This window comes from Zosterops lateralis, assembly GCF_965231275.1.
Source record: "Zosterops lateralis genome assembly, chromosome: W".
Taxonomy (NCBI): domain Eukaryota; kingdom Metazoa; phylum Chordata; class Aves; order Passeriformes; family Zosteropidae; genus Zosterops; species Zosterops lateralis.
In genome coordinates, this window is record NC_139801.1 from 2,709,044 (window position 1) to 2,781,132 (window position 72,089).

At 43.7% G+C, this 72,089-nt stretch overlaps 1 protein-coding gene across 4 annotated transcripts; it reads right to left on the bottom strand.

Annotated features, from left to right (window-relative positions):
• Positions 1-2,626: 2,626 nt before the first annotated feature.
• On the bottom strand, positions 2,627-41,932 carry LOC310922131 (creatine kinase S-type, mitochondrial). 4 transcript variants are annotated; one of them, XM_083882528.1, is made up of 11 exons: positions 41,832-41,879; positions 31,976-32,179; positions 23,804-23,977; positions 20,179-20,377; positions 18,706-18,801; positions 17,044-17,265; positions 14,650-14,735; positions 10,297-10,420; positions 6,168-6,302; positions 5,706-5,831; positions 2,627-2,877 (listed from the first exon to the last, which is right to left on the bottom strand). In XM_083882528.1, the coding sequence occupies exons 3-11, from the start codon at positions 23,953-23,955 to the stop codon at positions 2,758-2,760; spliced, it is 1,260 nt and encodes a 419-aa protein (XP_083738654.1). In that variant the 5' UTR covers positions 23,956-23,977; positions 31,976-32,179; positions 41,832-41,879; the 3' UTR covers positions 2,627-2,757. The 4 variants fall into 4 exon arrangements, with proteins under 4 accessions (XP_083738654.1, XP_083738655.1, XP_083738652.1 ...); XM_083882529.1 differs by lacking the exon at positions 31,976-32,179 and adding an exon at positions 38,310-38,382 and having other exon boundaries at positions 41,832-41,849; XM_083882526.1 differs by lacking the exon at positions 31,976-32,179 and having other exon boundaries at positions 41,832-41,932.
• Positions 41,933-72,089: the final 30,157 nt, after the last annotated feature.

Here is a 72,089-nt window from a genome sequence, read left to right on the forward strand (position 1 = left end):
ATCTTCCTTCAACTTAGGACGTTTACTCTCTCTTTGCTGACTTCAGTTTCATGCTGTGTCTCCTTACTGTTCAATCACTTTGTCTGTCCTCACTCAGAGAAGGACCAGTGCTTTTGCAAGTCTCATCTGTCAAGGAAAGGGTTAACATCTCGCCTGGGCCTGTAGATGGTGGGCAGCGGCCACTGTAGCTGCACGGCTGTTGGATCTCAAAGCCATGACGATGGGGGAAGGCTCAGGAATGGCGGCCAGGATCTCAGCTGCATGATCTCTTGCATGGCTGGGCTTTCCCCCTCCCTTTTCCTCTGCCCAGGAGTCACCGGAGGGAGGGGCTCGGTCCCCACGGTTTAGCGGCAGGATGTTTTAACAGCTGCTGGAAACCCAATCCGGGCCGGGCCAGGGCAAGCATTAAAATTGGCTAGATGTTAGTAGCCAGGGCCTCCCCTTATCCCCCTGCTGGCTGCTGCCAGGGCCTGGCTAGGCCTGGCCCCGCAAGCCCAGTGGAGCGGTGGGGCCTGGCCCAGCCTGCCCAGCTGCCACACGGCTGGTGTTACCTGCTGGCAAGCTGAAAGAAAGAGAGAGATTTCCCAGCTCCGCTCACTATATATGTGTATTCACAAAGATGCATCCAGCTTCCTCAGTGGAATATGTCACAATATGTCAGTATCTAAAAATTGGCCTCTGATAGGTTCCTGTCCTTGCCACAGGAAATTAACAGGTCTTTACAGGGAACTGTTTCTTCTTGAACTAAAAACCAAGCTGTGTCAACCCATGACACTGTACATCCTGGGCACTTGGGTGACTAGTGCTGGAGCATGGTCCCTATTACCTGTGTCCAGAAAGCTGCAGGAAAAGATTGGAAGAGGTCATGCTAGGCACGTGTCTGTTGGATACAGAATATCACCAAACTGATATTTGTTACTTCTGATTTTTGTTTCAGATTGCTGCAGTCTAAGGTCAGAGGTGGTACCTGAGGAAAACACCTGAAAGTAATCTGGTGAACTGGTGAACTCTCCACCAGGGCTAAGAAAGTCTGAGGGTTTGAGATGACATGGTGGTGGGGGTTAGGTTTGTTCCTTTTTTACTCTAAAGAATTTTTTCCCCATAAGTTACTAGAAGACTAAGTACTGGGTGCTTAAGCATGCTTGACCAAAACAAAGAGGTGGCAGAAAGTTTGGAGGGGGAGATAATGCGAGTTTTGGGGCAGGTGAAGGACAGAGCTGGAGGCAGCTTCGCCCTCTTGCTCTCGGCATTCGGAGACAGGACAGACAGGCTGCTGCTTGCTGCGGGAGGAGTTCACTGTCACCAGAAAATCTGGCCCTGGGAAATCTACCATCACCTGCTTGAGTGCCCTGGCATTCTGAGCTCCTCTGCCTGCCCTGCTGGAGCTGGGCCAGCCCTGTCGCACCATCACGGCTTCTTCAGCACTGCTCTTTTTGCTACGGTGTGGCCCTGCACCCCCCTGCCCTGCTGGGACATCCTGCCCTGTGGGGATTCACGAGAGTGAGACAGACTTAATTAGCATATCTAGTTTGGTGACTAGGATACCATGGCAAGGACAAACAGAACTTTGAGCTCATGAGAAGATGGGATTAGAAATCTGCTTAAAGAAGAAGATTCAATCAACCCCCTACGATGAAGATGTTGAAAAATGTATGAGTTGTTTGTATGATCTTTTAACCTAATTATTGTAGTAGAAATTATTAACCTTACTGAAATGGTATATAAGTTCTTGGAAAACCTGAGTAAAATCGGATTCTTATCATGGTCAGTCTTCCCGTCTCTCCTTCAATCGCCTATACTGCCCCTGCCTGCTGGGACATCCTGCCATTCCAGCTACCAGCCCGGGACTTTCCACTGTTCCAGCTTGGTGCTCTGATGGTCCTGCAGGGGTACCGAGACCAAACTGCCCTGGGTTTTGTGAAGCAAAGACCTCAAGGTTCTTGGTACTGTTTTGTAATTAATGCTGTAGTTGTTGTTTTTGTTTGCTTTGTTTTACATACTACTAAAGAACTGTTATTCCCATCCCCATACCTCTGCCTGAAAGCCCCTTTAATTTTCTAAATTATAATAATTTGGAGGGAGAGGATTTGAATTCTCAATTCCGAAGGGAGGCTTTTCAAACCAAGACACATGGTAAAGAAGTTTGTCTGCAAACCAGTCCTGGACAGAGAAGAGACACCTCCCATACAGAGACACCAATGGGTTCCAGATGACAGGTCAAGTGGCAGACTTCAGAGACTGAAGCCATTTGCAGCTACTTGCTCTAGTTAACTTTTGAACATGGTGTTGAATGCTGAAAAAGTAATGAGCACTTTGTAAGCACCTGCCCTTCAGACTGAGAGATTTTTGTACTCTGGACAGGCACTCAAGAGAAGTGCTTCTGTGAATAAAACTCAGGCTCTCAGAAGTCTGCATAAACATGGCCATAAGTGTACATACAAGCTAGAGTTATGTATTTGTGCCTTTTGCATTATTCAAATAATACTTTTCTTATCACCAGCCAAGAAAGAAAGGTTCAAAGCCTTGGTAAAGGTTGCTAAGAAGACAAAGGGAAAAGGGAAGCAGTCCCTACAAAGTGGTTGTCCTACTAAAGCTGCACTAAGACTATTTTCTGTTAGTGTGACCAGGCATCTAGAGAGACGTTGTGTATCAGTCAGTGCTTTATTAAACAAGGTATTTAAATAGAGATATACAGAGGTGCCTTTCTGTCAAAATGGCAGCCATATTTTTTATCATTAACAGACATCAGCCGCAAGATCACTTCCTGCCAAACTGAGGTAATGGTGGTGGTACTTTAATGTCTTGACCTCTTTCCAGTTTCTTCTCACAGTCAACTAGATAGTTGACTCCATCAATGACAATCTGAACTAGTTCTACCTACAACAACAAGAAAAACAATAATAATAGAAGATTTAGGCAACAGTGTTAACAGAGGAAGGAAAAAGTTGGCTTGTATGGCTAAGACTGCAAGTAAAGCCGGACCCAAGGAGAATCATGATCTGGACACAGAGATCACACATGCTGTGACACAGGAAATATGGATCATACATTGGTCAAGTGGAAGCCCATAGTAATTCCCTTCTCCCTACCCCTTCTCCTGTTCATGCTGAGCTTGGCCTTCTGACATTAAAAATTTTCAGAGTACTCTAAATTCCAGAAATTTCTTCACCTATACATATCCCTATATAAATAGACAAAGAGAAATGTTTAAATAAAAGGTTTAGGCATGAGTTTAGAGACCTATTTCAAATGTTACCACTCTGAGAATACAAGATGCCAAGAACTACAGCATGTCAAAGCCATGGATTCACATTTGTTGTGTTCTCACAATTTACATATTAGGACAAAGAAAGTGAAAAGACAGTGCCATGGATGTTTAGAGTCACTGGGCATTTCTCTCTGAAGCCATAAATGACAGCATAAGTAAAAAGGTTCTGGTGTTTTGCCAACAGCATCTTGTGAGGTTTGGATTAATGCCTTTATCCAAATGTGTTTGGGCTTAAAAGCTGTGAAATGTTGGTCTGACATTTGGTAAATGACTGTGAAGACTACTGGCACTTTTTCTTTCTTCTGTGGAAAGTAGGATAGTTGTATTTTCTTGATGGATAGTAATGAGATATATGAGTAATACTGAAATGACTTGAAGAATCATGCAGATCCCTCCCTTATTGTTTAGCATGCTTCAAGCATCTGTACATATGTGCTTACTTCTTGATGTTTTAGACTGTTGTTTACCTATATTCTGTGAAATACAACAGCTTTATTCAATATACAGTCAGTACTGTAGAAGAAAGAATACACTGCATTCAAATAGACACTAGTGAATTGCAAAGGATAATCTATACATCATCAACTGTAGAAACTAAAACTTATTCTGTGATATTAGGATACTAGTATAGTTTTTGTGCTATTTAATTTTAAAGCCATATAGTTCTTTGAGTGACTGAAAAAGCAAACATTATGGTCTTCTATGAGAAAACAGTCAACTGAAAACTAATTGGAATGGGAGTGAAAGTAGGGGAAGAGACTCATTTCCCTAATCCAGTAGTAGCATGAGCCCTGAAAGCTTCAGGATGCATGGATTAGAGGAAGGAAGTGGGGGTTCCTTCACATGACTGAGAGTTGGTAGGATGGCAGGACTAGAATTTTGGCCACAGCTGTTTAGACTAACTTGCTGTGGTAGGTTGACCTTGGCTGGATGTCAGTTGCTCACCAAGCCACTCTATCACTCCCTCAGCTGGATGGGGGAGAAGAAAATATTAGGGGAAAAAAACCTCATGGGTCAAGATAAAGGCAGTTTACTAAAGAAAAAGCAAAGGTCGCACACACGCAAACAATGGAAAAAAACCCCAAAGATCTTATTCTGTACTTCCTGTCAGCAAGTGATCTATGGCCTCTTCCTAGGAAGCAGGGCTTCAGCAAGTGTAGTGGTTGCTCTGGAAGGCAAACACTGTAAATAATGAATGCCCTCCTTCCTCCTCCTTTTCTTAGCTTTTATATCTGAAAAGATGTCATATGGTATGTAATATGCCTTTGGTCAGTTTGGGTTAGCTGTCCTGGTTATGCCCCCTCTCAAGATCTTGCCCAGCCTCAGCTTGCTGGTGAGGGGGGCATAATGTTGGAGACAGCACTGATGCTGCACCAGCACTCCTCAGCAGTAGCCAAAACACTGATGTGTTATCAACACCTTTCTGCCTATCAATGCAAAGCACAGCACTAAGGGGGCTGCACAGGGGAAAATTAATGCCATCCCAGCCAAACTCAATAGAGTGAAAATGCATGACTGTGAATCCTAAAAGGAAAACTCCATGTTAATCCACTCTTAATGTCAGTGCTTGATTCCCTGTGTGGGTTAGTCCTAAAATCCTGCTTCTTTCCTCAGCATTTTGCACTGGGTACAGCAGATATCTGTCCAATGTACAGTATGTAGCTCTGTTCCCAGTGTACGACTTCAGTGAACCTCATTCAGAAAGATGGAGAGGGACTTTTTACAAGGGCATGTAGTGATAGGACAAGGGGAAATGGGTTCAAATTGAAAGACAGTAGGTGTAGATTAGATATTAGGAAGAAATTCTTTACTGTGAGGGTGGTTAGGCACTGGCACAGGTTGTCCAGAGAAGTTGTGGATGCCCCATCCCTGGAAGTGTTCAAGGCTAAGCTTGATGGGGCCCTGGGAAACCTGATCTAGTTGGTGGCATCCCATCTGATGGCAGAGGGGTTGGAACTAGATGATCTTTAAAGTCCCTTCCAACCCAAACCATTCTATAATTCTATGATTCTTAGATACCTAGCTCATGCCCAGCACTGGAGAGACAACCTGTACATCTAGCTCATAGCTGTGTACTCCAGGAGGTATTTGGGTATAAAAGTTCATGCTGTGATGCTGAGAAACAGTGTCTCAAGGGAATTCTGTTACCACAACCAAATGTTTCTAGTACCTGCATGCTTTCAACAAAATGCTTTAGCACATGATGTAAACCAGTCACATTTATGGAACTTGCTCAGGAACTTGTCATATTTGGCAAACATTGCATGCACAGTAGTAATTTTTTGTTGTGTAAGCCTTTTCATTGGCTCAAATTCACAAGGAGAAAAAACTGCCATAACTCCAAAAAAATGACTGAATTCCTAGTGAACTCAGATGGAGGGAAACAGTCTTAGTGCAGATCTGAGTTTAAAAGCAAGGAATAAAACAAACAAGTTACCTCTGATCGACCCATGCGGTCCAGGTTGGAGATATCATACACGCCTGCTACAGCTGCTGTGTCCACTCCACCAGTGCCACGCTTCTGTAGCCTCAAGTTATCCAGGATTTTTGGAAACCTGGGATCCTAACAGAAGAAATAGGTTTGTGCATATTGTCATTTGCCTTGCTTATTGTTATTATCCATGATCTAATACCATTTCCAGAAAGGCAGAGACAATTTCCTGTCTTTGGATTATAGCCTGTCTTGGTGTTTCTCTGCTTAGTAGATTAATTTCCATAACAAATATAATAATTTTCATTATACAAGTATGCTCAGTCATGCATTATGCCTGGGACCTAGCTGTTGCACATCTTGCAAACATCCAATTGCTGTAAACTGTCATTTCTCATTTGTTTCTTTATAAATCACATGAAGACCTAATTTAATTTACATCACTGGCCTTTTAAACGATTTATGTACCTTGCTAAGCTTTGGCAGCTTTACATGGACTCCAGCACGTAAACCAGTTCCTAGGTTTGAAGGACAAGTCAGAATGTATCCAAGACGTTCATTCCACATGAACTCCCAGCCTCGTTCTTTAATTAATCTTTCAACCTATGAAGGAAAAAAAAAAAAAAAAAAAAAAAAAAAGAGGAAAAAGAAAGAACTGCATACAAACATCTCATCTTCTGACAGTTGTTTATAGATGAAATTCTTTTTACTTTGTATCTATGCTGACGATTAACTTCACAATTTACCAATGGAGGTGCATACAGATATACTCAAGTAAAGTTTGGTTTGGCTCTAGTATGAACCTTTGTATTCATCAGGCATCAAGTTCCCCAGTGAATGTTACAAAAATTTCTTCTTCATTTTCTAACTACCATTAACTTGAAGGCTCTTTAGCGCTTTATCACATGGCCTTAGACCATGAAACTATATGGTGCATAAAAATTCTGACTTTTACCTATAGTATAAATGATTTTCTAGTCTAGGTGCTTTTAGAGCAAAGTTGCAAAGGACAAGTCCAAGCATCTCAAATACTGTGGAGCAAACAAAAGGAGTCAAAGCCTAGTTTTACATAATTTTCAAGGTGATTACATGATTCTAGGTGAAGGACACTTGATTTCTAAATGCTTACATTTCATAGCCCTGCTTCCACTATGAAAAGACTACATAGGTTGTATATAATGATTTTCATTAGTAATTTTAAAACCCAGTTATAAAGGAGACTGAAATCATTATCCTCAGAAATATCACAAAGGTCTATTGACCTTTGAATAAGCCACTATTCTGTCCATTCAGATACACTTCTGAGACTTAATTCTGTGACCCAAATACAATTTCAGTTCAGTAAAACCACTGTTAGAAGAGAATCATATACCTGTGCCAGTCCAGGTTCACAAGTCCTCTGCAATATAGGCAAATATTTCCATTCTGCAGAAGAATACAAACTAATGGGCTCTCCTGACATTTAAATATTGTGTGAGAATGCAGAAATTGCTTGTAAGAAACTAGGTCTGATTTCTTGTCTCACACTTGCTCTGGTCACAGTTTCCAAAGCTATCTTACCACTTCATATGTCAATGTCCAGATGTCCACTTCTCTTGAACAAGAGATAAGCACAGTAGCAGAAGAAAACATGGAAACAACATCCAAAAGCTGTCACTTAGACCCCAATCCTGTACATTATTCAGTCTCATGGATATGCCTAAAAAGCATGCCAGATCCTAGTGAACCACCCAGATGCCAATGAAGCATGCACTAGGCACACTTGTTTTTCCATGTTCCCAAACTCACCACATACTCAAAATTTCTTAGAGATGCTCTGAACTTACCTTCAGTGACCACTTACTTAGATAATCATAGAATCATATAATGACTTGGGCTGGAAAGGACCTTAAAGATCATCTAGTTCCAACCCCCTGCCATGGACGGGGACACCTTTCACTAGACCAGGTTGCTCAGAGCTCCATCCAACCTGGCCTTGAACACTTCCAAGGATGGGGCATCCACAACTTCTCTCGGCAACCTGTGCCAGTGCCTCATCACTCTCACAGTAAAGAATTTCTTTCTAATCTAATCTAATCTAATCTAATCTAATCTAATCTAACTCTCTTTCAATTTGAATCCATTCCCCTTGTCCTATCACTACATACTCTTGTAAACTGTCTCTCTCCATCTTTCTTGTAGCCTCCCTTCAGGTACCGGAAAGCCACAACTAGGTCACCCCAAAGCCATCTCTTTTCCAGGCTGAACAGACCAAATTCTTTCAGCCTTTCCTCATAGCAGAGGTGTTCCATTCCTCTAATCATCTTGGTGGCCTCCTCTGAATTTGCTCCAACAGGTCAATATCCTTCCTGTGCTGGGGACCACAGAACTGGATGCAGCACTCTAGGTGGGGGTCTCACATTAGCATAGAAGGGCAGCATCACCTCCCTTGACCTGCTGCCCACATTTCTTTTGATTCAGCCCAGGATACAATTGGCTTTCTGGACTGCAAGCACACATTGACAGCTCATGTCCAGCCTCTCATCCATCAGCACCTCTGTTGGAATCCTAGAAACTTAGAGTTTGGGGGTTTAGTGTATAGTAATACATATGAGTCAAGATGGAGAATTTTGGGTGTTGTCTTTGTCCTTCTTCTTCACCGCCTTCTTCCTTCTTCTTCACCGCATTCTTCCTTCTTCTTCATGGGTTTGGGTGATTTCTTTGATTGGTTAGTGAGGTCCGCATCGTGGACCTTGGGTGATAAGTCATTGGGTCAAAACCATAAATAATATAGATCTCAACTGTTTATTGGATAATTGGGACTTAAATAGCCTTGAATAGACACCATTTTGGCTCACTTTCTCGACTTGTTAGAGAGAGCTCACATCTCATGAGTTTGTAATAGATAAGAATAATAAATTTCAGAGTGAGACTTCAAAAAAAAAGTCTCCTGAGTTTTATTCACCCTGATCTTGGAGCAGGAAAAAGAGCCAGAAATTCCAACACACCTCCATGGCCTTCTCAGCAGAGCTGCTTTTGATGTGTTCATCCCCCAGCTTGTATTGATACCAGGGGTTGCCCCTACTGAGGTACAGCACCTTGCACTTGGTTTTATTAAACTTTATGAGATTCCCATGGTCCCACTTCTCAAGCTTGTCCAGGTCCCTCTGGATGGCATCCTGTCCTTCAGGCATGTCAACCGCACCCCTCAGCTTGATGTCATCTGCAAACTTGCTGAGGGTGCATTCAATCCCTTTGTCTATGTTCTTGATGAAGACATTAAATAACACTGGCCTCAATACAGATCCCTGAGGGACACCACTCACCACTGATGTCCATTAGGACTCTGAGCCACTGACCACTACCCTCTGGATGTGTCTATCCAACTAATTTCTTATCTATCTAACAGTCCACTTATCAAATTCATCTCTCTCCAGTTCAGAGAGAACGATGTTGGAGGGGACCATGTCAAAGGCTTTACAGAAGCCCAGATAAATGATATCTGTAGTTCTTTCGTCCACTGATGTAGTCACCATATCATAGAAGGCCACTAGGTGGGTGAGGCAGGACTTGCCCTTGTTACAGTAGTGCTGGCTTCCTTGAATTACCTCCCTGTCTTCCATGTGCCTTAACATAGCTTCTAGGAGGATATGTTCCATGATCTTCCCAGGCACAGAGGTGAGGCTGACAGGTCAGTAATTCCCAGGGTCCTGCTTTCTATCCTTTTAAAAGATGGGTACAATGTTTTCCTTTCTCCAGTCACTTGGGACTTCACCTGACTGCCAAGACTTTTGAAATATCATGCAGAGTGGCTTGGCAACTACATCAGCCAATTCCTCCAGGACTCTGGGTTGCATCTCATTGGGTCCCATAGACTTTTGTACATTCAAGTTCCTCAGGTGGTCATGAACCCGATCTTCATTTACAGTGGGAAGTGCTTTGCTCCCCAGTCCCCATCCTGCTGTCTATCCACAGGAGAAGTGTGGGAAGAGAGGTTGCTATTGAAGACTGAGGAAAAAAAATTGAGTACCTCAGCCTTCTCATCCATTATTACCAGTTCACCAGAATTGTTTATCAGGAAGGGTACACCTTCTTTGACTTTCCTTTTCTGGTTAACATACATGTAGAAGACATTATAGTTCCCTGCTTTCCCTACTTTCCTATGTGGTATTTGTTTGGGTTTTTTTCAGGTGAAGGCCTATGCTGGTGGCTTTGAAGCAATATGGGAGTGTACAACTGTATAAGCTGTACAGCAGTTGGGGATTTCCTGAAACAGGGGAGTATAGAAATCTAGAGAAGCTGGAGTGAAAGCTGCTTTGCCAGAGTGAGAGGAATAAAGCAATTGTTCCAAGGAAAAAGAAAAAAAAAAACATTTCTTTAGCCATTCAGTGCTGAAGATTGTAATATAAAAGCTAAAATGACATTTTACCTATTTTTCCTACAACTCAGCTAACAATTTGTTTCCTTCTTTAAGTGCTATTAATGTGGGTTGCTACTTCAACTGGTTACTTTATTTTGTTGCTTCTGGAGATGTCAGTTCAGTGTTAATCATGCAAAGTAATGCTGACAACAGCCCAACAATAAACAAATAGGCATAATAAATTCATTGAGTTACTACCTCTTTTAAACCATGACAAAATCTTTCAAACACCCGTTTCATGTTGCCACCCTTTTCCATGGAGATCACCCTGGTGTGGTCCTCTTCATTAATCCAGACAAGAAATGTCTTGTCATTGTTGTGCCTGGTTGGGAGAAAAATGAACAGCTTTAAAGCACAAGATAGGCCCTGAAAAATAACTCTCAGTATCCTTAGTTTCATTACAGTCTTTCAGGACTGTGAAGAGATTAAGCACTGCAAAATAATGTTGCTCTGCACAGTTAAGGATGCAGTTAAGCTTGTTTCACATCTTGATCCCCCATGCCAATGGAATTATGTAGGTTTCTCAAGTCACAGTGAGAAGAGCCATTTTCTCTGATCACATCATGCTGCCCTGAAGCTGAGCTATGAAGAACATGACTTCAAACATTAACACAGTTGGGATGTACAGCTGCTAATGGAACAGGTAAAGGGAGAAGCCAAATTCTGCATCATCAGTCACTGGGGATGGTTTTTACTCTTCTTCGAAAATTGTGCAGTTAGGAAAAAAACTAACTGAGGGCACAGCCCTATGACCTTACTTAATTGTATTGTCTTCTAAATCAAATCCCAGTGCCCTTCATATCACTTTATAACACTGAATTGCCATATCAGTCAAATTATATGTCTGAGGAAAACAGCTACATGTTGCTTCTGGATACTGCATTAAAGATGCTGGCTTGTTAATTAAGATAATGCCTACAGAGGTTATCCACTCTTGTTCCAGACAGATTAGTCATGACTAGGTTTATAAAGTGCTAGATCAAACCTGAGGTCAATTTTCCTTGCTTTTCACCATTTTTTCTGTCTTTTGCAACAAATTTTCTACAGGATGTAGAAAATGATTTATAAGATTTGTACATATAAACAGTAGAATATGACCAAGTTTGAAACACGTGAAATTTGCAACTTCACTGACAGCCTAACTTGCAGCCTGCCTTTTACTGCAACTCACTTTTCACACTTTGACAATGCAAAACTGAACAGGTGCAAGCATCCTGTGGCTTGACATTATAGTTACAGAGAGGTCCAGTTATTTAATTTTCAGTCACATACAAATATTCAGGGTAGGATTTTCCAGAGATTGATGTTGTCCTGACTCAGCTTCTCCTTTAATTAAATTAATCTTCCCTTTGCATTAAGGAATGCTGAGTGATACCACAACACAGAAAAAAAAAACTGTTCTATGGCAATACTGCATCATGTTCAGAAGCTTATCCAGTATTATTCTGACAAGTTAAACCTGCTTTGTCAGGGAGCATGCACTGTGAAACCTGACAAAAGCCTGCGGAAATAATTTCACGGTGATTCACAGATTCTTTCTAAAACCAAACTTTTATATTGAAGTAGAAAAAACAGATATAAAAAAAACCCATAGAAGGACCCATGTTTATGGTGCTACATTGTGTTGCTGTTATTAATGATTGTTTATGTAGAACCATAGAATAATGGAATTATTTAGGTTGGAAGACACTTAAGATCATCAAGTCCAACCATTAACCTAACACTGCCAAGTCCACCACTAAATCATGTCCTTAAGTGCCACATCTACATGTCTTTTAAATACCTCCAGGGATGGTGACTCTATCACTTCCCTGGGCAGTCTGTTTCAGTGCTTCACAACCCTTTTGGTGAAGAAATTTCTCCTAATATCGAATCTAAACCTCCCCTGGTGAAACTTGAGGCCATTTCTTCTTATCCTATTGCTTGTTACCCAGGAGAAGAGGCTGACCCTCACCTGGGTACAACCTCCTTTCAGGTAGTTGTAGACAGTGAGAAGGTCTCCCCTCATTCTCCTTTTCTCCAGACTGAATAAGTCTGGTTCCCTCAGCCACTTCTCATGACTGGTGCTCTAGACCCTTCACCAGCTTTGTTGCCTTTCTCTGGACACACTCCATCACCTCAATATCTTTCTTGTAGTGAGGGGCCCAAAAGTGAAAACAATATTTTAGCTGTGGTCCCACCAGTGCCAAGTACAGGGGGACAATCACTTCCTTTGCCCTTCTGGCCACACTATTTTTGATACAAGCCAAGATGCCATTGGCCTTCTTGGCCACCTGGGCACACTTCTGGTTCATATGCAAATGGCTATTGACTAACATCCCCAGGTCCTTTTCTACTGAGAAGCTTTCTAGACACTCTTCCCCAAGCTGGTGGTGTTGCATGAGGTTGTGACCCAAGTGCAGGACCTGGCATTTACCCCGGTTGAACCTCATGCAATTGGCCTCAGCCCATCTATCTAGTCTGTCCAGATCCCTCTACAGAGCCTTCCTGCCCTCAAGCACATTGACACTCCAGCCTAACTTAGTGTCATCTGCAAATATGTTGAGGGTTCACTCGATGCCCTCATCCAAATCATCAATAAAGATATTAAACAGAATTTAACCTAATACTGAGCCCTGAGGAACATCACTTGTTACTTTTAGCTCCATTCACCACAGCTCTTTGGATCCAATCATCCAGTCAGTTTTTTACCCAGTAGAGAGTGAGAGTGCACCCATTCAAGCCATGAGTAGCTAGTTTCTCCAGGAGAATGCTGTGTGAAACTGTGTCAAAGGTTTTACTGAAGCCCAGCTGAACAACATCTGCAGCCTTTCCCTCATCTATTAAGTGGATCACCTTGTCTTAGAAGGAGATCAGGTTAGTCAAGCAGGATCTGCCTTTCCTAAGTCTGTGCTGACTGGGTCTGATCCTCTGCTTGTCCTGTACATGCCATTTGATGGCACTCATGATGATCTGCTCCATAACCTTCCTGTGCACCAAGGTCATGCTGACAGGCCTGTAGTTCCCCAGATTGTCCTTCTGGCCCTTCTTGTAGATGGACTTCACATTTGGTTACTTCCAGTCAACTGAGAGCTCCTCAGTTAGGCAGGACTGCTGGTAAATGAAAGTGGCTTGGTGAATGCTTCCTCCCACTCCCTCAGTACTCTTGGAAGGATCCCTTTGGGCTCCATTGACTTTTGTATTTCTAAGTAGTGTTGCAGGCCACTGACCATTTCCCCTTGGATAATGGGGCTTCATTCTGCTCCCTGACTCTGTCTTCCAGCTCAGAGGGCTGGGTGCACTGAGAACAATCAATCTTACTATTAAAGACTGAGGTAATGAAGGCATTAAGTACCTCAGCCTTTCCTCATCCTTTGTCAGTATGTTTTCCCCTCCCATCCAATAAAGGATGGAGATTCTCCTTAGCCCTCCTTGTGTTGTTAATGTATTTATAGAACTATTTTTATTGCCTTTTATGGAAGTTGCCATATTAACTTCTAGCTGTGCTTCCTGGACTCCTTTGCCCTTCAGGACTGCCTCACAAGGGACTCTCAACCAGGCCCACAAACAGGCCAAAGTCTGCCTTCCAGAAGTCCAAGGTAGCAGTTCTGGTAACCATATTCCTTACTTCTCCAAGAATTGAAAACACTTATCATTTCATGATCACTGTGCTCAAAATGGCCTCCAAACATCATATCACCCACAATTCCTTCTCTCTTCATAAACAAAAAGTCCAGCAAGCATGCCTTCCCTAGTTGGCTCATTCTTCAGCTGTGTCAGGAAGTTTTCTTCTGCACATTCCAGGAATCTTCTAGACTGTTTCCTTTCTGCTGTATTGTATTTCCAGCAATCAAGTGGTAAGTTGAAGTCTCCAAGAGAAAAGGGCTAGTGAATGTGAGACTACTCCCAGATGCTCATAGAATATTTCACCTGCCTTTTCATCCTGGTTGGATGAAGACCACAAGGATATCTGCCTTGTTAGCCTTTTCCCTGGTTCTTGCTTATAAACATTCAACCCTTTCATCACCATCAGCAAGCTCTAAACAGTCAAAACACTCCCTAACATACAGGGCTACCCCATGGCCTCTCCTTCCTTGCCTATCCCTTCTGAAGTGTTTATAGCCATCTATTGAAGCACTCCAGTTCTGAGTCATCCCACTATGCTTTCATGACTGCAATTATATAATAGTTTTTCAGCTGTGCAATGACTTCCAGCTCCTCCTGTTTGCTGCCCATGCTGCAGGCATTGGTGTAGATGCACTTCAGCTGGGGTATTGACCCTTCCACCTTTATTGTGGGAGAAGCCCTAATTCCTTTGCGACTGTTATCAAGCTCTTCTATGGTTTCTAACACTTCAACAATCCTCACATAATTTCTGTCTTTGCCTATAAGAACATAAAGGTGTTTGGTTTTTTTTTAATTAATCATTTAAAACACTACAAAAATATTTAAAAACAAACTAAACGTGCTGTGAGTACCAGTGCAGAGTGACTGTGGGGTTAGGAAAAGCAAGGAGACTTGAATTACATGTTTTAAAACATGACACAAGCTTCTATGTATCACACAACATACCAGATTCCTCTGGCATCTGGCCAGTCACGTGCCATCCCAGCACATGTTAGCAAAGGGGACACTGGCTTATCAAAGAGAAAATGATCCTGGACACAAAAACAGGACCAGAAAGAGAAATAAAAACAGAGAAAGATACAAAATAAATTGAAGTTAATTAAGGGAAGCAGTATAACCCTGTCTTATCCATTTAATATGAAGGCAGTCAATACAATTAAATTAAATAAAATGTGTGGGGGTGCTGGAATTGTTTTTAAAGTTTTTAGTTATAAGTTTGATGTGATTTGGACTTTAACCCTAGCCAGGTAAAGCTCCTGTCCTGGAATGTTCTTATCAGAAGTTGATAGGAGTTTCCAAGACAACCTAAGCCTCTGCCTGGACTTTGGTCATCCCATTGTCTTTTCCCTCATCCCAATGCATCTCCCCGCCTTGTCCATCAATTTCCCAGGCCCGAAACCTTCGGAGAGGTGTCGGACAGTGGTTGGTGGATCCCCCAAGACCCCACCCCAGTTTACCTGATTTGTTGAAGTTTGTGTATTGTATTTGGCATTAGCCACCTTGCTTTGTTTCATTGGTTTTGCAACTTGTATCCACTCCTGAGATTTCTGGTGAACAAAAACCTCCTGCAAACCAGGCCCTGGGTCACTCTCCTGAGGCACAGGCCTGGGACCAGGGACTGCCCCTGTGATCCCCGAATAAAACCTTTTTCCCTGAGCCTCGAGTGTCCCCTCTTTCGAACCACGGCCGTGACAGCGAAGGCAAAGGTACTGCGGAGCCAAGACCCACGCAAAGGTTCTGTTGAGGCGTATCAGAGCTAACGGGGTAGTCCAGCCGAATGCTGGGCTGGCCTGAGAGACAGATACGCGAAGCAACAAAAATGGCTTGTGAACCTGATTTTTTCCTGATTTAAAGTATGAGAATAATGTTGATAACACACTGATGTTTTGGTTGTTGCTCAGCAGTGTTTACTCTAATTCAAGGACTTCTCAATTTCCCATGGTCTGCCAATGAGTACGTGCACAAAAAGCTAGGAGGGAGCATGACCCGGACAGCTGACCTGAATTGGCCAAAGGGATATTCCATACCACAGAATATCATGCTCATTATATAAACTAAGGGGAGTTGGAGCAGCTGGGTAGCGGCTGCATAGTACTTACTTGCCAGCTGGAGTTAAACCATGACAGACTTTTCTTGGGTTGAGATCATGGAAGATCAGAAAAGACCATGTTAAAACAAGTTTGTTATAAGCATTAATCGTATTGGTTTAGTAGCTGCTGGTCACGATGTTGATTGATTTGCTCTCAGAGCTGTTGTGCTTGTTCTCATTTTTTTTTTACATAATGCCTCACTTGCTGTATGTGTTCCCTGTGGATATTTATTGTCCTTGGCACCTGGGCTCAGATTATGATTGTAGTGGACTTTGTAGTATTGGCTTATGATGAGGTAAACTTGCTGGTGGTAAAACTAAGGTGGTCCATGCACTCAGCATTGCCACCACCTCTGTACTTTGGGAGCTACCAAAGTACTAAGGCCTGAACAACAGGCCCTGGGTCAGTTGACCTCTAGATGAACCTTCCAACCAAATATTGTATGTATCCACTCATTAAAATTATTAGCAATATGATATATGCATTCATTCATTTGCAAAACATGTATTTACATTTCCATATTTAGAAACTGGAGAAGGCCACATCTGGCCTTGTCTGGGGGTGTAGGAACAAAGACAACTCCCTTGGTTCCTCCTTGAGGCCTGGACAGGCTTTGGGAGAAACCCAACAGGAGAATAAAACCGGATGTTTTCATATCAGAAGTAATAGTAGCTTGTTTATTCAGCAACATAAAAGCTGGGCTACTCTCACAGTGAAGTTGGAAGCCTCTTTGCCTGTAGATGGGTACACCTGTAGGATTTCCCAGTTACCAGGAGTGGTCCTCCAGTCCTTTGCTGTGACAGTGGCTTCCCCCAGCTTTTGTGTGGATCTGGATGAAGTGGTAAAGTATTGGGATAACTGGTGATGCATCTTTCTTAATCACTATAGGCATTCTTTTGTAGTAATGATTAGATGGATTGCTTAGCTTATCCTTTGTAATTCTTTGCAGTTTTGTATTATAGTAAATTACACTATTCCTTAAGTTGATGTCTGTCTGCATCTGACAACAAAATGACAGGCACTGAGGCTTCTACAATCCCAATGATAAACATTGTGGCTACTTGAGCCCTGGTGACAGGTCCTGCATTTACTCCAACCCCTGTGACAGACACTGCCACTGATCCAGAGAATCAACCTGTGCTGGTCTCAGTCACCCCTATACACAAGAAGAAATAGACATGAAAGACATCTCATTTAGTAAAAGAGGACACCTGCAAAAGCCAGACATGTAACATGGAATTATACTTACATCAATAAGCTGCTGCTGATCCTTCTCAGACATATTTGTCAAGCTATAGTACTTTCCAGAAAGGTCTCCTTTCAGCCCAGCTAGAGCAGTGACTACAACATTTTCCACTTCTCTTCTCTCTGCCCTGGTACAAGCTGGAGGAAGGCTGAGACCCCGGATGCTGCGACCAGTACGTACTCGTGATGAGAGGACATATCGCTCATCAAATTGACCATGGATGATCTGAAGGAAAAATGTTATTTAATTTACATACAGTCACCCATTTTGTACACCACCATTCAAAAATCCCATCATAAAAAATTGGTCACCTTTTTGCCCAGGAATCATGACCTCTTCTAGATATCACAGAACATTAGGAACCCTTCAGTGTTTCAAATACTAAGGGTTTTTTCAGGAACTCCAAAGTTTTTTTGCTGACTGAATGTGGCGAAGTAGCCAGCTGATCCTTCTTAGCTCTGGCATGGAATATGAAAAGATCTGAATGGGGTTTGGAAACATGGATATGAACATGGAAAGAAGGCCAGGTGTGGAATTTCTTTTGAAAGAAGAAAGTTTAAGATGATACTAATCAATGCCATTATTGAACTATGAAGGAAATACTAAGCAATGGCTAAGAATTGACTGAGTGTGCAGGAGAAGGGGAATGCTTTCACTCTGATCCTTAAATACATGGTTAACTTTAGCTCATGAACAGGCTCACAGTGCCATTAGGCAAAGGCCCAAATGTTTTGTACCAGATGGGATCAATACCTCTGTTAAGAACAAGGTAGGAATGCAACTAGTTTGCTGTTAGGGACATGAGTGCACCAAGAATCTCTGAAAACCTCTTTCACCCTCTCTCCACTGGGTTTTATCCAGCTCTGATATTGCACAGTTGTGTAACCATGGATCCAACAACTTTGAAAATAGCTGCCTGAAAAAAATTTCTGAGAAGTTTCATCTGCAGTCTTTACACCTTGGTTTGAGCTGCATTTAATTTAAGGCACCTTTCAGTCCTTGTCTGAGCTACTTTGTAAGTATGCTTGTGCCTAGACTTGTACCTTGTTTATCCTGACCCTGTCTCGCTGACCTGACCTCAGACTTGCCTTGTCACTATGGGCTTTTCTGTCAATCACTGGCCTGTTGGCTGAACCTGTTTACTGTAACTAGAACTGTTCACCTGTTCTCTACTTGCTTGGGTACTGTGGAAATGTGCTTTTGGTGAACCCACTGTTTTGCCTGTCTTGCTATCACTCTTGCCTCCTGGCTTGATCCTTTTGCAGTCTTGTACCCCTGACACTTCTGCATAATGTCAGGGTGTAATTGAATAAAGTAGTCAGGTGAAAGTGGTCCAGTAAAGAGAGGAGATTAGAAGAAAAGAATAAGGAAGAGGAAGAAAAGCCATGTAGATGCTAGCTTGTCTGATACTGAAAACCCCAGCAAATCTAAGCTGTAAACTAACAGGCTTGAAATAAGAAAGGACAATCAGAGCTCGCTTCATTTAGACATACTCCCTGTGGGATGTGCCATTTCAGTAATTTGTGGCATTCCAGTTTCTTTAGCTAGTTTCCTCAATTTCTTTGGAGTTTGATCAGGGGGGAAAATGTACTGTTATATACAATACCATCATTGTAAGCAGCAGCATTGAATCTTGATTTCTTCATTATTTTATTTAAATCCTACCTTGGATGCATCCAGGTCTGTGTGATGCTTCATTGTGCATGGATCATAGCCATTATGTCTCACTTTAATGACAGGGTCAAAAATCTCAGCAAATACCTATGGAGTCAAGAGAATTTACAAAAAGTCTTCACTATCATAGAAACACTTTAATGCACTAACTTCAGTCACAAGGGAAATTCCTTGGTATAGGCTCTTGGATGATAGCCATGGATGTCAGCAAGTGCTAACAGGTAAATATAAAGGCAAGGGTCATATGTGGGTTGTATCTCTGGAAATTTGTCTGAAAAAATTACCTCTCAAAATCTATTTTCAATAGATCTATTGTTTATGTAGTAGACGGTAACTGACAGTAGTTTGCCATGAGTTTTGCAATTGCTCTGAGTTTCTCCTGTACATCTTAGAAGCAGAACATGGAATCTCACCCTCTGTCTCCTAACAGTAAATTGGAAGATTATTGGTGGATTTCAGTCATTTTGACCTAAACAGTGCTCTATAGTGGTTTCTCACCCTCACAACAAAAATTGCACCTTACTTTAGTTACAGGCTTATTCTAGTTACCACAGATAGGTACTATATGTGATGGCAACCAGATTGAATTTCAGGATTTATTAGCAACTAAAATAGATGTTCAGTCCCCAGGCAGTTTGTGCCCTGTTCTTAGGTCATATGAGAATAACTGTCTTCACTGCCATTGACTACTGGTACTACTTAGAACCATTTAGCACAGGTATGTCAACACTGATCACAATCACACCTTCATTTTGTTGTGCAGCAATAACTTTAGCAGAGCTTTTCAAGGCAGTCACTATGTCTAAATAAGTAAAACAAATCACAGAAGCTGGTAGTCCCAGAATACCAGATGTTTTTTTCCATGTTGAGCAGCCTAGCATTTGGGATACTCTTAAGAGATTATATAATAATATAATATACTATTGTATGGTAGACTGAAGGAAGCAGACCACACAAGTCAATAAAAACAAGGATTTTCTTCTTTTTTATATACTGTCTTTGGCTTTTGTCAGGGTCCACTAGTTATGACTTAAAGATGCCCAGCACTTCACAGAAGCCATTTTCTTTTCAGTTCTGCCACAGTTGTTTTACGGTGTAATTTCCATATCACCTTTATTTTAATGTCTCTTGTTGTTTTTCCATAAACTATGTTTAGTATTAGGAACGAGAGCAGCTGTTGGAGGCAAATAGAGGATTGCTCCCAAGCAGCCATATTTTATTGACTTTGCAGTAGAGAGGACTCTTTTAGAAATGCCTTGTATTCACTGCATTTCCTAATGTAGAATAGCATTCAAATCCTCATAAAGAGTAGGGAAAATGTACATGATCTGCCCCATATATATTCTCTGGGACACAATTTTTCTTAGAAGTCCATATTCGACTAAGAATATGTGTTCATATAATGAGGTCTTGTGAAATATACCATACAGACTGAAAAAAATATGATAGCATTGTGAAAATTACCTCATAGGATTCTTCATCACCAGCAACCATGCCCACAGTTTTAATGAAAGGATGGCCAGGATTGTCAACCCCGGTTTGGATACATTGGTCTAGGGTGTAGCCATTGGGAGTCATCTTGTCCCTTAGCCTGGCATAAATTGCTGGTGTGAGGCATTCAGCCATGCAGTTGTTATGTTTGCGGAGATCAGGATAGTCTGCACTTAAGAGAAAAAAAACATCATAAGCACTTAATATGATATCTTTAAACAGCATTCCTTGCTAGTTTAAGAAACTACTTAAGCGATCGGGAAATATGGAATACGCAGCATAGCTGAAAAAAATAGTTAGTGCTTGGTTTATATATATATACGGTTTACGTGGCAAGATTTTTCTAGTGGAGGGGCTGCAGGAATGGCTTCTATGAGAAGAAATCAGGGGTTGCCTCCATGCTCAGAGACAGTTTCAGTGGGCTCCAAAATGGACCCCACCAGTGGCCAAGGTTGTGCCAATTAGTGATGCTGGTGGCGCTTCTGTGATAACATATTTAAGAAAGGGTAAAAGACACTGCATAGCAGTTGTGAGAGAGGAAAGTAAGAAAAAATGTGAGAAAAACAACCTTGCAGACATCAAGGTCAGTGAAGAAAGAGGGAGAGGAGGTGTTTCAGGTGCCAGAGCAGAGATTTCCCTGCAGCCTGTGGTGAAGACCAGGGTGAGGCAGGCTGAACCCCTGCAGCCCATGAAGGATCCTGTGCCAGAGGAGAATGATGTGCCCTGAGGGAAGCTAGAGCCCACGGTGAGCCAATGATAGAGCAGGCTTCTGGCAGGAACCGTGGCCCATGGAGAGTAGACCATGCAGGAGCAGGTTTTCTGGCAGGAACTGTGGTCTGTGGAGGACTCATGCAGGAGTAGTTCTTGAAGAACTGCAGTTTTTTCTTCAGAGGGATTGACACTGAAGTTCATTGTCATGGTTTGACACTGGCCAAATGCCAGGCACCCAAGAAAGTCACTCACTCACCCTCCTCTGCTGCAGCTGAGCAGAAGAGAGAAAAAAAGTTTAACAAAGGGTTCATGAGTTGAGATAAGGACTAGGAGAAAACACTCCAATGGCAAAACAGGCTCGGCTTGCAGGTACAAAGGGAATTTATTACTAACAAAATCAGACAAGGATAATGAGAAGTAAAATAAATCCTTAAAACACCTTTTCTTCCCCCAATCCCTCCCTCCTTCCTACTGACAGCACAGGAAGACAGGGCATATGGGTTTTGGTCAGTTCATCACCCGAGATTTTCTTCCACTGCTCAGGGAGAGCAGTCCTTTCCCTGCTATGCCATGGGGTCCCTCCCACAGGAGACAGTTCTCTGTAAACTTCTCTAGCGTGGGTCCACTCTCATGAGCAGCAGTCCTACTGCACCTGCTACAATGTGAGTCCCTCCAAGGGCAAACAGTCCTCCCAAAACTGCTGCAGTGTGGGTCACTCTTCCATGGGGTCCAGTCCTCCAAGGACAGGCTGCTCCAGCTTGAGAGCAGGGGCCCCCTCTCTCCACTGGGTCTTCCACTGGATCACAGCCTCCTCCAGGAATCCACCTGCTCCGGCATGGGCACCTTCCCCCCGGACTGTGAGTGGATCTTTGCATCCCCTGTGAATCCCCAGAATCCCCATGGGCTGCAGGGGGACAGCCTGTTTCACCATGGTCTTCACCACGGCCTTCACCATGGCCCACAGAGGAATCTTGGCTCAGGCGCCTGGAGCACCTTCTCCCCCTCCTTCTCCACTGACCTTGGTGTTGCCATGTTGATTTCCCTCACATGTTCTCACCTCCTCCTCTTCTCTGGCTAGGAAAAAACTGTGGCCTCAGTTTGTTTTGATTTTCTTCTTAAATATTACAGAGGCGTTACCAACCTCTCTAATTGGCCCAGGTTTGGCCAGCAGCAGGTCCATCTTGAGAGCCATCAGGGATTGGCTCTGCCAGACATGGTGGAAGCTTCTAGCAGCTTCTCACAGAAGCTGCCTCCGTGGCTCCCCCCACTACCAAAATCCGGGCCATGCAAAAGCAACACATTCATGAAGGACTGTATCCCATGGGAGGAAACCAACTCTAGATCAGGGGAACAGCATGAGGAGGAAGGAGTAGCAGAGACAAAGTGTTATGAGCTGATCAGAACCCCCATTCTCCATCCCTGCCTATGCTGCTTTGTGAGGAGGAGGTAGAAGAGTTAGGAGTGAAGTAAAGCTTGGGAAGAAGAGGGGTGTGGGGGACAGGTGATTTTAGTTTTGTTTTTATTTATCAATATCCTACTCTGTTACAACTGATTGGCAATTTTCTAAATTATTCTTCCCCAAGTCAAGTCTGTTTTGCCTATGATGGTAATTGACAACCAATCAGCTTGTCTTTATCTCTACCCACGAGGTTTTTAACCTTATTTTCTCCTCCTGTCTTGCTGATGGGGGAGAGTAAGGGGGAGTGGCTGTGTGGGCATATGGCATCCAGACAAAGATACATTGCACTGAAATTTATGAAGGGAGGTATACTGCAGTCACAAAAAGTGCTCCACACTGCACTGCTGGGTAACTTCACTAACAGACAATAGCAGTTATCTGTTACTTGGAGCAACCAGACAAATTAATCATTGAAAGTGTATTAAAGCCTACTAAATCTCTGCTAAGACACTTATTGAGAATTAAAAGCAGTCTAACATTGTTTTGTTCAAGTAGGAAATTAATTAACTAAGAGCTCTCATTCTGAACTGAGATATTCTTTCAGCTTTGTGGACATCACTGTAACTGTCTGATCTATATCAGCTAGGAATCTATTTTACAATATTTGGGGTTGTTTTAATGGTTTTATTTACCAACAGCTGTATAGTATAATAAAGCAGAGAAAATGAAGCTATTATGCTTTCAGAAAGCATTTTTGTGAGTCAGATCACATTTACCTCTTTTTGATAGCACTTTGTTTTATGCACAACCCCATTACTTTTATAAGAGTTTATTTGAACTAAGATATTATTTGTCATGGGAAAATAATAAAAAAAAAAGTCTGTCAAAGCCTGGTCCTTTTTTTGGGGTGTTTTGTTTTTTCACAAATATGGCCATCAAAGTCAGCATACATATTTGTAGTTATTTCTAATTATCAACCAACTAGGCTTTAAACAGAATTAGGAATGTTTCAAGTACAGTAGTTCTAGAAGACATTTCCTTACTACTTGCATAATTAAAATACTTTTATGCTTCTTAATATTAGAATATATGCAATCAGTCAGTCCAATAGACACTGAAAGCATTCAAGAGCTGACAAGATAAAATAAGGACTGATTTAGTGCTTTGCCTAAAAATTGAATCATTTTTTCAGGCTTGTAATTGTTTGGCAATGATTTTGTAAGTATGTTGATATGATCTAACATTCCTATTTTCTGTTCTTGAAGGCCACTGTCAGTGCTATCTAAAACGGGTTATTAATAAAGGATGTTGGGTTTTAGGTTGACAGTTAACAATCCATATACAGACACATAAATGGTGTTTTTGAGTGAGGGAATAGGTGCTCTGCAGCTTTAATGGAGATCTTCTTCCCCCAAAGAGTTAAATACTATGCCTAGCTCAGTTACCTGGGCCCTATACTCAACTGACTAGGTAATCCAAAGAGCTTACCTTGGAGGGAAGAGTTTTCGTTTTTCTTGAACAGTAGCTTTAACATTTTGCTTATTGAAGAGGTATCCAGTGGTTAGGATCCCTGTGCTTGCTGCTGCAAAGGATGCAGCAGTTGCACGGCGAGTCAGGAGACGACAGAATGTGCTAGCCATTTGTCTTGGAAGGATACAATTTCTAAAAGAGAAGACAACCTGAAATTCAACACAGAAGACCTCATGCAATAGAAATAAAAACTAAACCCTCACTTTTAACTGTAGTCCAATAAATGAAGCAATAATTTTAATTATTGGTTTCCATTGAAACAGTGCATAAAAAATGGTTAGAATTTACTGCATTTCTATATATATACCTCTGGTAGACTTGGAAATCAATTGAGTTTTAGTGCTATATGGAGCACGCAGTTCTAAACCCAACACCCAGAGTATTTTAATTCTGTTAATGATTTAGGGCCATAATTGAATGCTTTAGCTTGCTTCATAGCAAAAATGCATTACACAGAGATGTCTTTCCACTGACCAAAAAGGTGCAATATTTGAGTAAGAAATGGCAGACAAAAGTATATAAAGTGGAAGGAGTATTTTGGTGAAAGCGGTAAGAGGAAAGGAGGTTGAAATTGATGCCTTAAGTTTTAGCTTTCATATTTTCCAGATTCTGTACTGCATTGGTATATAACTCTGAACTTCCTATAAAGTGTTAGCAAGTTCTCTTCGCAGTGTAGTTAGACAAAACAATTCTTTTCCAGCCTGAGAACCAAGGACACCATTGCAGCTTCAGGCCCAAAAAGGTATAAACAACAGCAAATTGAGGAGAGCAATCTGGGAGGATGGGACTTTATAACCTGAAGCTGTAATTGGACAATTAACCCCAATACGTAAATGGACCAAAACTTATAAAAGTGTGAAAACTCGTGACCAAGTGTGTTGCAGTGTGCATTTTGGGTTTTCTAAAATGTCTGTAATTTTTGTTAAGTTTCTGTAAGTGTTCATCCACCCCCACCCCCTTCCCTTAATGGCTGTAATCAAGCCACATAATAGGCCCGAGCCATCCCTACTGTATGTCTCTGATAGCTTGGCCTAGGCCATTGTGGACCCATTGTATGTTATCTGTGGACACTCCCAGGTACTTGATGGCTCTGGCAAGCCAGGTGGCTCTGCCAGGCCTCGGGTATCATCCATACCCCTTTTTCCCTACATGTCGAAGTCCAGCCTCCCTGTACCTAAACCCCTCCCCTTCATTTCCATCTGTAACGCCCATGTTGATAAGGGCAAGCCAGAACCTTTGCAACCACTCACGCTTTGACCACCTGGGCCTTCGCCCTGAATAAACCCTCCTAAGCAACACCAAGTGTGAGTCCGCTCCATTCTTCCAAGCAAGGTCAGGTCTCTGTCTGAAATCTGGACCCAAAGGATTAACTCGTTTGTATGGTATCTGAAGAGCAAAGCTAGCCGGACAGCCAGGCTCAGAAAGACCATAAAAGTGTCCATCTTGGGTGTAGCCACAGCCAGGCTCTTATACTGCCCAAGGTGTATCTTCTGAAGACCTTTTAATAAATATCTACTTTATTCCTTTAACACTGTCTTGCTTCTGTTCTAGGTAGCCTTTCAAGGCATCAAAATCATATGGAGGTTATGAATATTTCATGGCATAATCGATTATATAATGCTGATTGTAGATTGCATGGATTTGTGGAATGGAGTGGGATAAGGCATCCTGCAGAGTAAGATGTATGAGTTCTATAGTTTTATTGGAAATGTTTCCAGGTGACCCTAAGTGGCTGTCCAGCCAGAAAAGTCAGATGTCACAAGATATGGCATTAGGTAGGTGCTAAGCTTCAGTGCTATCACCTACAGAAACTCATGTGCTTTTTCATATTAGCCTGACCTGTTAAACACTTGGTGCTTTTTTTTCCATATGAACAAAGTTGAAGTAGGCCAGAACTCATCAGCCTGAGAGAGACAGTTTGGAGGAGGACTAGAATAAGGACCTAAGAATCCTGAGTGGCATGGGAACATGGATAGAGATCAACTCTTCATTGCCTTTTCCAATATAAGAATACAGTCCATTAAAGGTAATTGGTGGGAGAAACATTCAAAACAAAGGTAGGTAAATCTTTATGCAATCTCACAGAACCACGGATTATGCTGAGTTGGAAGGGACCCACAAGGATCATTGAGTCCAACTCCTGGCTGTGCACAGGATCCTCTCCAAGAGTCACACCATGTGCCTGAGAGTATGTCCTGGGTTGCAGTGTAGGATGTACACAAAGTATTTATTCTATCACCATCTTAATGAACTGTTAAACCAAGTGGAGCAGTGTTCTTCCCAGGCCCCCTGCCTTTGGGCTGTCTTCTGCTAATGGCCCATTAACGCCTTACCCATGACTCACAGGTAACTCCCTCCAGGAGTTATCTCTGTTTAATGGGCCATCAAGGACCCACTTCAGAACTCATCATCCCATTGTGAGATGCTCTGCCCAGGGGGAGGAGCCAAGCATTCTCACCTGGATATAAGCTGGGATTTGGGACAGTACAAGCAGCCCTTACCTACTGGATTCCCAGAGGACCAGAGCCACTGGACCTTTCTACAGGATCACTGCTTCAGGAAGAGCACTTCACCTGGACTGCTTCCACCATCCTGCTCAGGTTGTATTCTGACTCGGTCAGTGGTCCTTTGTGCTATTGTATTTATTTTATTTTATTTTTACCTTTTTACCTTTCTTCTTATTAAATTGTATTTCTGACTTGGAGCCTCTCACTCGTTTTGCTTTCAAACCACGACAGAGTATTGTCCAAATACTTCTTGAACTCTGTCAGGCTTGATGCTGTGACCACCTCCCTGGGGTGCCTGTTCCAGTGCCCAACCATCCTCTGGGTGAAGAAACTTTTTCTAATATCCAACCTAAACCTCCCCTGACACAACTTCAGGTCATTCCCTTGGGTTCTGTCACTGAGCACCACAGAGAAGAGATCAGTGTCTGCCCCTTCTCTTCCCCTCATGAGGAAGTTGTAGAGTGTGATCGGGTCTCCCCTCAGTCTCTTCTTCTCCAGGCTGAACAGACCAAGAGACCTCAACTGCTCCTCCTAAGGCTTCCCCTCAAGACTCTTCACCATCTTTGTTGCCCTCCTTTGGACACTCTTCCCTTCTTAAAGGATTATATATATGCAAGACATTCACATGAGTTCAACAGGAGACTGAACAAGTACATGGAAGAAATGCATTGTGGGCTTTAAATAGACATGAAAACAGGCTAACAGAATTTCCTGATCTGAAAATATCTGAAAGTTAAGAGAGTATCAAGGAATATCGTGTTTGTTCTGCTCTCTTCTCTGAGCATCAATTTATGGCCATTGTTGGACAGAGTACTAAGTTATGAAGATCCCTGTTCTGGATCAGTACTATTGTTCTTGACATTTAGATTACTATGGAAGTATACAATCATCTTTCAGAAGAACAAATAGTAAGATGACTTCTTCAAGCCACAAGGTGTCCCTAGCAGAGGCACATTATAAGTAGCATTTTCTAGATCAGTGTAGAAAGATGGCTGGGGGTAAAATTAGAGGAAACCGAGTGGTTATATTCACATTCTAACAGAAGTTATGATGGTACAGAAATTATAGGGTAAAATACAGTTGCTGCTCCCTGGATGGAATGTGGTTGGCATGCTCGAGACCTATTCCACAATGATTCCCCATACACACAATCTGCAACCATAGCACCTGCTAGGGGGGTTGGAACAGAGGCTGGAGTGGAGTGGAAACACCACAGCCAGGCTCTATTGAAATCCTTGCGGGGGGGAACTCAATTGTACTTTGCAGCTGATAAACCACAAAACCACATAGCACCTGTCAACCAAGGGAGATCACAGAATCACAGAATGCGTAGGCTGGAAGAGACCTTCAAGATCATTGAGTCCAATCCAGCCCTAACACCTCAACTAGATCGTGGCATCGAGTGCCATATCAAGTCTTTTTTTAAACACATCCAGGGATGGTGACTCCACCACCTCCCCAGGCAGACTATTCCAGTATTTAATCACTCTTTCCGTGAAAAACTTCTTCCTAATATCCAACCTATATTTCCCTTGTCACAGCTTAAGACTGTCCTCTTGTTCTGTCAGTTGCTGCCTGGAGAAAGATAGATTGGATAGAAGATAGATTGGAGATAGAAGATGTCTTGCTGCTGAGCCAACAACTGTGATGAAATTTCCCCACACTAAGGGTTGAGGAAATCTCCCTTTTTCACGTGACAATCAGTCTTGAGGTACCAAACTAGGATTATATTTGTCTCTCAAGAAATGGAGATTTTTCATTCTTCAAAACAAAGAGAGACTCTCCTTTGCACTTATACTGCACGTACTACACAACTTTAAAATAAGAATGAACATAAAGGATTTCAAATTTAGAGGCCTTGCTGCAATTCAATAATGTTCTTAGTTTGAGGAGTAGGGTGGTGGAGGGAGGGCTCTTTTAAAGATGAAAATGTGTAGAGCCTGCCTCATGACATGTTCCTATAAAATTCCTGTAGTATGTATTTTCAGTGAGCTAGGGAAGAAAAGAGATAGCTGTTTAGAGAGAGGAAGTCATTGTGGGCAATATTGCTCTGGGAAGATAATCCAGGAAGATACTTACCAGGAATTTGTGCGGTCTGTTAATTATTCCCAGCAGTATGTTCCCAGTGCAGCTATGGTTTTGAGATTATGTCTAGAGTACAGATCTTGGAGTCTAACAGAGAAAATGGCCCATTCTATAAAAGACTGAAGAAAAGAATGCATATTTTTTCTTCCTCGAAAGAGAATGCATTTTTTTTCTTCCTCAGAATTCGACTTGCAAAGCAATATCTACTTTGTACTTCAGTCACATATGTCAGATGAGAAAAATAGATGTGTTTCAGATTTCATGGAATTGTATAATACTAGGTACCTCAAGGATCTTCTGGTCCAACATTTCTTGGAAAAAGCAAGGTCTAGACCAGATGGTCCAGCACCCTGTCCAGCCAAATTGTAAGTGTCCAGTGTTGGAGAATCCACCACTTCCCTGGGGAAATTATTCCAATAGCTGATTGTTCTCACTGTGAAAAATTTTCTTCTTGTGTCCAATCAGAATCTCTCCAGGAGTAACTTGTATCCATTACCCATTGTCTTCTACATGTGACTCCTTGTAAAAAGAGTCTCCATCATCTTTGTAGCCACCCTTTAAATACTGGAACATGGTGGTAAGGTGTCACCTAAGCTTTCTCAGGGCTGAACCAACCCAGTTCTCTCAGCCTTTCCTCATATGGCAGGTTTCCCACTCCTTTGATCATCTTTATGTCCCTTTTGTGGACTCTCTGTTTTGTCCACATCTTTTGTATAGCGGGGACCAAAACTGGATACAGTATTCCTGTTGTGGCACTGAGTAGAGTGGGATAATGACTTCATCATCTCTGCTGGTTGATTCAAGCCAGCATTCTGTTGGCTTTCTTTGCTACAGCAGCACACTGTTCACTCATATTGAGTTTTTTGTCCACCAGGATCCTCAGGTCCCTTCCCACAGAGCTGCCCTTCAGCTAGGTAGATCTCAGCCTGTGCTGCACTCCTGGATTATGTTTTCCCACGTGCAAGACCTTACACTTTTCCTTGTTGAACTTCATAAGGTTCTTGTCAGTCCACTCTTTCAGCCTATCCAGATCTTCCTACAGGGTGGCTCTCCTTTATGAGGTGCCTACTTCCCCACTCAGTTTGGTAACATAGGCAAATGCTCGATCCCATCATTACCCAGATCATTTATGAAGATATTCAACATCATTGGGCCCAATATCAATTCCTGAGGGACCCCACTTGTGACAGCTTGCCAGTTTGAAAAGTAACTATTTCCCACAACCCTCTGGGTGTGGCCTGTCAACCAGTCCCCCATCCACCACACAGACAACTTGTCTAGAACATAATGCATCAGTTTCTCTAAAAAGAGTCTGTGTGAAACTGTATCAAAAGCCTTGGAGAAATCCAGGTAGGTGGCATCCACTGCTCATCCCATATCAACCAAGCAGGTTACTTTGTCATAGAAGATGATCAGGTTTGTCAAACATGATTTGCCCATGGTGAATCTGTGCTGGTTTTCCCAATCACATGCTTCATCTGACTTGTGATAGCCCCCAGGAGGATTTGTTCCATAACCTCCTCAGGGAGTGAAGTAAGACTGATGGGCCTTTAATTTCCTGGATCCTGTTAAGCTCTTCTTGTAGATGGGGGTGACATTAGCTTTCTTCCAGTTTTCTGGCACATCCCTTGATCTCTATGAGTTCTCAAACATCATGAAGAGTGGCCTCACAATGACATCAGACATCTTTAACACCCTCAGGTGGATATTTTTAGAGGTCATCTATTTGCAGGGGCCAAGCTCCTGTTAGTTCACACACTAACTCTTCCTTCACTGATGGTGGGTCTGTGTTTGCATCACCCTGGACTTTTGTTCCCAGGTCCTGGGGCCACACAATGCTGGTAAGACAGAGACAGAGAAAGTGTTGAGAACCTCTGCCTTTTCAGCATTGTTGGTGATTAATTCACATTTCCTGTTTAACAGTGGACCAATATTTTCCATCTGCTTCTGCTTGTTGGTTATGTACCTGAAGAACCCTTTCTTGTGTTTTTTTACATATCTGGCTGATTTCAATTCTAACTGCATCTCTACTCACCCTGGCAATGGTCTTGTAATTCTCAATGTGTATACGCCTGCTTTTCCATCTCTGGTATCCTTCACTTTTGGTTTTGAGCAGACTCAGGAGCTTACAGTTAAGCTAAGAGTGTCTCTTGCTCCACCTACTTCCCTTACCTTTAAAGGGGATGAGCTGTCTTTGTGCTTCCAGGAGAGTGTTCCTGAAAAACTCTGAGCACTCACTGGCTTCTTTATACTCCAAGGAAGCTTCCCACAGAATCCCTCCCAAATGAGCACTGAGTGAGCTGAAGTTTGCTCTTCTAAAATCTAAAAACTTTGTCTTAGTACTAACTTTCAGCATGCTCAGCTGGATCCCAAACTCCCTAATATTGTGATCACTGCAGCCAAGGCTATCGCCTCATTCCTGGTTGGCACATCCAACATTTGTATGAGGAAGCAGTTCTTTATGCATTCCAGGAATTTGATGGATGGCATGTGAGCTGCTGTATTGTTCTTCCAACAAATGTCAGGATAGTTGAAATCATCCATAAAAACCAGGTTTTCTTGGGCCAAAGCTTGCTTAAGTAACTCAAATATAGCTTTCTTGGTCTTAAAATCTTGGTTTGGAGGTCAGTAGTAGATGTGTACTGTAAGATCCCTCCTCAGAGACAACTCCTCTGATCTTGACTCAGAGGCATTCAGTAAGGCTTCCACAGTTGTTGTAATTGACTTTTATCCATTCAAGGTTCTCCTTAATATAGAGCATGACTCCTCTACTTCCTCCCTGCCTGTCTTTATGAAACAGCCTATAGCCATCCATTGTGAACCTCCAGTCATGTGAGTTGTCCCACCATGTTTCAGTTATTCTTATGATATAAGTTTCAAACTGGATGCAGAGCTCCAGTTCATCCTGTTTGTTCCCCAGGCTGTGTGCATTGGTATACATACATTTGAAGTGGTTGGTCTTCTGGTTCTCATCTTGGGAGGCAGCTAGACAGGTGGATCCCATTCCTCCCTAATAGGCTATAGTCATTGAAGAATGTCCCATCATAAAAGTCAAAACCTTCACAACGGCACCAGCCACAAAGCTAGAAGTTGATTTGAATTCTACATCTATTTCTGGCTGTAATCATAAAATGGAGGAAAAGATAACTTGGGCACTAATACTTTTTGCTTGCACCCTCAGGGCTCTGTAGTCTTCCCCCATTCTGCCCAGGTTCCGGCTTGCAGTGTTAAGCTAGTGTTAGCTATGTGTTTTGGTTTAAGACAATTTAAAGAGTTGGACACTAAAATGAGTTACTTCCCCTTAGTTTCAACCAATCCCTTTCCACTAACAAGGAAAAACAAAATACAAGAAGATATGAGTGAAAACATAACAGTTTACTAACAAGCAAAACATCAATGGGAAAATGGCATCAGCTGTCTCCCCGAAGATGGTGCGCTCCAGTCGACCGCGCAGTCGAGGAGACAAAGGGAAAAAGATGGCAGACAAAAAAACAAACAAACAAACAAACAAAAAAACACCCTCCCGGGAAGGTAGTACCTTACAGAGCAGTTCTAGTGGCAGACGAAGAATTGCTGGCATGTGTGGGGTCAGCTCCGCTGCTCGCTGCTTCCTCCTGCCACCTGCTGGACTCTGCCGGTATTGGTGCTGTTGTCATACACGCTACGGGTATGTTGGGGGAGAACTGGTCTGTCGGCACCGACACAGGGTGGCTTGGCCCCAGGGACTGGCTCAAGCTTCGCACTGCCAATAGGGTTTGCAAAATTCACTCTGAAACAGTTACTCGTTGCGAAATGCAGTTTTTCTGAGTTGCTACTGTTGCAAGCCCAGAAACCCGCCCGAAACAACCCCCTCTGAAGAGGAGCCTCTGCCTTTTAAAGTCACCAGGCAAAGGAGGAAGTCGGCTTGGGTGCCCTGACCTTTTAAAGGGACCGGCACTGCCCGACTGCCCCGCAATTCCGGTTCTGGCTGAGCCACCAGGCCTTAAACAGTAGCAATTCTTGGGCACAGATAAATATAGAATACAATAACATTTTGGGTTACCTAGGACATTATGCTCATCTGGTATTTGGGCCCTACTTTACTGTTGTCTCAGTACTCCAAGCACTATCTCATGAAGACAGTCAGCAATTATACCTTTACCCTTTTCTCTTAGGAGAGATAACTTGAGGAGGTGCACTAGGAAGCTTAGCTGCCCACTGGGGTTAAAACCAAATCCATCTGTCTATCCCTCAAATTCACCTCTCTCCAATTCAGAGGGAAGAATGTGATAGGAGACTGTGTCAAAGGCCTTACAGATGTCCAGATATTTGAAATCTGTAGCTCTTCCCTTGTCTGCTGGTGCAATCACTCCATCATAATATAAGGGTACTAGATGAGTCAGTCACAATTTGCCCTTGATGAAGCCATGTTGACTGTCTCTAATCACTTCCCTGACTTCCATATGGCTTCAGCCAAACTTCTAGGAAGATCTGCTGCATTATCTTCCCAGGCACAGAGGTGAATCTGACAGGTCTTGTAGTTCCCAGAGTCCTCTTTTTTAACCTTTTTAAAAATGAGCAAAATGTTTCCCTTTTTCCAGTCACCTGGGACTTCACCTGAGTGCCAGGACTTTTCAAATATCATGGAGAGTGTCTTTGCAACTACATCTGCCAGTTCCATCAGAACTCTGAGAAGCATCTTTTTGGGGGCCATGGACTTGTGTGTGTTCAAGTTCCTCAGGTGGTCTCAAATTTGATCTTCCCTTACAGTTGGAGGGACTTCATTCCCCCAGTCTCTGCCTTGAGATGCATCCACTTGAGAGGTATGGGAAGAAAGATTAAAATTGAAGTCTGTGGCAAAAATTTATTGATTACCTCAGCCTTTTCCTTGTCCATTGTTACCAGTTTGCAAATCATGTTCATCAGAGGGGATACACTTTCTTTGGCCTTCCTTTTCTGGCTGATATACCTGTAGAAGCCCTTATTATTCTTTGTGTCCCTTGATAATTTCAGCTTTGCCTTGACTGTCCTGACCCCATCCCTACACAACTGGGAAATGTTCCTGTACTCTTCCGAGGATACCCGTCCCTGCTTTTACTGCCTGTGCATTTCCTTCTTGCTCTTTAGTTTGACTGAGACACAAATTTTAAAGAATTAAGGATTTTAGAAAAGTTAAGATTGTAACTAAAGATAGACTTTGCTGGAATTAATTAAAGTAGATAGAGAGGCTTTGCTGGAAATAATTAAGTTAATGGTTAGTTGAAAGGAACTGGATCTAAGATAGCTATCCCATATTTAAATAACTAATTGCTTGCCATTTTTATGTTTGTTTAGCTGTGTTTATAATGAGAAACAGAGAAACTGATAAATAGATCTAAAGAACACAGACAATTGTAAATCTTCTAACATCCAGAAACCCATTGAACAGTCACCGAGGGATAGTTGGGTATCGATATTAGATCAATATCTGTATTTCATAAATCATGATCAGCTGTCAGAGACTGGAAAAGATTGATGTCTCAACACATTTTGAGATGCTTGGAATGCCTGTGTGTGTGTGTGTGGTTTCACAGCAGGTCCTACTGACTAACTCTTTGAACAGCTGGAAGTTTGCTTTCCTAAAATTCAGGGCCTTGACTTTAATTTTTTTCCTGACCCATATACCTCAGGACTGCAAACTCTACCAGCACATGATCATTGTAGCCCAGGCTGCCTCCAATCCTGATGTCACCAATTAGCTCACTTTTGTTGGTGACCATCAGGCCCAGTATTGCATCCCCTCTGGTAGGGCTGTCTATTACCTGACTTATGAAGTTATCCTTGATATACTCAAGGAGTCTCCTGGATTTCCTTCAGCTTGCTATGATACTTCTCTGGCAGATGTCGGGGTGGTTGAAATCCCCCAGGACGACAAGAACCTGCAAACATGATACCTCCTGTAGCTGGAGCAAGAAGGCTTCATTATTAGGCTCCCCTTGATGGGGTGGCCTGTAGTAAACACCAACCATAGGATTCCCTTTGTTGCTTTGGTCTCTAATTCTTACCCATAAGCTTTCAACTTGCCCATGGCTATTCTTCAAAGACAGCTTTGCACAACCTATCAAATTCTCGACATAGAGGACAACCCCTCCACCCCTCCTTCCTTGCCTGTCCTTTCTGGAAAGCCTGTCACCATTGGTAGTTGGCAATAGCACACCAGTCATGGTATTCGTCCCACCAAGTTTCAGTAATGGTCATCAAAGGAGAAGGTGAGTCAGTTAGCAGAAGTGAAAGCCATTTAACTGGCCCTAGAGATTACCGAGTAAGAAAAGTGGTCAGTATATTATGTCTCTACTGACTCATGGATGATGGGAAATGTACTATGAGGTTGGCTACAGCAGTAGAAGATGGCCAATTGGCAGCATAGAGGTAAACCCATCTGAGGTGATGCATTGTGGCAGGACATTGCTGCCCAGGTAGAGAACCTTGCTGTAAAGGTATGTCATATAGATGCTCATGTGCCTAAGAACTGGGCTACTGAAGAACATCAAAACAACAAACAGGTAGATGAGGTTGTAAAATTGAAGTGGCACAAATGGACCTGGACTGGGAGTATAAGGATGAGGTATTTGTAGCTCAGTGGGTCCATGCAACATTGGCACATCTAGGAAGAAATACAATGTACACATCCAGGGATGGGCATGAACACTGAAGCCATCGCACAGGTTTTCCATGAAAGCAAAACATGCACCGTAATCAAGCAAGCCAAGTAAAGTCTCTATGGTAAAGGGAATGGTGGCTACAATATCAATATGTGGAGGCCTGGAAGATCAATTAGATCACACTGCCATGAATCCACCAAGGCAAGCACTGCATGATTACCATGGTGGAGGTGATCAGCAGAGGGTTTAAAACACCCTGTAACTAATATCACCACTTGAAACACCATCTTGATCCTTGTAAAGCAAGTTCTGTGACAGCACAGCATCCCAGAAAGAATCAAGTCAGACAGCAGGGCTCATTTCCAAAGCAACTTCATGAGCACCTGGGCCAAGAAACATGGCATTGATCGTAGTTTCATAGAATAGTTTAGGTTGGAAGGGACCTTGAAAGGTCATCTAGTACAACCCCCCTGCAATGGGCAGGGACATCTTTGATAGCATAGGGTTAAACTGATTTCTGAAGTAGCAAGGGCCCGAGAACAGGACATCAGTTTACTGTGACCAGGAGGTTATTCCATGCTATTGTTTTAACCAAATCAAGTATAACTTTGCTTAGGTGGTGGGGGGAAAAAGGGGGGGGAACGCTGGTGATTTGGGATAGAGCACATAGGCCTTAAGAATAAAGTTAGGTCAGGATGATCTGTACCTGTATAATCATCAGTACTATATATGATAGTATTGTCGATTGTGATATTAGTTTGGTTACTAAATATGATTATTTTCTCAAACCAGAATCTTGAGCAAGAATCACAAAGACCATTGTTACTTGGGGTAGAATCAGTGGAACAATGGGGTTTAATGATTAACATGAATCCTTATGTAACAAGAAAGGTATAAAATTGCATCCATTTCCAATGTTCGACAAAGTCGAGATCTGGGTTGTCCAGACCCCCGGCTCCCAGAGCTCTGAAATAAAGCACTGCACCCAATCAGTCCGTGATTGTGTGTTCTTTCCTACGCTAACATCTTCAACTAGATCAGGTTGCTCAGAGCCCTGTCTGACCTGACCTTGAATGTTTACAGGGACAGGGTATCTACCACCTCTCTGGGCAACCTGTTCCAGTGTTTCGCCAAACAGGATTGTATATACTACATTCCCTATCATGAACCAGGTTCTGAAAACACTGAAAGATACAATGGACTGTTAAAGACTGTACTGAAAGCAACAAATGCTGGAACATAGAAGCATTGGGATGCAAATTTATTAGAAGACACTTGACTGGTTAATACCAGAGAATCAAATAACTGACCTGGCCCTGCCCAAACAAAACTCCTATGTGCTGTAGAAGGATATAAGGTCCCTGTAGTACATGTAGGGAACTGGCTGGGAAAAATATCATGGGCAAATCCATTCAGGGGATTGCTTTCGGTCAAGGACCCAGATATAATTTCTGGGTAACGTGAGATGGTGGGGAAATCTCTTGTGCACCCCAAGGAGATTTAACCCTAGAGGAAAATAACCCATTATTTGAGTTGTATATTACAGAAAGTACAACAGCAGGAATTACCTGAACCAACAGAGAATGAGCCTTGCAAGAAACCAAGCAAGTACAGCAGTAACCCAATCTGAGCTGGGTTTAGCATTCCAATAACTCAACACAATGCGAAATCTCTCTTGTCCTGAGTTACCAGCATAATGAATGGAGCCTGAATCACAGACTAAGTGAACTCAATGGACATTTTATGGACATTTTACAGGGGAGGCTCATAGACTAAGGGAATGATATCTGTGTGTATAGCAAGACACAGGAAGGGGAAGTGGTGATTGAGGATGTATTGGATAGTGAGGGACCCAAGCATGACATAAATGGTATGGAATAATGTATAGAGGTTGTACTGGATTTGTCTGGAGTCAAGTTTGTCACTGTAGGACATGAAAGAAAGACTCCAAATATTTCAGAAGGCAAAGAGCATAGAAAAAGAAGGCTTTATTGTCTAATTCTTACTACCTTCTATAAGGTGTTCCGATACAGACTTAACATGATTGGTGAATAGGAATGACACCTCTCTAATTCCATTGGTTAACTAGAGAAACAACAAGACACCACCTGCAGAAAGATTGCTTTGAAAAAGGATAGTTGTTTGCCAAGATTGTTTTGAGAAGAAACTTTCTTGAGAAATTTTTCCTTGGGAAAAAGTTATCAGCTGCTAGCAGGCTAAAATCTCTCAGGCCCACAGTTAAGTTAACTTTCTTCATAGCAGCTGATATGGTTCTGTGACTTAGATTTGTAGCTAAAACAATGTTGATAACACACTAGTGTTTTACCTATTGCTGAGAAGTGCTTGCATAGTATCAGGACTTTCTCTTTTTTCCAACTCTGCTCTCTGCAGTGAGTAGGCTGGGAGTGGGCAAGGACACAACCTGGACAGCTGACTCAGACTGACCAAAGGGATATTCTGTGCCATACAATACCATGCTCAGTAACAAAAACTGATGGGAGGAGAGATTTGGGAGGTAGTCATTGCTTGGAGACTAGCTGGGCATCGGTCTACTTGTGAAAGGTGGTGAGTGATTGCCTTTGCATCACTCATTTTGTTTTCTTCCTCTTTCCTTTGCTTATTAAACTATCTTTATCTCAACCCATGAATTTTCTCATTTTCCTCTTCCTATTTCTTCCCCTGTCCCGGTGGCCTGGGAAAGTGAATGAGCCGCTGTGTGGTGCTTAGCTGCTGGCCAGGGTTAACCCATCACTCTGCTAATTGGTTTATAACTGCATCAATCTGTAGAAATTAGTTCTTTCAATGCACCACAAGCTACATACGTTTGCACTTTATTTTGGAAACATATAGGACTGAACTGCATCTTAACTAAGTATAAAGTTCAGTAATTTTGTTTTATATATTTGAAGGGCATGTTTAGGATTTGTAGCAAGAGACCACAATCATGTGTCACTCAGAGGATACTCCCATAGTAATAAGTGTTTTTCCAAAGCATTACACACAGCTTCTTTCTTTATTAATTGGATGATGTCAGGGATTTCAGCTCCTAACCTATTTTGCACACTGTATTAGAAATATTCAGGGAAATTATCTAAAATTAACTGTTTCAGTGTAAGACTGTTGAATCTAGAGCACTGTATATATCCTATATACAGATAATCAAAACTTAGCACATCAGAAAACACAACAGTCCAGAGTAAATAAATGAGAACTGGTGTTTCATAGTGTAGAAATATAAATTGGAACACTTACTCAGATCCAAAGATTAAGACATCATCAATGGTATTGCAGGCTGATGAGAAGAATAGCAGAAAGGGAATCCCAGCTAGAAAGAAGCAGGAGCTTCTCAAATACTATAGCAGGTCACAGAGATTCAAAAAAAATGTACTTTGTGCACTGCTATACCAGTCTATGCTGCAACTGGGAGGGTACATCTGTGTTTACTGCACATGGCATCGCTGTTGGGTTTGGCTCGCCAACTATCCAATGCAAGTGGCTTGCAACGTATACTGGTCATAATGTGATGGTCTTAATCAAGTCATCAGATATTCTGCTTCTCCTTACCACTGCCTGGGGTGATTGTCCCATACCCCACACAGTTGTGCTCTGTTGTCACCCAGGGCCTATAATATTTCTGTTTTTCTTTCCATTGCAGATGGCAGATACAACCTTCAGCAGTACCCACAATTGTGTATCTATTAATTGCTGAATGTGGAGGATAAGATATACATGTATCAGCTGGTATTCAGCATCAGGTGGTTTTCCTATAGGTCAGATGGAGGGATTATTCTCATGTTAGCCAAATGTGATGCAAGACATTTTGATGACTCCTGGGATTTGAATCTAACTTACAGCTTTACAAAATGCTTGGACAACTAGCCTTTTACATTTTGCCTTTATTATGTCATTCTGCCCACAATTTGGCTACTGGATTTGCCTCATGATAACTAGTTAATATATCTTTGTATCCCTCCAGGACTATGCATTCCTTTGGCTCAAGTACAGCTCAATAGTTCTGAGAGTGGAATTTGTCACTGGTAATAAGTCCTTTATAGTTTTATTTCAAAGGACATTTGTACTTGTATTATAACTTGAAGAAAGCAGAAATATTGTTCTACGGAAGTGAAGAAACACAGAACAATTGGCTCAGTAACAGCTGCTATGTATTTTCCATGCAGCAGGTTTACTGCTATGGTGAACAATTTTGATTAATTCCTTAAAAGTCATCTTGTGGATAAAATTAATAGAGTGGTCATTTAATGTGTGAAGTGATTAATTATGAGGAGATTAAATGCTATGTTGACTTAAAGTCACTAAGCCATACAACATATAGCATTGTCTGTAAAAACCAAATTTTCTTCATAGCTGAACACAATTATTACTGATCTCCCACCACATCAGCACTATAAAGGGTAAGCAAATTCAGAGCCAAATTGGAATTGCCTTTCCTAGAGTAATATTCAGTAATCTATGACTTCGAGTGAATAAGCAAAAGCAATCTGAAATCGTGGAGGTCATAGCCTTTTTACTCTCCCCAGGATTTGCTCAGCTACCTGTAACCAGCCTTTAGAACATTAATGTTCTGTCAGGAGTGTATTATGTTTTAAAATTCTATTTAAATGTATAAAACCTACCATACATAACATTCAGAGACAAAAGCCAGCCCCAAGTTTGAGTGAATGTCACTGCAGAAATTGTGGGACTAGCTGATAAATGGACCAAAGGATTCCAAATATCATTTAAGGTGGAGCTGCTGAATCACAGGATGGGGAAAAAAAATTATGTCTCTTTTAGGGCATTAAACCACTTTTCCCTCTTCACAATACATCTAGATTACAGAATTTGTTAAAGGCCAATATAGGCTTCAAAAGAAAAACATCTTTTATAGATTAGGTCCCTTACCAAGACTAAAAAGATGCCTTTTTTATATTAATAACTTATAAAAATTCTATTGAACCAAAACTCCCTTTGCTATTCAAAATATTCTGAGTTGGAAGGGACCCACAAGGATCATCAAGTTTGACTCTTAAGGGAATAGCCCATACAGGGATCAAACCCATGACCTTGGTGTTATTAGCACCATGCTTTAACCAACTGAGCTTCAGGACATTTGATTCATGTTTACAACCTTGTTCAAACTATTTCAGCAGTGTCATATTGCACACAGTGATCCTGTGATCTGCACAGAGGTGAAACCATTCCATCCATTTCAGAGACTGAATCATCATAAATACACAAACAACTACCCTTTAAGGAACTTACAGAACTACTACTTTTAATATAAACAAACTTTTTTGCAATTAACCCGTTACTTTCTTGAACTTATTTTAAAAAGAAAGTTGTCAGGTCTGTTTTTGTAGGTGAATATTCATGTAGTTGAACATAAATGTTGATTATTCTTTATTTTATACTAGACTGCATATGTTCTTTAGCCAAGGATGGAAAGAAGGTACAAGGGTTACAGACTGGCTTGTGACATTTCTAGAAATAGAACTAGTTTAAATATTTGAATCATGTCATGGATATATTAAGTACCACACCATGTGATCCTGAGTGACATTTTAGAGGATTAGCAGTCATGGCTAAAGTTCACACAGAGACATAAACAACATATCTGCAAATTTTAAACTATTTAGCTGTCTAATGGTGATATGGTACTGAGCAGAACTTTACATGTGGTGGAGAAATGAGTTACAAAAGATACTGGTCTTTTATATTTGAGAAATAATTCCTTTGAGTCATCCTTATCTTGATCCACAGAACCCAGTGCAAATTTTTCTCTGCCCTTCTACAGCAGTTGTGGGCATCTTAGAAACATCTGCAAGAAATGTCATAAGTGACTAAATGCCTGGTATATCATTTTTAGATGCCTAAAAAACAGTTTACATTGCTCTTGGTCTACTATATCACTCTACAAGGTCAGAGGATAAGATATAAATTAAAACATTAAATCTCATAAAAAATATTGGAGGGGTTTTTTTTTCAGTTTCTCATAGCTCAGCCTGAGAAAGATATGATCCTTTCTGACTGATCTCTGTTTAATATAAAAATCTCCATAGTGCATAAATGAGTGCAGACATCATGCTAAGTATGTCTTAATCATAGCATGGAATGTGTCTAGGAAAAATAAACTAAAATTCTGTTTTCTTTTCTCCTCGTAATTCCAGAGGTAAGTGAACTGGTATAAAAATCAAAGCCCCTTTTTAAAGAGAATAAACTAAATAGTTCAAAATTCCTTGCTATGAAAGGAGGAGAGAAGGAAAAGACTGTGACTCTTAATAGGTCGCACAACTACTCTTCAGTCACAACATTCTTTTTGATTTCTACCAGATAAAGATCTAGTCCATTAAATTTGACCCGGTGAGATTTAGAACCCAAACTTCTCTAGCTGAAGCCAGTGAAAGGTGTTGGTAGTGCTTGCCTTTTTGAATCAGTCAATCACTATTTTACCTATATATGAAAACCTTATCCCAACAGTGCTGACAATTATAAACTCTCCAACAACTTCCCAAAATAAAGATGATTTCTCTGAAACTCTGTAAAGGAACTTCTTTCCCCTTATTTAAATTGTTGTATAAGGGTTGGCATTTGAAACAGCTTCACAGTGGGCTGACACGTTTTTCTGCACTAAGTAGTTATGCAAATCAATAAATTATAACAAAATTACACCACATCCTGTGGTGCTTTCAATTAATTCTTACTAAGCCTTGCATTCAAAATGCCAACATTTGAGTTACCTCAACTAAGATAAGCAATGGAGTTAGTTAAACTGACCTTGAAGCTGAAGGTAGACACGTCCTGCAGTGAGCCCAGAGTGTAAAGGGAATAACAAGTTGGTGTGCTCATGGGATTCCAGGTAATATGAGAACAGGAAAGGAGGACACAGAACGGAAAATAATTGCTGCAGTGGCCAATCCTATTTCACTCAGTTATGTCAATGACATTGCTCACACAAGGGTGCCCTTGAGGACATAAATAGGATGTGGCAAAAGGGGGCCATTTAACAGAATCACAGAATATGCTGAGTTGGAAGAGACCCACAAGGATCATTGAGTCCAACTACTGGCTGTGCACAGGATCCTCTCCAAGAGTCACACCATGTGCCTGAGAGTATTGTCCAAATACTTCTTGAACTCTGTCAGGCTTGATGCTGTGACCACCTCCCTGGGGTGCCTGTTCCAGTGCCCAACCATCCTCTGGGTGAAGAAACTTTTTCTAATATCCAACCTAAACCTCCCCTGACACAACTTCAGGTCATTCCCTTGGGTTCTGTCACTGAGCACCACAGAAAAGAGATCAGTGTCTGCCCCTTCTCTTCCCTTCATGAGGAAGTTGTAGAGTGTGATCGGGTCTCCCCTCAGTCTCTTCTTCTCCAAGCTGAACAGACCAAGAGACCTCAACCGCTCCTCCTAAGGCTGCCCCTCAAGGCCCTTCACCATATTCATTGCCCACTTCTGGATGCTCTCTAATAGCTTAATGTCTTATATTGTGGTGCCCAAAACTGCACACAGTATTCAAGGTGAGACTGCAGCAGAGCAGAGCAGAGTGGGACAATCCCCTCTGTTGTGGTTTGACACTGGCCCAGCGCCAGGCACCTACGAGAGTTGCTTGCTCACCCTCCTTTGCCACAGCTGGGTAGAGGAGAGAAAAAAATTAACGAAGGGTTCATGAGTTGAGATAAGGACCAGGATAAACACTTCAAGGGCAAAACAGGCTCAGCTTAAGGTTGCAAAGTGAATTTATTACTAACAGAATCAGAGGAGTATAATGAGAAGTAAAATAAGCCCTTAAAACACCTTCCCCCCCCCCCCCCCCCAGCCCCTCCCTCCTTCCCACCAACAGTGCAGGGAGACAGGACATGGGGGGTTTTTTTGCATCAGTTCATCACCAAGCTTTTCTTCCACTGCTCTGGGAGAGCAGTCCTTCCCCTGTGAGACCATGGGGTCCCACTCTGTCTTAGGTTGAAGGACAGGTGTCTTCTAGGGAAGGCAAAAGCCCTCCTTGGAATGGAGAATGTAAACCCCCTCCCTCCAAATGATAATAATTTTGAAATTAAGAGAGCTCTCAGGCAAGGATATGAGGGGTAGGAATAACATTTCTTTACTGGTATGTATAACAAGGCAAACAAACAACAATAACTATGGCATTAACAACAAAACATAACCAGGAACCTCATGACGTCCTTCTCAGCCGAGATGGGAAGGGGTGGAGGAGAGGCTTTGCTTCATAAAACCCTGGGGCAGTCTGATCCCAGTGCCCCTGCAGGACTCTGAGGAGCACCAAGCTAGAACGGCACGAAAATGAGCAGAAATCCCGGGCTGGTGGATGAGATGTATCAGAAGCTCCGTGATGGTAGCTGGAACTGCAGGAAGTCCTGGCAGGGCAGAGGGTGTGGGGCTACAGCGTAGCAAAGGACCCATAGCAGTGCCCCATGGAACCCCACTAGTGACAGGCTACCAGTCTGATGTCACCCCATTTACTGTAACCCTTTGCACCCCACCCATGAGCCACTTGCTCACCCACTGCATGATGTGTTTATCCAGCTGGGGGCTGGACATATCAAAAGTTTTACTTAAATCCAAAAAGATTACATCAACTGGCTTCCCTTGATCAACTAGGTGGATTGCATTGTCATAAAAGGTTTGATAAGCAGAACTTTCCTCTCATGAAGCCGTGCTGGCTGTGACCAATGACTGTGTTGTCCTTCAGGTGTTTTTCAATATCTCCCAGAATAATCTTCTCCATAAGTTAAATAGGCACTGAAGTGAGACTAACAGGCCTGTACTTTCCAGGGTCCTGTGTCTTGCCTTTCTTGAAAATCAGGACAACGTTCACCAATTTCCAGTCAGCTGGGACTTCTCTGGATTCCTAAGACTGCTCAAAAATCATTGAGAGAGGTTTTGTGATTACATCAGCCAGTTCCTTCAGGATTGATAGATGAATCCCATCAGCCCTCATAGATTTGTAGGGATCCAGCTGGAGCAGCAGATCCCACACAATTTCCAGGTCGACTAGGAGTTGACCATTCTCATCGTCATGGTCCTCCAGCTCAGGGCACTGAGCCCCCCTTGGTCTTTCATCCATGTTGAAGACAGAGGCAAAGAATGCATTAAACATCTCTGCCTTGTCTCTGTCCCTTTTTTTGAGGTGACCATCCTCATCCTGTAACAGGCTCATGTTATTTTTACACTGTGTATTGCCATTAACATATTTGAAAAAAACACTTTTTACTTTTTTACTGTCCCCCACAGTTCTGGCCAGCTTCAACTCCAGTTGAGCCATGCCCACATGAATTTTCTCCCTACCGTGGCAAGCAATATTTCTATTTTTCCCAAGTCTCTTGACCTTGTTTCCACTGGGCATGCACCTCCCTTTTTTGTCTTATTTCTAAGAGAAGATTCCTGTTCAGCCAAGCCAGCCTTCTGCCCTGCCTGCTTGACTTCTGACATTTAGGAATTGCCTGCTCCTTTACCCTTAGGAGGTGAGGTTTAAAAAGTGACCAGCACTGATGGACCCCAGCACCTGAAAAAAATATTTCCCATGGCGACCTTACTCACTAGTTCCCTGAGCAGTCTGAAATCTGCTCTCCTCATGTCCAGAGTTGAGGTTTTGCTGGTACTTTTCCTCCTGTAAACAGAGATTTTAAACTCAATCACTTCACGGTCACTGTGGCCAAGATGGCCACCAATCTCCACTTCGCTCATGAGATCCACTCTGTTGAAAAGCAGTAGATCAAGGAGGGCATTTTTCCAGGTTGGCTCCCTTAGGACCTGTTCCATAAAGTTGTGAGCCAGGTTGTTTAGGAATTTTCTGGTGTGGGTTGTACCAGCTTTGTGATACTCCCAGTTAATATCTAGCAAGTTGAAGTCCCCCATAAAGACAAAGGGAGTTGACTTGGAAGCATGTGGAAAGACATAGTGCTAAAAGCAATCCTGCCTCCAATATATTGCAGCTGTGTTAATTACCAAACAGTGGGAACAGCCTTGCCCTCACAGCTATGGGTGTGATAAAAGAGTGAGTTAGTTGGTAGAGAGTCAGTTGGAGTCTGCTGGTTGTGGTGTGAGGATGAAGGGACAGGAAGTCATGTGAGGGACAGATAGGGTAAGCCACTGTACAAGGGACAGACAGGATTAGGCGGCCATGCTAGGGACAGGAAGCAGCGAGCCACAACTGAAGGAGGAAGAGAGATGCAAGAGAGAAAGAGCCAGAGTTGTGTGGAGCTGCCCATAGGAGTGATACATAGAGAAGGTATGAAAGACTTCTAGATAACAAGGTGGTGATACTTGAAGCCCCCTGAAGTTTTCATTGAAGCACTTTGAGTGCAGCAGCCATCTTGACTATGACAGAAGCATCCCTTAGTTCCTCAAAGAATAATTAATTGTCATCCTCATCATCCTGGCTAGGAGGTCTATAATAGACACTCACTATGACATCTGCATTATTTCTTTGCCCCTTGATTCTTATCCAACTGCACCACTGCCAGCTGTGAGCTTCATGTATTCTAACCCTTCTATTGCACACAGTACCACCCTGTTACCCCTGCCCTTAGAGGGGCAACACGTTGCGACGTGGTGTGGACCCTCACAGAGGACAGCAGGCAGCAGCAGGGTGAAACATGGAAGGCTCTTTATTATCTGACTCCAATAACTTATATACATTTTGTACAGAGGGCCAAGATTGGCTCAAGGAGGTTACAACCTCCTGACTCCATTGGTCAATATGACCATCAGTCAAGTTCTCTCTCAGAGGACAAGAATGCAAAACATACAGATAAATTCTAAGAATACAATATTGTTTACATGAAGCAGCGTGAGAAGCTGCTGCAAAGACTCAAACACTTGAAAGCAAGAAATGCAGGGGTGACATCTCACCCTTTTACCTTTAAAAAAAGAAAAAAGGAAAAAAGAAATGAACATATTCAATTTCTGTTCCCATGGGAGGACCATCACAGTGATCACCCGTGTCATCGACATCAGAGTGATCTCTCAGTGGTTCCTCCACTGTTGACCTTCATTCGGTCACGGTTTCTTGCTTTTCACATTGCAGGGTTAGTGAAATTCTGTGGCACCTGTAAGGTGCTCCATGGCATGCAAAGCCTTTGCCAATTAAATTTGCGGGGTTTCACCCTGCGTTCCTCGTTTTTGTTTTGAAGAACCAGGCCTCTGTGGCACAACAAAAGGTTCTTCAGCAAATGGAACAAACAACATTGCTGACTCCCTTTAAATTGAACAACCCATCTGTGTGCCATGTCGACCACAGAAATTAAATCCGTGACTAAATGAAAAGGTTTCTGGGAAAACTGTGGAAATGCCATGACAGCATCCCCAATACAACCAAATGGGCTGCCCATCCTCAGGGGCTTCCAAAACTTGCCCCTCAAAACCATCCTTCCAAGCAATACTGGCCTACCTTGTCCTCCCAAATCGTCTGTAAAGACAGTGAGTCCTTGCACTAAATTTGGAATATTTTTGGGCCGCAAAAAAAATCCAAAGTATTTTTGCCACTTGCAACAGCTCATGGCTCCAGAGCATTTGGCAGAAAAACACTGCTTGCAAAGCTCCAATCAAATTCCTCCCATAATACTGAGAGTAGGAATTTTACAAAAATCTGCACCCATCAAATTCGCAAGCATTGTTGTCTGCATTTATCAATCGAGCAATGAGCTCATACAAAAATGATTGATTGCCATTTTTGCAGCTGAAATCGAGCAATAATTAGCTCAAACAAAAAAGAATATTTTTTTGATTGTTTGTTTATTTTTTCAAACAATATTTTGCCACCTTGTGGCAGATGGGGCAAAAATGACCCATTCCAGAACGTGCAAGGGATTGGACATTCATCAGCCAGTGATACCTGCAGGATACAAATTAATCACAGAAAACAATCCTTCAGATTCACAATTGAGGATTGGCTTTTTTTGGTGTTATAAAAACCTCCAGTCCCCAGAGTTCTGTTTTGATGCAGAACACAGGAACATTCCAGGACAGGTTGAAATTTCCAGATGATCCTGGTCCAACAGCTCCCAAACCAAGTCACGAAGGGCGATGAATGGATCTTGAAAGACAGTCCATTCCAGCTGTCAAGCAGCAAAGGAAAAACTTGCAATGTCCGTTCCAAATTGTTCCAGGACAGTCTCTCATCAGAGTACAGTCCAGTGAAATCAAGGCAGCTCAGGGACTTCAGAGCAACTGCCTTCTCACCACCAACTCTTTGTCCTGTGAACAGAAACTCAAACACAAATTAAACAACTCTGGTCCCTTCAGGGACTCTGCCAGGGAGAGGTGTGTGTGGCACTAAACCATGTGATTCGGCCGTCCACACCTTCCACAAAGAAACAAGGGAGTGATTCCTCCTTTTTGCACTCTCTTTCTTTGTTTCTTGTTGGCCTGAGCATTAGTCTTGCTGGCCTGAGCATTAGATGAGGCATCATCGACCTCTAAATCCTGTCCCGTGTGCTCCACGGAGACAGAGGTGAGAGCTTTTCTCACCGCACCTGCAGAGCTGGGGAATCCATCCCTGCTCTGCAGGGGGTGCCGTGCTGACCCACGGCCACCCACAGCATCAGCCTTGGTTGGGACATCATCTGAGACTGAGGGGGATCTGGCACCCCGGGATCCTCTGCAGCGGAGGAACACCCGCTTGTGGCCACGCTGTCCCTTTAAAACGAACAGCGCAGAGCCTGCAGCTGCCTCCGCCACGCTGCTCCTGCTCGGCGCGGGGGGGAATTGCAGCACTGCAGGAGGCATGTCCCGCTTGCCAAGCGCTGCCCCCACAGGCGCAGGGGGAGTGCCCCGATCGGCACAGGGTGGAAGGGGGCTGGGAGGCTGTCCCGGCCTTGCATTCCCAAGCGGACCCGCGGCTATGGGGGCTCCGATGCCGGCCGGCTTCGCTGCTGCTCGGCGCGGGGCAGCCCCACCCTTTCTCACGAGCGGGACTGGCCCCTGCGGGGCCACGCCCCCCCCATGGGGGCTGGGCAGGCTGCATTGACCACCCCGGGCTGGCCCTGTCACTCCTGGGGGCCGCTCCGCCCCGCGGGGGCTGGGCAGGCCCCCACCCCCGCTTCGGCAGGGCACTTGGCTTGTCGCCAAACTGCACGGAACTGCGCGTTCCCTGCAAGACCCCGCTGCGGGGGTCCGAGGCTGCCCCACCCAGCGCCCCGGGACGGCACAGCCTTGCGCCGTCCTGCTGCAAGGAATATCTTACCGACATTCCACAGTGCGGGCAATCCACGAAAACCACCCCGCCCCCCCGATCCAAGAGCGCTCTCGGCGTTTCCAAGGCCAGGAAAGCACGGGGAGCGGGAGTGGGGGAGGCGATCTTTTGCCTCTGCCACCGCTTTTTCGGCATGGGACTCGGGAGCGCTGATCTCTCCAGTCCCGCGGGGCTTTCAGAAGCCCCGCCTTCTCCCACACTCCATTGCTGATGCGGCGTGGGTGGGGAAGGGGTCTGCTCTGCGGAAGACCCCATGCCCACCTCAGCAGCTGTGCGGAGTGCAGGCAGGTCTTCTCCCAAGCTGCTGTGTTTCCAAGGAAGGGGAGTCGGCTGTCCTGCCTGCCTCTGCGGAGCAGGGACAGGAGGAATGACTCCACCATCTTCCCTGGCACTCAGCCCGATGAGGCTGGAGCCATCCTCAGAGGTGGAAGGCTGCAATTTAGGCAAAACCTTCTCCAGCCTGTTCCAGGTCATTATGAGTTCCAATAACTTCACACTGCGATCTGCAAAGAAAACCTGGAGCAGATAGTCGCCCAAAGACTTCCACTCTGCTGTAGAAAAAACTTTTTGAAAGCTGCAAAAAACCCCATGAGTTCTAGCATAATAGAACAATTTCTGGAGAGCATCTCCAGGAAAGGAGACTTCTTCTCTCCGGAGGACCTCAAGGCAAAGGTCCACCATGAGGGTTTCCACATCTGAGGAGGGTTTAGAGATCATTATCTCTTACCATTATACCTCAGACAGAGCAGCTTCAGTCTCTCACTGAGCAGACAGGTCCACCGACGTGCAGTCTCTCTCGCAGTCGGAGGTCACCTGATGTGACCTGTTCTCCCACGTCAGGGGCCCGTTCACACGCTCGGAGTCACCATTTGTTACAGGGGGCCCCGTTCTGACACGTTCGGGGTCACCAAATGTGATGGGAGGCCCCGTTCTCACACGTCAGGGGTAACCAAATGTTACCCCTGCCCTTAGAGGGGCAACACGTTGCGACGTGGTGTGGACCCTCACAGAGGACAGCAGGCAGCAGCAGGGTGAAACATGGAAGGCTCTTTATTATCTGACTCCAATAGCTTATATACATTTTGTACAGAGGGCCAAGATTGGCTCAAGGAGGTTACAACCTCCTGACTCCATTGGTCAATATGACCATCAGTCAAGTTCTCTCTCAGAGAACAAGAATGCAAAACATACAGATAAATTCTAAGAATACAATATTGTTTACATGAAGCAGCGTGAGAAGCTGCTGCAAAGACTCAAACACTTGAAAGCAAGAAATGCAGGGGTGACACCACCCCTCTGCCTCTTTTGCCCTGCCAATCCCTCCTGAAGAGCCTGTAACAGTCCAACTGGGCACCCTAGTCGCAGGACCCATCCCACCAGGTTTCACTTATGCCAATGATGTCAAATCTCTGTGACTGGGCCAAAGTCTCAAGCTCCTCGTTTGTTCCTCATGCTGCGTTTGTTGATATAGAATCATTTCAAGCATGGTTCATTGTAGCCAATGTCTTGTGAAGCAGATTGAAGGAGCCCATTAGTGCTTGTTTCCTCAAGTTTTGACACAGTTGGGTAATAGCAACATTGTGGAAGCCAAATTAGCTGGGACAGATCAAAGGTTAGCCCAGGTTCCCTACGTGGAGGAATAAATCTGAGACCCTGGGAGGTGGGATGCTAGGAAGATGCTAATTGAGTAAGCCCTGTTGGTTCAAGACCTTAGACTTATAAGGTCAAGCCCCTGCTCTTTAACCAAGATTGGACAACTGCCCAGGTAAAATCCTATAAAATGTCAGGTTAACCATGCCCCCTTGTCTTTGGATACTGCCTGTGGTCTGATGTATTAAATTATACCTCTGAGCTATCCATTGTACCCATCTCATTTATTAGCCACGTGCAGCCCAGCCGAACCGGGATTGGGGTCATGGGGACACCCCACTTTGCGACACAAAATCATCTTTCAAAGACCTCACAAGGGGAAAGAGATTACATAAGTGTCACCTCTGATTTTCTTGCTTTCGAGTGTTTGAAACTTTGCAGCAGCTTTCCCATGCTGCTTCACATAAACAATATTGTATTCTCAGAACTCATCTGTATGTTTTGCATAGTTGTTCTCTGAGAGGAGAACTTAATTGAAAGTAAGAGTGACCAATCAAGTCAGGAGGTTGTAACCTCCTTGGGCCAATCTTGGCCCTCTGTACAAAATGTATATAAGTTATTGAAGTCAGATAATAAAAAACCTTCCATGTTTAACCTTGCTGCTGCCTGCTGTCCTCTGTGAGAGTCCACACCCACGTCGCAACTTGTTACCCCTCAAAATGCAGGAGTAACACATAAGTAAATGATTGGCCAGATGCTTAACTGCAATGAGATGCCTCTCCACTGCTTCACCCCAAAGGCCTATTTGGCAACAGGGAAAGGAGAAAAGTCATGAGCAGCTTCTGTGCTGGTTTGCCTCGCCTGCCCGAACTACTCCTTAGATACGCATAAGAGCAAGAGAAATCCACCTGTAACACCCCAAATGGAAGCTGGTACAAGCAGGAAACTGGACCAAATTTGTCAGGAGAATCAGATGAAATCACAGTGGGCCTATATGGCTTTTTATTACTTTTTATTTCACTGTGAATTTGACAGACTTCTGGCAAAGAAGTCCAGAAACATAAAATCTAAAATGTAATGACAGAAAACAACTGTTAAGGATATATGAAGTCTTCAATTTAGAATTGCTATAGCTGCATAGTAGTAGTGTACTAGAAGTAATAATACATGATGGGTGGAAGTACAAAGAAAAAAAATGCCATTTCATTCATAAAATGCTGCTCCCACTGAAGCTGAACATTTATGAAGGCTGACAGAGCAAGAGGTCAATGGTGAATAGCTTTTAAAAAATCCAAGACTTTAAAACATTTTTTTCCTTTTTGCATTTAATATTTCTTGATTCATACTTGGCAAATTCCTAACCGAAATCGCAGCTTTGTCAAACATAACGAAATATATGTATCTGTCCCCTAAAGTGTTTATGACTTCACATTAATGAGGGAGTGTTGCGGTTCAACTTCAGCTGGCAAATAAGCAGCATACAGCTTCTCACTCACTTCCCCCAGGTAGGATAGGGGAGAGAATTGAAAGAGTAAAAGTGAGAAGACCTGTGAGTTAATGTATTGGGTTTGCATGGACAAGTTTTGGAGTGAGGCAGAGGTGGCAGCTATAGGGGTAGCTTCTGTGAGAAGCTGCTGTAAGCTTCCTCCTCGTCCAGCAGAGCCAATCCCTAGTGGCTCCAAAGACCGATGTGCTGCTGGCTAAGGCTGGATCAATAGGAAGGGGTGGTAACACCTCTGTGATAACATTAAAGAAGAAGAAAAATGTTACTGTGCAGTTGTAATGGCAGCCAGAGAAGAGTGGAGTGAGAATATGTGAGGAACAACTCTGCAGACACCAAGGTCAGTGGAGAAGGAGGAGGAGGTGCTCCAGGCACTGGAGCTGAAATTCCCCTGCAGCCCATTGTGAAGACCATGGTGAAGCACGTGCAGCCCATGGAGATCCATGGAGATGCAGAGATCCACCTGCAGCACATGGGGGAGGTGCCCATGCTGGAGCAGGTGGATGCCTGGAGGAGGCTGTGAACCCATGGGAGACCTGTGGAGAGAGAAGCCCATGCTGGAGTAGTCTGTCCTTAAAGGACTGTACCCCATGTAAGAGTGACCCACCTTGTAGCAGTGTGGAAAGAACTGTTGCTGTCGTGGTTTGAAAGCAAAACGAGTGAGAGGCTCCAAGTCAGAAATACAATTTAATAAGAAGAGAAGGGGAAAAAAGTAAAGTAAAATAAAATAAATGCAGTAATACAAAGGACCACTGACAGAGTCAGAATACAACCTGAGCAGGGTGGTGGAAGCAGTCCAGATTAGGTGGTCTTCCTGAAGCAGTGATCCTGTAGAAAGGTCTGGTAGCTCTGGTCCTCTGGGAATCCAGTGGGTAAAGGCTACTTTTTCTGTCCCAAATCCCAGATTATATCCAAGTGAGAATGCGTGGTCCCTCCCCCTGGGCAGAGCATCTCACAATGGGATGATGAGTTGTGAAGTGGGTCCTTGATGGCCCATTAAACAGAGATAACTCCTGGAGGGAGTTACCTATGAGTCATGCGGCAAGGCATTGATGGGCCATTAGCAGAAGATAGCCCAAAGGAAGGGGGCCTGGGAAGAACACTGAGAACACTGTCCCACCTGGTTTCAACAGTTCATGAAGATGGTGATAGAATAAATGCTTTGTGTACATCCTACACTACAACCCCGGACAGTTGCCCATGGAATGTATTCATGCAGGAGAAGTTCATGGAGAACTACCTCCTGTGGAAGGGACCTCATTGTGCAGCAGGGGAAGGACTCCTCTCCCTGAGCAGCCAGAGAAACCACAGGTTCCCTGTCTCCCTGTGCTGCTGGGGGAGGAGGTAGAGCAGGGAAGGAGGGAGGGGTGGCGGAAGGTGTTTTGAAGGTCTTACTTTACTTCTCATTATCCTGCTCTGATTTTATCAGTAATAAATTCAATTAATAACTCTAATTTGAGCCTATTTTGCCTGTGATGGCATTCAGTGTGTGATCTCTCCCAGTCATTAACTCATGAATGCTTTGTTAAATTTTCTCTCCCTTGTCCAGCTGTGGAGGGGAATGATAGAGAGGCTTTGAGCCAGCGTCAACCCACTACAGTTGAGATAAAGACAGTTTAATAAGTAGGCAAAAGCCAGAAATACAAGCAAAGTAAAACAAGGAATTCATTCACTGCTTCCCATCAATGGGTAGGTGGTCAGCCATCTCTAAGAGAGCAAGGCTTCATCATGCATAACAGTGACTTGGGAAGACAAATACCATCACTGGTGAGAATGATACCATCATCTTCCATCTGCAACAGTGATCAAAGGAAGGAACATAATTCTGCTTGAAGATATCACCCTTCCAACTTACTGTGCACCCCCAGCCTACTTTCTGGTGGGGTGGGGGAAGAAGCATAAAATGCCTTAGCTTTGTGTAAGCCCTGCTCAGAAATAGCTAAAACATTCCTGTGTTATCAACGTTTCAAGCACAAATCCAAAACATAGCGCCATATCAGCTACTATGAAGAAAATTAACTCCACCCCATCCAAAACCAGCACAGGGAGTCATGCATATCCACCATAACTAAAAGCAAAGTAGACACCTCGGATCAATGCATCTGGACTATTTAGTATTTGAAGCACTCCTTTACCACACCTGTGCTTTTTATCAACCCAACACTATGTTTTTGGTATTGATCCAAAGAAAACATTTGAAGATCTCTTTATGTAATGAGTTTAGAAATATGACCACAACAGCAGTATAAAACAAATCTGCCCTGTGCAAGATCAGTAATGAAAACAGAACCCAGCTTTTCCTTTCATACTGTGCAAAAACTACTTTGTAATTGTGTCTTATATTTTACTCTGGCTATAAGGCCCCCAGTTTGCACTAAATGTACTAACATTTCTTCTGTGCAGGCTGTTGTGTCTGTTCATAATGCAGTCCCCATCCACACTGTCAGACTCCAGCAACGCATGACTGAGGCTCATGCCTCATTTTAAATTTTTAATGAAAAACATCCTGAATGCAAAGACATTTATCTCAAAGTTAATTGCATGGTAATATGAACTTTAAATGTCTTGAAGGTTAAGCAGATGTTTAAGCTATTTGCCAGATCAAAGTATAAAAGAACAAAGATGCAGACAAAACTGATTGCAACAGACACAGGAGTAGTGTGAGGAAAACCAGCAGCAGCAGCAGCAAGCGGTTTTGGGATGCATAAGGGATACATGGGGGCAAGGAAAGGCTTGTATGAACAGGGGGCTTCCTCTAGCAACTGACTCTGGACCCCACTGATTGAAAGAGACAGCAAGGGGTGGAGCCTGCATCCAGCAGCACGGGAGATTTTAACAGGCAAAAACAATCAGCCCAGCTGATTGCAACAGAGTAATATATGTTTTTTCCCAGTGGATAGGTGTACAATAGGGGGCAACATAGTGACTGCTTGACAAAAAAACTGTGTCCTCTACTTCTTGCACCTGGTAGGACCAATGCAGTCCACTGAGAGAGCTGCTCTTCAAGCATGTGACCACACAAGTTTCCAGCTGTGGGATGTGTGTAGGGATATTCCTAGAGGTAGAAAGTGATAGCAAGCAAGCCTATGAGAGGTGTGACCAGATTGATGAACTGCTCTGCTTGGTGGCTGAGTTGCAGAAGGAGGTGGGCAGACTGAGGAGTATTCAAGAGTGTGAGAGGGAGATTGATGGCATCAATGAGTGAGGCAATGCTAGTGGGAACATTTACACTGGTCCTGGGAGCATGGAGGGCTCAGGAACATATCTGAAATGCTTGTTTACCAATGCAAGTAGTATAAGAAACAAACAGGATGAATTGGAAGTATTGATCAGCTCCCAAAGCTATGATACTTTAGGTCTTAGTGAGACTTGGTGGAATGAGTCCCACAATCGGAGTGCTGGGATGCAGGGTGTGTGAATTGATAGATACAAGTAACCAAGGTGATGCCTAGAGAGGCTGACCTAGAACAGAGGCTAGACAGAGTTAAAGGAATAAAGTAGGTATTTATTAAAAAGCCCTAAAAGGATACACCTTAGGGAGTACAAGAGCCTGGCTGGGGCTCTGCCCAAGATGGACCCACGATGGATGCAAGATGGACAACTGGTCACAAGTTTTCATACATTTATAAGTTTTGGTCCATTTACATATTTGGGTTAATTATACAATTACAGCTTCAGGTTATGAAATCCCATCCTCCTGGTTTGCTCTCTTCAATTTGCCGTTGTTTATGCTTTTTGGGCCTGAGGCTATAATGGTTGTCCTTGTTTCTCAAGATGGAAAAAGATTGTTTTGTCTAACTACACTGTGAAGAGAACTTGCTAACACTTTATAGGAAGTTCAGAGTTACACATTAAGGCAGTACAGAATCTAAAAAATGTGAAAGCTAAAACTCAAGGCATCAAAGGAAGCTACAACCCACAGCTGAAGTGCAAAGAGTAGATTTATTCCATCACCTTGCTGGCTGGAGGATTCCAAAAGCATGTGGGGACATATGCTGGTAAGCTTAGTCCAATCTTAGCAGGGGCAAAAATCGACCAGACCCATTCCCAGCCTCAACATATCAAAGGGCCTGGCACATTTGCAGTTTATCACAATGCTGTGCTTTTATGACCTCTGAGCTTTTTGATCTCTCTCCCAGCAGGAGGCTCAAGCTTGTTTGAGAGAGATGCCTCTTAAGTTTCTGATAGCTTTTAAATTATCAGTACAGAATTTCCACTTCTCAAAACAGAGGCTAAGCAGAAGTAAATATGTGAAGTTTCCCACATGGATATTTGTTGGTGGCAAGTTAAAATGCAAAGGAAAATATCAGTATAAAAATAGGTGTATTGGCAATGGAAATAATACACTGAGACAGTGTAATAGTGTTGGACTTGGCAGGTATTGTTTTTCTCCTTGTCTTGTCTGTAATTTTTCTTTCCCAGGAAAGCTCCCTTTTATTTAATCTCATTACAGATAAACAATCAACTTGTCATTGGTCCCTAGGGCTTCTTGCTAATTTTGTAACACACAAAACTTGTCTCAAGCATTCCATGCTTGATTGTTTTCAATCACAATGTCACATGCTCATACTGTGGTTTGCCACCAAGAAATGAGATTCCACACCATCCTTCAGTGTCGGAGTCCAGTGCATCCCTCTGGGCACCCTGGAAGGTCACAGACCTTGGTAGAGAGGCCTGGGACCCGAGAAAGAGGGTCTGGGCTCTGTGCAGGGGGGTTTTGCCTGGCACAGAGCCCAGGAAGACACAGTCTTTGATTTTGGTCAATGAGAAAAACTTCTAACACAGAGAAGAATTGCAAGTCACAAATGTGTAATAGATAGTAGTGTAGTTATCACCATGTGGAAGATTTTGTAGTTTTGGGATTTTTAGAATGTAGATGCAAGGGGACAAGATGGTGGAATTAGGGTGGAACCCTGAGTTCTTCTTCTTCTCCCTTGCCACCCATATTCTGCAGTGATGTGGGCACAAAGTAGTTTCAGTGGATTGGGTCAAAGTAGAAATGACCCTTCTAGTATAGTTACCAGGCATTGGTATGAAATGGTAAATAATAAGTACGTAGTTATCTGAATAAAGGAAGAGCGACCTCCCATCATGAGGGGAGTCACATTGTGTCCGAGCTGCTGTGAACATCTCAGCTGGACACACAAAGAATTTGTAAGATAAGATTTAATAAACAACGCGAGAAACCAAGAAAACCAAGGCCTTGAGACTCCCTTCATTCTTGCGCCACGCCAGACCAAAAGCCTTCAGAGGTCACAGAGAGAGCCCAGAGAGAGAACAGAGACAGAAAAAAACACACACTTGAACCACCAGCCTTGAAATCTCGGGTCGGGAAAGAAACAAAAACCCGAGACTTCGGCAAACACAAATTAGTAGGGCCTTTAGGGCTAACATTCTTTTATTCTAATCTTGGTTAGGATGCCAGGTGTTTGGCACCATTCCCACAGATATTCTTAGCCTCCCCAGCTACAAGGGCACTTTAAATGAATCTATCATCCTCCTTGCCAAGTATTCTGATTTTAACCCTTTCCTTTCAACAGAAGGCTAAGGGCTGTTTAGGAAGGATAGGCAGGGCAGGCGAGGTCGAGGTGTTGCACTATGTTTAAGGAAGAGGTTTGACTGTACAGCCCTTACAGTTAGTGATAATGTGGTTGAGAACCTCTGGGTGAGAATTAAGGGTATGGAAAACAAAAGCAGATGTTGAAGTGGGTGTCTTATCTGTCATCCAGCCATGATGTAAATACTGATGAGTTTTTCCATAGGCAATTAGGAGAAATCTCTGAATCAGTATCCCTGGTCCTTATGGGAGATTTTCACTTCCCAGACATAAACTGGGAATATCACACTGAGCATATGTTAGAAATTCTTGAAGTTTGTAAGAGATAACTTCTTGCCACAGATACTCAGTGAGCCAACTAGAAAAGATGCCCTTAGACTTGTCATTTTTGAATAAAAGACTCATGGAGCATGTGATGGTAGGTAGGTTGCTTGGCCTCAGTGATCATTAAATGGTTGAGTTTACAATTTGCAATGGAATAAGAAAAAAGGAGATCAGTTGTGTCCTGGTTGCAGCCAGAACAGGGTTAATTTTTGCAGTAGCTAGGAGGGGCATGGCCAGGACCCTGAGATTATTCTATATCACTTCCCAAATGAATGGGATGGAGGGGGATGGGCCCTTCTGGTGAGGCCATTGATGGAACGTGTGGTCAGGGAAGTTCAGGGAAGCATCGGGTTCTGCATGGTGAGCACTCATGTATGAAACATTCACCTATCTTGTACACTCTGTTATTAATATTATTGTTATTACTGTTAGTTTCTTATCTCATTGCTGTTTCTAGTAAATTTTTCTTGTCTTAACCTCATGCATTAGGATTTTGTTATGCGAACAGGTCATAGGTAGGGAGACAGAAATCATGACTCGAGTCCTCTTGATCATGAGACAAACAGCACCGTTTTATTGTTCAGAATTCCCTTATATAGGGAGTTCAAAACTCCCAGTTCTAGACACTGATTGGTCTGAGTGTTAGCCCTGCCCAGCTCCTTGACTAGTGATATGTCTGCTCTCTGGACTGACTGATTGGCCAGTGTGGGAACTGACAGCGGTCAAAAAATAGATTTTTAGGTTTCAGGCAGTAGCTTGAGGCTGTCTCCCACTCTGGCCTGGGAAATCGTAAGGAGGAATCAAAACAATCCTTGGAAGGTGAAAGATCGTTAGCAGGTCCTGCTTTTTCTAACTTGTTGTTTACTTGTAAAAAATGGTCAAGAGGTGTTGTTCCAAATGACCAATAATATTCATTGTACCAAAACACTGTATAAAAGGATGTGCCTCTCAATAAACTTTTTCTATAATGCCCTCTGGAGAAACCGGAGCTTTTATGTATTGTTATTTGAGCCATCCCAAATCGTAACGATAGGCCATGTCTCTGTATGAGTTCTATTGTTCACCCAGGGACCTGCCTCCAGAACAAGCCAGGCCAACTGAATTGGATTTGTTATGACCAGATTTATCTTGTCTAGCTAATAGATTAGCTACAACAAATCACCCTTTCAGTTATAATTAAAAGTGTTCTTTGCTATCCTTCTTGCAGGCACCTTGAAGGTAGGATGACAAAGACAGGATGAATTTAATTTGAATGAGGCTTTTTACTCAATTTGATAAACTCAGTTCCTCTAGCTAGCGATGTGCCTCATGTATCATTGGAGCTGCAGCATTCACGTCTAGGAGCTGTCAGGCAAAATTCACTAATATCACAATCTTTTAGGCTAGCATGTCACAGGTTAATTGCTTAGAAGTTACAACTTAACACTAGAAAACAGTAAAGAATTCAACTTTAAACCATTTCATTTAAAACACATCTTTCTGCCTCTGATGTCTCCTAAATGTTTGTCTTGGAGTTCAAATAGAGTGGTGGATAAATTGTCTTTCTATTGACAATCTTCTACTTAGAAAAACAAAAGAACATGAGAGCACCTAAGACTTATGGGGGGGTGTACACTCATCCCACACTTTTCACCTTTCTTTGTTTTAAAAATTATAACAGGAACAAAACTTTTAGCTTAAAATCAATGCATTTTCCCATTTCTTTATCTAAGAAGTCACTCTTCTTAACTGACTGATATTTTTATAGTGTCTTTTTATATGTTTCACTTTCTGGCTGTCCTTTCACTCAGAGAAAGGTTAGTGTTTTATGGTTTCTTCTGAGCTGATCTCCGGCCAGCCCTGGTCTTCAGATAACCATATAAACGAGTTGTTCCTGTAGGTCCAGACCCCAGACAGAGACGTGTTCCAGGCTGGAAGAAGGAGCGGACTTACACTTGGTGACCAGGAAGGTTTTATTCAGGCTGTGGCCCAGGCACAAGTGACAATTCTGAGGCTTACCTGCCCTTAAGTACAGGGGGCGTTACCTTCAGAAATGAAGGGGAGTGACTTAGGAACAGGGGGCATTGGCATGGCCATTTTGGGGCAAAAGGGGAGTGGGGAAAGCTGAAGCCTGGCTGAGTCACCTAGCTTCTGCCAGAGTACTCAAGCACTAGGGTGTGTCAATGGGTCTTATCAGGGAAGGATTACAAAGAACTGGGAGAGGCTTATTATAAAGGGAAACAACAGGGATTTGGGAAAGGGGGATTGGTAGAGATAAACCATTTACAGAAACTTAATAGCAAAAACCATACAGAACTTTAGAAAACCCAAAATGCACATTGCAACAGTGTTTTGCAAGTTTCATCTGTGTAAGGAAAGAGTTAACATTCTCCCAGGTCTGCAGAGGGCATACTGGTTCTTCCCAGGAAATGGCCGAAGGTGGTAGACTCAGACCATGCTGGGGCTGGAACTAGGATTTCTCATGTGGTTGCGCTTTCCCTCCCTTCCTCAGTCTGGCAGCTGCTGGAGGGGGATGGGGTGGTGTCGAGCTGTTCATGGGTATAGGGTCTTAAAAGGCCAAGAGCATTTTCTGGTTATTACAAAGGTGTTTATTATATAAATGCATCAGTCTTGAAGGCAAGAGTTCTAAGCATGCAGTCTTACTAAAAGTTACAATACTTAAAGTCCCAGTGGGGCATAGAAGCAGGTTAACAGAGAGTTTCAGCCTCGGGGGCAATAACATATTGACAAGAAATCCCAGCCACGGCGGGAAGACAGATTTGACAAGGGGTCTCAGCCACAAGGAAAAGGCAGATTCCTGGCCCAGAGTCCCATTTCAAGCAGAGTTCTCTGCAGCAGTGGCCACAGCAGCGGCCACAGCAGCAAAGGCTTCTGCCGTGACAGCAGCAGAGTCAGCAGCAGCAGCAGCAGCAACACTCCCCAAGCAATAGCAGCAGCAACACCCCCCAAGCAATAGCAGCAGCAGCCTCCAAGCAGCAATACCTCACAAAGTCCTGGCAATGGCTTCCTGGCCATAGCTCCCTGGCAGAGCCCCATTCTCTCTTGTTGTAGATGGCAGGAGGATGGATCGATCATAGAAGAATCCATGGATCGATGCCATTGCCCCCGAAACCAGGAGATTTTTATCCATAAACCATAAATGCATATTCATATCCTTATCTATAGGCTATCCAAGCAACTAAGAACACAATTCTAAAACATTCTCTCCACAGCAATCTAAACCTAATTTTGAAAGTATGTAAAACTACAAAAAACTACGAAAATTGGTATCAGACCTTACACAAAAATCTACACATGTAGCATATCTATTAATGTAAAAGGCTCTATCATATAGCATATCTATTAATGTAAAAGCTTCTATCTTATTCATGTAAAAATTGTACCTACTCTATCTAGTACTGTGAGTGATGTTCTAAAACGTTTTTGTTATGTCTAAAGCTGAGCTACCAGGCCTTAGGGCTCTGGGATCTTGTGCTAGCTGACTGATTCTTAAGGCACTTAGAGTCTATTTGCTTAAAACTAAAGTCTAAACTTCTACTTCATATTTACATGGCTTAATATATTTTAGTTTCTCTGAAGGCTTTAATTCAACCCCTGTATCCTTCTCTCCCCATGGGGAACCCTAGGGGGCTTGCACTCCAACAGGGTGGGGTTGGGGCTCACCCTGGCCACGATGGAAGTGTGGCATAATGGTAGATGTTAGCAGCTACTTGGGCCCAGGCTTGGCAGGGAGAGAGCATACTCTCCTTCCCTCCCTCTGCCTGGAAGTCAGTGGGCCCACCCCGACTGAGACAGCTGACAGCTGTAGTGGCACGGCTGGCCTGCCAGGCCCCAGGGGGCCACACAGGGAAGCAAGGTTGGCCCTGTTAACTGTTCTGAGGCTGGGAGGAAAAGGAAATTTTCTGGGATTCTTCTGATTTTTAACTCTGTGTGTTCCCAGAGGCGTGTTATCATTCTAATTGGTCAATTAAGCTGTCAACTTTAAAGCTAGTCACTAATTGGTTTTTGCTATAACTTTCTTGAAAAAAATTCTTCTGTGCTAAACTAGCACAGTTTCCTACTGCCGAAGATCCTCTTTATCACAATGAGGACTTGAACAGCCTCTTCTGGACGAGGCTTTTAATGTTTATCTCAGGAATAAAGGTTCAGTTTCTGCAAAGCTAAATTGTAGGAACATCCATCAACGTCAGGGAGAGAGATCTCTGGAGACCAGGGAAGCTCTTGGAACATGTGATTTATTGCATAGGTCATGGGTGAAAGAGCCTTGCCTTCAGCCACCAGCCTCAGCTGAAGGGGTGCCCCCAAGAGAGAGAGCTAGGTCCTTGTTACAGTGCATTATATCTCTTTCTGTGTTGAGTATTCTAATTTACAGTAACCATCTGGCGCAAGATACAAATCCTACAGAATTTACATACAGCCTATGAGAACTGCTACATTACCATATCACTCTATTCTAAACCTTAAAGGCTACCTCCTAATTTACCTTTTCCCTGATATCTTGGCGGGGGTCCTCCCCTGGGCCCCTAGGTGTCCCTTTGATATTACTCAACCCACCTCCAGCTAATCCCTGTCTTCCTGCCTGCCATGCTTACATCTGAAAGCTTGCTTTCATTTCTATTTCACTCATAGGCTTTATATTTTTGGAATCTCTTGCCAAGCAATCATATCTGTAAGCTTTTCCTGTCTCATCTTTCCCAACACTAAATCAGCTAGTCAAAGTGACTTGCTTTCATTTTTAGCACAAAAACAGCTGGGTTTGAAACTTTTCTTGCCAGTCAAGACCACAGTCCTGCCAGAACCAAGACCTAGACTGGGAGGGCTTGATGGCACACTTCTACTAGTCAAAACCACAGCTTGGCCAGAACTGAGACTTTGACTGGGTGGGCTTCCCTATCATATCTTTAAAAGAAATCTTTTAGCAATGTGATAAATGTGACATTGGGTAAAAATTCGTGATAAAAGAATATAGCAAGATATGTTAGATTGGTGTTAATATAAAAAAGGTATGGTCCGTAGAAACTATTCCCCTGCCAGGTTTCCACGGTCCTCAGTCCTGAGACAAAGAGAACAGGACAAGGACCATTACGAGAAACAAAGACACTAGCCAACCCAGATAAGAATTGGCATCACACCCAGACAGAGAAATTCCTCTCCAAACGAAAAAGAGAATTCTCCACCAAGGAATACACATTGAAATAAACATGGGCCGGTGAGCTCCATCCACATGTGAAAGGATCTTCCCGGAATACGGTCTGCAGAGTCCGGCAAATCCGGGAAGCCCATCCGAAAATTATTTGGACTATTTGGACTATCCTGGGCACCTCTTCCACCTCGGGACATGAAAACCCCTATAAAACCCCGAGCTGCGACCTGCTCCGTGTGGATTTGGGAAAACCGTGCCTTAGAGTGCGGTCTTCTCTTCCACCCGGCGCTGTGCTGTGAATCCTTTTGTGGTTTTCTCTTTTTATCGGTGATTGGGATCGTTTTACTAATAAATTGTTTCTTTGTTAATCCGATTTTTGCCGTTGCATTTATAACAGATTTGGTGCCGTGACTCGGATTCGAAGGAGCTGCGGGGACCTGCTGTCCAGGAGGGTATCCCCGCTGATTTCGGCAGCCTGGTGAGTTGGGAAACCCCGTAGCTCCCTCCGAACACCCGAAACAATTTTAGGAACGAGAAAACCACAAAAGGACAGAGGGAAAATGGATCCAGGGGCAAAGAGAGCTCGGGAAAGGCAGAGGGCCTTCAAAAGCCGCGGCTGATATTGCTCGTAAAACGTCTAAGTGCACGAAGACATCCACGCAGGAAAAGGAGCTGTAAGTACTGCTGGTTGAGCGGGTGATCGGGCGAATGTGTGAGACGTGATCTGATCACAAAGTGAGTGTGGACTTCAAGGTCGCAGTTCCGTGTTCTCGGGAGAGAAGCGGTCGGCTGCGAAGGAAGCAATTCTGTGTGAAAGTTCTCTCTCATCTCGCTCGTCAAGCCTGGGACTAGGGAAGTCACAGGGGACCGATCACGGGGAGGCTAAAAGGGGAAGGGTACGTCCTATTGAGCTCGGGAATTGGTAAACCCTTTTAGCCAACGGACCAAGGTAAGGGTCCAGGTAAAAATCCGTAAGGAGATAGAACTCCGATCAGGGGACCTCTCGGCACAGCTCGCTGGAGGGGCGATAATCAGCAAAAAGCCCCAAATCCCTCAGAGAAAGTCAAAACACAACGCAAAGGCAGAGAACTGACTCAGGAAGGAGTCGAAGACTGGTAAGAAATCACATTACACAAAAAGCATGGGACAGAGAAAGAGTAAACCTCAGAAAAAGACTTCAGGAAGACCTCTCTCTGAAAAGGAGGAGGGAACGCTTGACATCCCTCGAAATAGCCCCTTGGGCTGGATGTTAGAGCATTGGGGAGATTGTCCCCAGAGGAGAGAAAAATCCAGAGAAAAGATGATATATTATTGTGTTGATGTGTGGGGAGGCAAAGAGTTGAGGAGCAACCTTACTTGGCTGGTGTTAGGAACATTTGAAAAATGGAAGTGTAATGAATTAAATCTCTATGTAGAAAACAAAAGCCCCTCAGACCCTGAGGAGAGGGAATATGCTCGGCTCTGGCTGAACACCCGAGCAGGATTGTTCCCGATAAAACAGAAAGGACGGCCCGGAACTGGGACCGAGCCCTGGGAACCTCTAGACCATCTCCCACCCCCTTACAATGGGCCAGACTCACCGCCCTTGCTGGATCAAGTGGTGCCTATGGCTCCCTTGGACCCCCGAAACCAACCTATGGGGGCACAAGTATCCCAAGTGGGAAGCCCTATGTCTGTAACGACACAGGCTTCCCGTCCCTTGTCCCCACTGGCAGTTTCCCTGCTGCCACCCCCTCTCCTTCCCCTTCCGTCCGGTCTGGGTGCGTCGGCGGCACCCCCACCGGTGGACGTCATGACCACTGGAGTCCCCTCCGAGATCCCGTCTGCGCAAAGATGGGAACAGCCGTACTCACCCTTGCCGGCACTGCCGCCGCAACCAGGGTCCGCCCGAGCGGAGGAGAGAATCCCCTCTGCCCCACAAACGGCGGTTCCACCACCACAGCCCACAAAAGGGAGACAACCCACGGCCATCAGTTCCCCACCTGCTAGCAGAACACGTTTGAAAGCGAGGCTGATGGGTGATGAATGGGGAGAGAGTGAAAATGAGGGACATAGTTTACTTCCGTTAAGGGAAGTTCCAATGGCCCCCGGGGTTATCGGGTTTGTGAATGTTCCTCTAAATACAGGAGATGTGAGAGCTTTTAAAAAGGAGATGGGACGGTTGTTAGATGATCCTTTTGGTGTGGCAGAGAGGTTGGATGAGTTCTTAGGAAGTAGTATCTATACCTATGAAAATCTTATGGCAATCCTAAGGTCTTTTGTTTAACAATGAGGAGAGAGAAATGATAAAGCAGGTGGGTATTAGAGACTGGGACAGGCGCAATCCACAGGGGACACCAGATGACCAAAAGTGGCCCAGCACTAGTCCAAGTTGGAATGCGCAAACAGAGGATGGGAGGGGGAATATGGTAGACTTGAGAAATATCATAATTCAAGGTGTAAGAGAAGCGGTTCCAAAGGGCCAAAACATTAACAAAGTTTTTGGTGAATGTCAAGGGAAGGACGAATCTCCCACTGAATGGATTGAGAGATTGCAGTGGAGTTTACAGATGTATTCTGGAACCGATCCAAATTCTCCGGTGGGGGAGGTTCTGTTAAAAACTCAGTTCGTTGCTAAATCTTGGGAGGACATTAGGAGAACATTAGAAAAGATAGATGGGTGGCAAGACAAGACCTTACAGGAACTCCTAAGAGAGGCCCAGAAGGTATACATAAGAAAGGAAGAGGAGGTACAGAAATTACAGGCTAAGGTCCTAGTGGCTGCAGTAAAGGAGGTTCAGAAGCAAGAACAGGCACAGGGTAAGTATAGAACGATGCCCCGAAAGCCTCAGGGTTTTCGCAAATTAACCCCGACCACTCCGAGGGAACTTCCAGAATGTTATTATTGTAAAAAGACAGGACACCTTCGGCGGGACTGCCGAAAAAGGATAAAGGATGAGAAAATCTTTCAGGAAGATTAGGGGTGTCAGGGGCTCTTCACTTTGGGGACCAGAACATCCAGAGAGCCCCTGGTAAAATTAAAAGTGGGCCCCCAACGACAAGAAGTGATTTTTTTGGTAGACACTGGGGCAGAGAGAAGTACCTTGCAGAATTTGCCGTCTGGATGTGAGACTAGTCGGGAAAGAGTGATGGTGATTGGTGCTAAGGGGGATCCCTTTAAAGTACCTGTAATAAAGAACGTGGAAATTGAGTCTGAAAATAAAATTTGCTTGGGAAATTTGTTGCTGGTAGAAGAAGCTGATTATAATTTGTTAGGAAGAGATATGATCATTGCATTAGGAATTAGTGTGATTGCAGAAAGTTCAGAACTAGTGGTAAAAATATTTAGGCTCACTGTGAAGGACGAGGAAGAGATTAATCCGGAGGTTTGGCACTCGAAAGGAGAAGTAGGGAGGTTGGAAATCGAACCTATTCCCATTGAGATTGAAAACTCAGAGGATCCTATAAGGGTCAAACAGTATCCCATCCCAATGGAAGGGAGAAAGGGGTTGAAACAAGTAATAGATGATCTCCTGAAGGGAGGTACTCTAGAGCCGTGTATGTCTCAACATAACACCCCCATACTGGCTGTGAGAAAAACTGACGGAAGTTTTCGACTGGTGCAGGATTTAAGAGCTGTGAATGCCAGAACCCGAACTAGATTCCTGGTGGTAGCAAATCCCTATACCCTGCTGAATAGACTCTCTCCCGAGGATGTATGGTACAGTGTGATAGATTTAAAAGACGCCTTTTGGGCTTGCCCTTTGGACGAGAGAAGTAGAAATTACTTTGCTTTCCAGTGGGAGGATCTGGATACAAACAGAAAACAGCAGTTAAGGTGGACAGTCCTCCCCCAGGGATTTGTGCAATCCCCAAACCTTTTCGGACAAGTGTTAGAACAATTGTTGACCCAATTCATCCCGAGGGAGGGGACAAAGCTTTTGCAGTATGTGGATGACTTGTTAATAGCTGGACCCACTGAAGAAAGTGTGAGAGAATGTACTGTAGCTTTGTTGAATTTTTTGGGAAAGAAGGGTTTGAAGGTCTCAAAATCCAAGCTGCAATTCACAGAGCCCGAAGTAAAATATTTAGGACATTGGCTAACCAGGGGGAAAAAGAAGTTGGATCCTGAAAGGGTGGCAGGTATCATCGCATTACCTGCACCAAAAACCAAAAGACAAATTATTAGGCAGATTCTGGGGCTCCTGGGATATTGCAGGCAGTGGATTGAGGGCTTCAGTGAAAAGGTAAAATTTCTGTATGAGAGGTTAAACACTGACAGAGTGAAGTGGACTGAGCAGGACGAATCAGATTTTCAGAAATTAAAGAATATCCTCATGACTGCTCCGGTGCTGACGTTACCAGACATAAATAAAGAATTTCAGTTATTTGTGGATGTGAATGGGCAGACAGCACAAGGAGTCTTAACCCAAGAATGGGCAGGAAAAAGGAAACCTATAGGTTTTGTGTCCAAAATTTTGGATTCTGTCAGTCGAGGGTGGCCAACATGCCTGCAGGCGATTGTGGAAGTCGCTCTTTTGGTTGAGGAGGCGAAGAAGGTAACCTTCGGCGTGCCTTTGGTAGTTTATACCCCTCATGATGTGAGAAATATCTTGCAACAAAAAGCAGAGAAGTGGTTAACTGATTCCAGGCTTCTGAAATACGAAGCCATTGTAATCAGCTCTCCGGGTTTGGAGCTAAAAACTACCTCTGCACAGAACCTGGCTCAGTTTCTATTCGGAGAAGCCTCGGAAAAATTATTACATGATTGTATCGAGATTGTGGAGCTTCAGACGAAAGTAAGACCTGATTTGGAAGATCAGGAATTGGAAGGAGGAGAAAAGTGGTTCATAGATGGTTCTGCAAAGGTAGTGGAAGGAAAGAGGAAGTCGGGGTATGTGGTTGTGGATGGTAAATCGGGAGAGGTGGTGGAATCAGGTCCCCTAGAAGCGGGTTGGTCAGCCCCAAGCCTGTGAGCTTTATGCTCTTTTAAGGGCCCTTCGGCGGCTAAAAGGAAGAAGGGGAACTATCTATACCGACTCTTGGTATGCCTTTGGAGTGGTACATACTTTTGGGAAAATTTGGGAAGAAAGAGGGCTGATAAATACGAAGGGAAGAGGCTTAATCCATGGAGAAATAATTAAACAAATCCTAGAGGCCATTTGAGAACCGAAAGAAATCTCTGTGGTCCATGTAAGGGGGCATCAAACTGGACTCCAATTCCAAACCCGTGGTAACAATCTAGCCGACAGGGAAGCAAAAAGAGCAGCTCTGCTTATGATGAGTGCCCCTGAGGTGACAATGGAGGAAGCCCCTGAATTTCCTCTACCCCCATCAGAAAAGGAAACCAAGGAATTCAAGAAGATTGGAGGGGTCCTAGAAAGGGGGAAGTGGAGGCTGCCCGATGGGAGGGAATTAATATCAAGGGAAGCAGCGAGAAAAATCTTGCAGAGATTGCACAGACAAACACACTGGGGAACTTGGGCGTTGGCAGAACAGTTTCTGAAATTCTTCGGGTGCAAAGGGATTTTTGAACTTTCCAAACAAGAGGTACAAGGGTGTGTCATCTGCCAAAAAGTGAATCGATCCAGATCCAGACAAATTGCCTGGGGGGGCCGTCCTCTCTCATATAGGCCATTTGAAAGGATCCAGATAGATTTCACGGAATTACCAAAAATTGGGAGATAAAAATTTCTATTGGTGATAGTGGACAAATTGACACATTGGGTAGAAGCTTACCCCAGGGCAAAAGCCACTGCACAGACTGTGTCAAAAATTTTACTAGAGGAACTTATCCCTCGGTATGGAATAATTGACTATATTGATTCAGACCAAGGGACACATTTTACTTCAAAAGTTATTAAACAAACCTCAGAAGCCTTGGGCATCAGATGGCAGTATCACACCCCTTGGCATCCTCAGAGCTCAGGACAGGTGGAAAGGATGAATCAGACCCTAAAGTCTCAATTGTCTAAACTTATGTTGGAAACAAAAATGTCTTGGATCAAATGCCTCCCTCTCGCTTTGCTTAACATAAGAACTATGCCGCACTCTGAGACCGGGTTGTCCCCCTTTGAAATGTTGTATGGAATGCCCTACAAACATGGAATGCCAGTGGGACACCCTCAAGTCGAAGATGCACAATTACAACCTTATCTCATTGCTGTAAACAAAAATTTACAGGATCTCCGAAGACGTGGACTTATCCCCCAAAGTGCTCCCCTGGGATTCGCAATCCATCAGATACAGCCGGGAGATAAAGTGTTAATCAAAGCCTGGAAAGAACTTCCCCTCACCCCACACTGGGAAGGACCCTTCCTTGTTCTCCTCACCACTGATGCTGTGGTCCGAACTGCGGAAAAAGGCTGGACTCATTCATCAAGGGTAAAAAGGTTGAGGACTCAAATACCTCAGATTGGAGGATCACCACCCCTCCAGGAGAGCTGAAAATTAGGCTTCAGCGTCACCATAAATGACAAATCAGATAAGTTGTACCATTCCTAACTGTGATTGCTTTCCTTTTATTCATTTCAAATGTGTCTATTGTAAACAGGTTTGGGTAACTCATTGTTGGGGAGGGAACAGACCGAAGGGACTGTGTACCAATTGTCTAACCGAAGAACAGGAAAATACTAGCGGTCTCTTAATACTTGCCACACGGGCCGGACTTTTGGAACTAGACTCTCCTGAGTGGTACCAAATTTACAAAAAGGGGGTAAAAGGGAAATTGGATGCCAAGGCAGAGATTTTGGCAATTGAGTGCCGAAAGACTATCAAAGTACCGTGCAGAAGTGATACGATTAAGTTGTCTCGGTGGGCGATCTATAAAAGGAGATTCGCTATCAGGACAACAAGGGCCCCTGAAGCTTATCCTTGCTGCCGAGAAGATGGTCTTCCCCGCCATATGTTTACATACGGGCGAAGGGCAAGGCAGAGGGGTACATCTGTGGGGAATCCTGACTGTCCTGAGTCTAGCCGTGTGCTTGACCAAGGGGGCCATCCCTGAGGTGCCTCTGGGGGTGAGTTCCCCAGGGAAATGTGAGCAGTGCCTGACTGCCACATTAACCAGACAGATAATCGACTGCCCTCTGGGGGCAACAAAGAGGTTATTGTTGGTCTAATGGCACTCGATTCAGTCTCTGTGAATTGGAGGGGGAGGTCCGCTGCCGACACTCAGGGGTAAGTTTTAAGGATGGTCAGTCAAGAATTCGTGTGGTGGGAAGGGAAAAAGCTCCATGTCATACGTAAACGGAGAGTCAGGATGCTTCCCCCAATCCCAGTTTGTGCATGAAGCAATAAAACCGTATGGGTGAAAGGAAAAAGACAACCAAACTCATTGGTAAACCCTTTTTTGGTACTCTTCATAGCCTGTTCTATTGCAAGTATTATTATTCTTCTTGGCTTAATCCCTTGCTTTATTAGAAACTAGAAGGAGGGAGGAGGGAGCGGAAGAGCAGCCAGGACCTTGAAAATATTTGAAGAAGGTGAAACACTCCCAGAATGTGGTGAGATTTCTCAAAAGGATTATGAGCCCAATTGGTATTAATAGTCTTCTTCACAGGAAACAAATATAATAAAGAAGCACAAATTTTTAATTTAATAAAATTATTAGGTGGGGGACTGTGATAAATGTGACAATGGGTAAAAATTCATGATAAAAGACTATAGCAAGATATGTTAGATTGGTGTTAATATAAAAAGGTATGGTCCGTAGAAACTATTCCCCCGCCAGGCTTCCACTGTCCTCAGTCCTGAGACAAAGAGAACAGGACAAGGACCATTACGAGAAACAAAGACACTAGCTAACCCAGATAAGAATTGGCATCACACCCAGACAGAGAAATTCCTCTCCGAACGAAAAAGAGAATTCTCCGCCGAGGAATACACATTGAAATAAACATGGGCTGGCGAGCTCCATCCGCATGTGAAAGGATCTTCCCGGAATACGGTCTGCAGAGTCCGGCAAATCCGGGAAGCCCATCCGAAAATTATTTGGACTATTTGGACTATCCTGGGCACCTCTTCCACCTCGGGACATGAAAACCCCTATAAAACCCCGAGCTGCGACCTGCTCCGTGTGGATTTGGGAAAACCATGCCTTAGAGTGCAGTCTTGTCTTCCACCCGGCGCTGTGCTGTGAATCCTTTTGTGGTTTTCTCTTTTTATCGGTGATTGGGATCGTTTTATTAATAAATTGTTTCTTTGTTAATCCGATTTTTGCCGTTGCGTTTATAACAGCAATAACTTACTAAACAGCTGGCTTTGTCATCCATCTCCAACTAAATAATCATTGATATTTCAAAGAACTTGCAAATAACTACTGTTAAAAATGGGAGGAGATAGTATTTTTTCTCCTTAAAATGCCTTTATTATTCAGTTCTAAAAAGGGTGGCTCGAGGGATGGTCAGCCCTTCCCGGTTCACCTTGAGGAGGAGGGTTTGTTCGGCTTTGCAGTCTTAGGCTACTGCAGAGCCGGGAGCCCCACCCTCATCAGGGTACTAGGAGTTCACTTTTTGTTGGGCTGTTCTGGGGGTCTTCCTTCACTCGGGCACTTTTTAGGTTACAGTGAGTTACAAAAAACTGTTTATCAACACTTTAGGATATAGTCAGTTCAGTACTGTCTTTTGTGGGTCCAAATTTTACATTGGTTTGTTTTGGCGGGGGACCTTTGGTTCTAAAAGTGTCCCAGTTTACACTGGGGTTTCTAATTTACATATTAGTGGTACGGGGTCGCCGGCACGGGATCGCCGGCAGCAGAGACGACTGCCTCGTGGAGACGGGGGGTTATGTGTGCCGCGCCGGCCCGGTGCGGGGCGGGCTCGCGGCTTGCCGTGGCCCCGGCGGCGGCGGGGTCTCATGGCGGCAGCGGCGGTTTTCCGTGGCTTGCCGCGGCGTGCCATCTCGGCAGCTCCACGGTGGCGGTGGCGGCTTGCCGTGGAGGAGCGGCGGGCTCTCTCGTGGCCCCAGTGGCGGCTGGGGTTCTGGCGGCGGGGGGGGCTCAGTGGCGCCAGTTTTAGCGGCGCCCCGGCGGCTCCGGGAGCGGCGGCAGCGGCGGGGAGCGCAGGGGCCTCCCCCCTCCCCCGGCTCTGACGGCCAGCTGGCTCTCTACGGCATCGGTGGGGGGGCTGCTGGCCCTCAGCGATCAAATAGGCCCCCCCTGCTCTTCCAGGGGGACTATGGAGGTGGCTCTTCATCGCCACACTACAGGAACTCACAATCACAAATTATTCAAAACATCAATACACTCATTATACAACAACCAAGGGCTCCAACACTCTAGACTCCCAACATATACTCAGGAGTTTTTTAAAATTTTATTTCTTTTAACTACAACTATGCATACACATATATATACAAGTCTTTTCAAAGCACCATTCACCTTTTTTATCACAAACAAATTAATTGAAAACCATCAAAGGAAACATTTCTGTCTCCTTTGTATCATTGAAATCAAATGCAAAATGTTACTGCTAATCTTGCTGTCCAAAATACCTTTGAAATAAAGTTAACAAGATGTCAAAGGAAACTCCATGAAGTAGTGAAAGGCATATGCACTTTTTCCCTATAACCTTGGGACTTCACTTTTCAAAAGGTGCTAAGCCTCCATACTTAGAGGGTAGATTAAATTTATAATAAGGGACAGTATCTCTGCAACACAGGACAACTGTTTATAGAAGATCTATAACTGTGAAATATTAGTAATATGGTTGGAATAGAGGTATCACC

Coding starts and splice junctions, on each gene's coding strand:
- LOC310922131 (XM_083882526.1), bottom strand. CDS start 23,955: ATGGCTAGCACATTCTGTCGTCTCCTGACTCGCCGTGCAACTGCTGCA. Junction 10,421..14,649: donor CCAGATGCCAGAGGAATCTG/GTATGTTGTGTG, acceptor TCTCCCAACCAG/GCACAACAATGACAAGACAT. Junction 2,878..5,705: donor ACCGCATGGGTCGATCAGAG/GTAACTTGTTTG, acceptor TTGTTGTTGTAG/GTAGAACTAGTTCAGATTGT.